Source organism: Lolium perenne, chromosome 6 (genome assembly GCF_019359855.2).
Source record: "Lolium perenne isolate Kyuss_39 chromosome 6, Kyuss_2.0, whole genome shotgun sequence".
NCBI lineage: Eukaryota > Viridiplantae > Streptophyta > Magnoliopsida > Poales > Poaceae > Lolium > Lolium perenne.
In genome coordinates, this window is record NC_067249.2 from 145,922,880 (window position 1) to 145,994,443 (window position 71,564).

The 71,564-nt window shown below is 44.3% G+C and overlaps 4 protein-coding genes across 5 annotated transcripts; all 4 read right to left on the reverse strand.

Moving 5' to 3' along the window:
* Nucleotides 1-22,873: 22,873 nt before the first annotated feature.
* LOC127307321 (probable high-affinity nitrate transporter-activating protein 2.2) lies at nt 22,874-23,901 on the reverse strand. Its single transcript, XM_051338059.2, has 2 exons — nt 23,655-23,901; nt 22,874-23,527 (listed from the first exon to the last, which is right to left on the reverse strand). The coding sequence occupies exons 1-2, from the start codon at nt 23,791-23,793 to the stop codon at nt 23,076-23,078; spliced, it is 591 nt and encodes a 196-aa protein (XP_051194019.1). The 5' UTR covers nt 23,794-23,901; the 3' UTR covers nt 22,874-23,075.
* Nucleotides 23,902-25,739: 1,838 nt separating this feature from the next.
* LOC127307319 (serine/threonine-protein kinase AFC2) lies at nt 25,740-28,961 on the reverse strand. 2 transcript variants are annotated; one of them, XM_051338053.2, is made up of 12 exons: nt 28,758-28,961; nt 28,100-28,283; nt 27,947-27,973; nt 27,659-27,812; nt 27,494-27,542; nt 27,281-27,395; nt 27,017-27,108; nt 26,761-26,917; nt 26,607-26,671; nt 26,432-26,529; nt 26,235-26,337; nt 25,740-26,148 (listed from the first exon to the last, which is right to left on the reverse strand). In XM_051338053.2, exons 1-12 carry the CDS (start codon nt 28,851-28,853, stop codon nt 25,999-26,001), a joined length of 1,290 nt encoding a protein of 429 aa, XP_051194013.1. In that variant the 5' UTR covers nt 28,854-28,961; the 3' UTR covers nt 25,740-25,998. The 2 variants fall into 2 exon arrangements, with proteins under 2 accessions (XP_051194013.1, XP_071678835.1); XM_071822734.1 differs by lacking the exons at nt 27,281-27,395; nt 27,494-27,542; nt 27,947-27,973; nt 28,100-28,283; nt 28,758-28,961.
* Nucleotides 28,962-30,698: 1,737 nt separating this feature from the next.
* LOC127307318 (rhodanese-like domain-containing protein 11, chloroplastic) lies at nt 30,699-34,050 on the reverse strand. The gene is made up of 10 exons (XM_051338051.2): nt 33,867-34,050; nt 33,651-33,770; nt 32,723-32,830; nt 32,535-32,631; nt 32,270-32,309; nt 32,124-32,198; nt 31,655-31,742; nt 31,519-31,586; nt 31,159-31,231; nt 30,699-31,041 (listed from the first exon to the last, which is right to left on the reverse strand). The coding sequence occupies exons 1-10, from the start codon at nt 33,981-33,983 to the stop codon at nt 30,958-30,960; spliced, it is 870 nt and encodes a 289-aa protein (XP_051194011.1). The 5' UTR covers nt 33,984-34,050; the 3' UTR covers nt 30,699-30,957.
* A 217-nt stretch (nt 34,051-34,267) lies between these two features.
* On the reverse strand, nt 34,268-44,306 carry LOC127307317 (mRNA export factor GLE1). The gene is made up of 15 exons (XM_051338050.1): nt 43,438-44,306; nt 43,193-43,339; nt 42,966-43,109; nt 42,750-42,870; nt 42,516-42,664; nt 41,182-41,353; nt 40,741-40,909; nt 39,106-39,200; nt 38,832-38,902; nt 38,441-38,522; nt 36,811-36,906; nt 36,110-36,193; nt 35,509-35,637; nt 35,007-35,129; nt 34,268-34,919 (listed from the first exon to the last, which is right to left on the reverse strand). Exons 1-15 carry the CDS (start codon nt 43,446-43,448, stop codon nt 34,701-34,703), a joined length of 1,812 nt encoding a protein of 603 aa, XP_051194010.1. The 5' UTR covers nt 43,449-44,306; the 3' UTR covers nt 34,268-34,700.
* Between the last annotated feature and the right edge of the window lie 27,258 nt (nt 44,307-71,564).

Here is a 71,564-nt window from a genome sequence, read left to right on the forward strand (position 1 = left end):
TTTCTTTATAGAATTATCAGCAAGATTAACATCCAAATAACAGTATTCTAAAGGTGTCAAGTCAAGCATATCATACAGTTTCTTAGGCATAACGGAAATACTTGCACCAAGATCACATAAAGCATTACAATCAAAATCATTGACCTTCATTTTAATGATGGGCTCCCAACCATCTTCCAACTTCCTAGGGATAGAAGCTTCAAGTTTTAATTTCTCTTCTCTACCTTTAATGAGAGCATTTATAATATGTTTTGTAAAGGCCAAGTTTATAGCACTATCATTAGGACTTCTAGCAAGTTTTTGCAAGAACTTAATAAGTTCAGAAATATGACAATTATCATAATCAAAACCATCATGATCTAAAGCAATGGGACCATTGTCGCCAACACTTTGAAATATTTCAGCACTTTTATCACAAACAGTCTCAGCAGTTTCAGGAAATTTTGCATGCTTTGTAGTAGAAGTAGAAGCATTGCCAACACCAATTATTTTACCACTGATAGTAGGAGGTTTAGCAACATGTGAAGCATCAACATTACTAGTGGTGGTAATAGTCCAAACTCTAGCTATATTATTCTCTTTAGCAAGTTTTTCTTCTCTTTCCCACCTAGCATGCAATTTAGCCAACATTCTAATATTTTCATTAATTCAAACTTGGATAGCATTTGCTGTAGCAAGAATTTTGTTATCATTATCTTCATTAGGCATAACTTTCAGTTTCAAAAGATCAACATCAAGAGCAAGACTATCAACCTTAGAAGCAAGAACATCAATTTTACCAAACTTTTCCTCGACAGATTTGTTAAAAGCAGTTTGTGTTCTAATAAATTCTTTAAGCATGACTTCAAGATCAAAGGGTACACTCCAACTATTGTTGTAAGAATTACCATAAGAATTACCATAACCATTACCACTATTAGAAGGATATGGCCTATAGTTGTTGTTACCAAAATTATTCCTATAAGCATTGTTCAAATTATTATTTTTAATGAAGTTCACATCAACATGCTCTTCTTGAGCAACCAATGAAGCTAAAGGAACATTATTAGGATCAACATGAGATTTACCATTAACAAGCATAGACATAATAACATCAATCTTATCACTCAAGGAAGAGGTTTCTTCAACAGAATTTACCTTCTTACCTTGAGGAGTTCTTTCAGTGTGCCATTCAGAGTAGTTGATCATCATATCATCAAGAAGCTTTGTTGCAGCACCCAAAGTGATGGACATAAAAGTACCTCCAGCAGCTGAATCCAATAGGTTCCTTGAAGAAAAATTTAATCCTGCATAAAAGGTTTGGATGATCATCCAAGTAGTTAGTCCATGGGTAGGGCAATTCTTTACCAAATATTTCATTCTCTCCCATTCTTGGGCAACATGTTCATTATCCAATTGCTTAAAATTCATAATGCTACTTCTCAAAGAGATAATTTTAGCAGGAGGATAATATTTTCCAATGAAAGCATCTTTACATTTAGTCCATGAACTAATACTATTTTTAGGCAAAGATAGCAACCAATCTTTAGCTCTTCCTCTTAAGGAGAAAGGGAACAATTTCAGTTTTATAATATCCCCATCTATATCCTTATACTTTTGCATTTCACAAAGTTCAACAAAATTATTAAGATGGGCAGCAGCATCATCAGTACTAACACCAGAAAATTGCTCTCTCATGACAAGATTTAGTAAAGCAGGTTTAATTTCATAAAATTCTGCTGTAGTAGCAGGTGGAGCAATAGGAGTGCATATGAAATCATTATTATTTGTGCTAGTGAAGTCACACAACTTAGTGTTCTCAGGAGTATTCATTTTAGCAATAATAAAGCAAACCGAATTAAATAAAGTAAAACAAGTAACTAATTTTTTTTGTGTTTTTGTTATAAAGAAAGCAAACAAGACAGAAAATAAAATAAAGCAAGACAATAAAAAAAGTAAAGAGATTGGGTGTGAGAGACTCCCCTTGCAGCGTGTCTTGATCTCCCCGGCAACGGCGCCAGAAAAGTAGCTGCTTGTGACGGTAAAGCACACGTCCGTTGGGAACCCCAAGAGGAAGGTATGATGCGTACAGCAGCGAGTTTTCCCTCAGAAAGAAACCAAGGTTATCGAACCAGTAGGAGATGAAGGCCACATGAAGGTTGTTGGTGAAGGAGTGTAGTGCGGCGCAACACCAGGGATTTCGGCGCCAACGTGGAACATGCACAACACAATCAAACTACTTTGCCCCAACTTAACAGTGAGGTTGTCAATCTCACCGGCTTGCTGAAAACAAATGATTAAACGTATGGTGTGGAGAATGATATTTGCTTGCAGAAAACAAAAGAGAACAATGATTGCAGTAGGTTGTATTTCAGATGTAAAAGAATGGACCGGGGTCCAGAGTTCACTAGTGGTGTCTCTCCAATAAGATAAATAGCATGATGGGTGAACAAATTACAGTTGGGCAATTGACAAATAGAGAGGGCATAACAATGCACATACATATCATGATGACTACTATGAGATTTACTTAGGGCATTACGACAAAGAACATAGACCGCCATCCAGCATGCATCTATGCCTAAAAAGTCCACCTTCGGGTTAGCATCGGCACCCCTTCCAATATTAAGTTGCAAACAACAGACAATTTCATTAAGTACTGTGCGTAATGTAAACAATACAAATAGGGATTTCTATTTTCGTGCCCTCGGTTCCTTAGTTGTGCTCAGTTTTCCCCAGCCCCTTAGTTTTTCCTCAGTTTTCCCCAATTCCTTGTTTGAAACCCGCAGAAGCAGCTCAGACGGCAGGATTCCCGTTAAGTTGACCGTTCCGTGATGTGCTGACGTGTGGGGCCGCGTCGTGTGGGCCGTCGTCGCGTGGAGCTGGTAGAAAGGGACCGCGTGGGACAGGACGAGATAGCGTTTGGTTGCACGTGAGCAGGAGCTCAGTTTTGTCTCTCTCGGCCCAAATTGGCATTTTCCCTTTTAAGAGCACATTTTCCCCTCTTTCTCTCTCTGTCTTTTTCACCAAATTAGTATCAAATCTAGAGAAGCTTCTCTATTTCTGCCTTTTGACCCTCGTTTTTTGCCCAATATGGCAGCAAATCTAGAAGCTAGTATATGATAAATTCACAGCAGCATAATCAGAAAACGTATAATACATAAACTGCATACAGCAGCCAATAACATTGTTAATGTTCACGACAAACTAAGATGAAAAAAAATACAAGACGCACGCAATGTATGGCCAGCTAGAAGATTCCTCATTGCTCATATATTTCTTCATCGTCCCATCCGTGCATTATCCCAAGGAAATATTCATTGAACTCCTTCCGTCTGCAGTATGCGGCCAATACATCCTCCAGACGGTATGGCATGTGTTCATTTCTCAGACCGTAGTTTCCCATTCTATTCACATATCGTGGCCACTCATCCCAGGCCTTTGTATCATGAATGTACTCTCTGATATAACCCAAATCGGCGTAGTAGATGTAGCCAGGTAGAAGTGTCGGGTGCACTGTGGTGTCGATGGAGATACACCGGATATAATGCACGAAGAAGGCATGACTGCCAATGTTACTGACCGGATGGAGAGAGCGGCTCTGAGTGTCCACACGGTACACCAATGGTTGGTCCTCCAAAAGCATGTTGTCCAACAACACAAGCAGCAGATCACCATCCGACTTCACAAGATAGAACTTGTCATTTCCAAGTTGTGGAAATGAAATTAGTGTCTCCATCTTGACAGTGCTCGCGCGCTGCTGCAACTGTGCATTGGTGCACACTATTCTTCCGGACTCAAAATTATCCACAGCTATTGCATACAGTTCACCATTGAACGGGGTAATGCAACGCAAACTATGGTTCTCCATCGAAAAACTACCATCTCCCCAATCTTCATATATATCCTTAGTTGGAGTGCTCTCATCGACCCAACTAATTTCGTTCGGGTAATGTGAGCAAACTAAGACCATAGTCGGGGATTTGATCACAGCGACTGAATTCACAAAAACAGATGGCATCTGCACTTCAAACATAGTGTTCGATGCCTTTGTGAGTGGGTTCAGAAGCCGTATCTTGTGCGGCGGGTTCTTCTGGGCAAGCACGATGACACCACGGCAAAAGCCGACGAAGTAGTATCTAAAATATATTGATGAAGATAACATTCAACACTAAGATTGAAAATAAGAATATATTAACCCTATAGATATGGAGGAATTTGGAGGAATTTGAACCTTGCACGAACTTCCGATAGATCTATGGTGACGTAGCGGGATGTGCCGAGTTGGAGGAAGGTGAACTCAGCGGCGCGTGGAAGGGCGTGGTCTACCATGATCCATTCGTGCAGGTGCACGACGGGCTCGTGTAAACCTGAGCGCCAATTTCTACAGACTTGCCTCATAGCAGAGTAGGCGTCCACGTACTCCTCATTCGCCGCAAGCATTCGCCGATCTTGTGAAGTGGTCCGTCACCCACGAGAGAGGCCCAGCTCACGGAGGCGCCGCGCTTGGATGCGCCGCCCTCGGAGGCGACAGGCTCGGCGGCGACGGGCTCGAGGCGCCGGGCTCGGCGGCGACGGGCTCGGCGGCGACGGGCTTGGAGGCGACAGGCTCGGCGGCGACGGGCTCGGCGGCGACGGGCTCGGCGGCGACGGGCTCGGATGCGACGGGCTCAGATGCGATGGGCTCAGCGGCGACGGGCTCGAATGCGACGGGCTCGGAGGCGACGGGCTCGGGGGCGATGGCCGCCGGCGCATTCTTCTTCTCCATCGCCGGCAGGGCTCGTACGGCGGTTGGGGTTTTTCCTTCGATTTGGAGAAGTTGATGGGACGTGAGAGGCGTGGTTTCGTGCGTGAGCGAGAATGAGACGTGCGTGTGCGAGAGGAGGGAGAGAGGGGCTTACGCGTCCTAAATGCGACCCGCGTCCACTAGTGCACGTTTGCACCGCGACACGCGTCAACAATGGCACGTCTTCCACTTCTGCACCGCAACACGTCCTCGAGTCTAACCTTGGAAATTTAGATATACTCAGGTATACCCTCGAGTCATATACTAGCATTTTTTGTGTGCTCAGTTTTCCCTTTGGGTGCTAATACTGGCTAGTGCAATATACTCAGTTTTACCCTCAAGTGGCTGGTCAACAGAGAGTCAACAAATGGGATTAACCAGTTAAATGAGTTATTTAATGTGCAAAAAATTATGAAAAAGAGTGGCACTTACTCATGGAGTCTTTACCACAAGTTGCCACTTCTCAAATCATAGATAAATCGTAGATAAATCATGTTTTACCACAAATTACCACTTCTCAAATCACCTAGTAGCTATGAAGGTGCATGGTTTTCCACAAAAAGCCCTACCCAAAACAGCTTTCCCCAAAACATACTTTGTCTGAATGAGGCCATAATTTTCACACTCATGTACATTTGTATTGCAAATAGTTTGAGGTAGGCCAAGATGGGTTTCATTGTACAAAACACGCATTTTTCATTTTTTAAATCTCATATTTAAATTCCTTAGTCTATTTACTACTCACTTGCCCTTGGTTTCTTGATACTACTCAGTTTTGCCCTCTCCCTTCACAAATTCTCACAGACGCCCAACATTGCCCTAATTGGTCTAGCCCATGTCACGCGGATCGTGCCCGCCGACCGTTGATCGTATGATTTAACGGGCAGGATAACCCCTATCTCTCTCTAGTTGGGGCCACCATCCTCTCTCTCTCTCTCTCTGTCGGCGGTTAGCTTCCACCCTCTATGTATGCTAAAGGGCGGTTACCCAGTATGCTAAAGTTTGGTTTTCTGCATTATTTTTCACAAGATAAATTATAAACTCTTTTAGGTATTATTTTTCACGCAAAAAATGATAAACCATCACCGATTTGTACTTTTCACGCAAAAAATGATACACCATCACCCATTTGTTGTAGCCATTACTTTTCACGCAAAAAATGATACACCATCACCAATTTATTGTAGCCATTACTTTCCACGGTAAAATGATGAACAATCGCCCATTTCTTGTAGCCATTACGGTAAAATGATAAACTATCATGAATTACCATTTCTTTTAGGCATTACTTTTCACGGTAAAATGATGAACAATCACCCATTTCTTGTAGCCATTACGGCAAAATGATAAACTATCATGAATTACCATTTGAAGGGATCTCGGGATACTAAATTAGTGTCATAAATGCTACTACTTTTTCCTATATATGTGGTCAAAGTTTAAAGGGAAGTTTGACGAAACACAAAACCTAGATGACTACCCCCACAACGATCATGTCCTCCTTAGGCTGGCCATAGTGCTAGTATCTAAATAGATCTTGTACACACATTTTGTATTGAGATTCTACAAAACAATAAATTTAGAAGATTATGATATTACCCTATAATACCACCCACTATAGTGATAGTATCATGGGAGGCAAATACCATATGCATGATACAACAATATGATACTATGCACTATGACTAGCCTTAATTTATTGTGTAAACCCCCACAAGGCCACAACGGTCACCTCCTCCTTAATTTATTGTGTAAACCCCTACAACGGTCATCTCTCCCTTATAAACACCCACAACGGACATCCCTTGTGTCAGTAGGTTCTGCCTCTCTCTTCTTCGTTCACATACACTTGATCCATTGCCATGGCTTCCACGTGGATTATCATCATTGCCACCACCACCGTCAATGCTGCCATTGATCATAGAGGAGTTCTTCATCGTCGTCTATGAAGATCCTTTGGTCAAGAAGGTACGTCCGCGTTCCGACATATATGATGCATGTGATTAATTATGGGGGCTACATGTATTTCGCCCTCCGATTCGTTTCCAGACTATGTTACTATTGCATAATATCAGTGGCGGAGCTAATAACTAATAACCATGGTGCCAACACATATGGTGAAAATTTGCTATTTTGCAAATAAAACAAAAATTACCACCCTGCAGGTTGCACTTGCATCTGATCTGCCAGTGCATAATACCAGACACTATGATAGCCTTAGACATCTTGCATGAAAATTCCACCTAAATTTTTCCATGAAAGAATTAGGCAATAAATGGACTCTATTAATATTACATGTACTACTACTCGGACGACGAAGATACTGACGATGAAAGCGACGACGACGTGAAGCCATGCATCCATCACCTTTACATAAGGGAATTATGACCAAGAATATATATGTAGCTTCATATGCATCGATTTAGAGATCTAGCTATATATTATGCATTTAAAAAATTATATCGCAATTTCCACCACGATTCGAGCACCACAGCCTCCAAACGATGCCGATATCGGCATGGTCAGAACGGCTATGCTAGCCGCCACTACTAGGTCACCGTCGGGAAGCACCATGTTTAGCCTAAGATTCACTTTAGATTAAGCTGTGAAAATAGTCACCTGCCATTGGCTGAGGCGGCCCCACAGAGCGGCTCTATATGATATTCTCTAAATAAATAGACGACCCTAGCGGTTATTGGCTGCGGAGGCCCCACAGATCGGGAATATATAATTTTCTCTAAATAAATAGAAGACCCCACTGGTCATTGGCTGCGGCAGCCCCACAGAGCGGTAATATATGTCTTTTCCTGAAAAATAGACGACCCCACTGGTCATTGGCTGCGGCAGCCACACAGAGTGGTTATATATGTATTTTCTTGAAAAATAGACGACCCCACTGGTCATTGGCTGCGGCAGCCCTATAGAGCGGCCCCATTTGTTATTGGCAGCACCGCGTATACAATCAGGAAATAAAACGGTCCACGTGTCAGCGACAAATGGATGGCTACCCGTCAGCACGAGACGGTCAGAGAGGAACTGCCCTCTGTGCAGCCCCACCTCGATCTGTGCAGCCCCACCCGTCAGAACGGTAACGGTAAGGCCTCTGACCTGACGGCAACCCTCCCGTCCGAGGGGTTTCAAACTAGAGGAAGGAGAAAACTGAGGAAAAGTTAAGAGGCTGGGGAAAACTGAGCACAACTAAGGAACGAGGGGCACGAAAATAGAAATCCCATACAAATATCCGTAGACAAAGCATTGATGTTTTATCCCTAGTGGCAACAGCACATCCACAACCTTAGGGGTTGCTGTCACTCCCCCAGATTCAATGGAGACAAGAACCCACTATCTAGCATAAATACTCCCTCTTGGAGTTACAAGTATCAACTTGGCCAGAGCCTCTACTAGCAACGGAGAGCATGCAAGATCATAAACAACACATAAATGATAGATCAATAATCAACTTGATATAGTATTCCATATTCATCGGATCTCAACAAACACAACATGTAGCATTATAAATAGATGATCTTGATCATGATAGGCAGCTCACAAGATCTAAACATGATGGCACAAGAGGAGAAGACAACCATCTAGCTACTGGTATGGACCCATAGTCCAAGGATGAACTACTCACGCATCAGTCCGGAGGCGAGCATGGTGATGTAGAGCCCTCCGGTGATGATTCCCCTCTCCGGCAGGGTGCCGGAGGTGATCTCATGAACCCCCCGAGATAGGGTTGACGGCGGCGGCGTCTCTGGAACTGTTCTGGTATTCTAGCTCTCGGTACTAGGGTTTTCGCGTCGGGAGGATTATATAGGCGAAGGGGCAGAGTCGGGGGACTCCCGAGGGGCCCACCCCATATGGCGGCGCGGCAGAGGTGGGGCTGCGTCCCCCTATGGTGTGGCCGCCTCGTCGCTCCTCTTGGTCTCTCCTTCGGACTTCTGGAACACTCCGTGGAAAATAGGGCCGTGGGCTTTTGTTTCGTCCAATTCCGAGAATATCCGTAAACTAACTTTTCTGAAATCAAAAATAGCAGAAAACAGGAACTGGCACATCGGCATCTTGTTAATAGGTTAGTCCCGGAAAATGCATAAAAACATTATAAAGTTTGAATAAAACATGTAGGTATTGTCATAAAACAAGCATGGAACATAAGAAATTATAGATACGTTGGAGACGTATCGACCGGGCAGTCCGGCGCAGGGTCCGGTCAGACCGGGCCTGGGACCGGACCGGCCGGTCCAAACCGGAGCTGGGGCTTGGTCTTGACCGGGGCTAGGAGTTGTCCCGCAGAACATCGTCGGGGCAGTGACCGGTTGAGTGTCGGGGTGCCCGGTCCTCCACCCGGTCCGATCGGGCTTGGGACCGGATCGGTCGGTCCAAACCGGGTCGGCGACCGGACCCTGACCGGACGAGCTCTCTGAGCTTACTGGACATCACCCGGTTGGCACCAGTCCTGGGGCCGGTCGGCGCCGGGCTGGCCGGTTTGACTGGGCCACTGACCGGCCAAGTGTTGAAACTCCCTTGTTGATTTTTCATCGAAGTGGGGGGTCTCCCATTGCCTTCTTGTTCCATTGATACACCATTATACCTCTTTGGCTAATACCTGGGAATCTTCTTGTAGACATGTATTAGACCAAATACTCTAGCACGGTGTCATAGTGACCAAAATAATGGATAAGGGTAAAATACTCTTACAATCTCCCCCTTTTTGGTATACGATGACAAACCGAGCTAGAGTCACATATAGATATTATGATAGGCTTTAAACCTTGATTCCATATAAGATATTAAGACAGCTCCCCCATAATGTGTGCACTTGGAGAATTTGCGTTTGAATGCAAAGTGCACCATTTGTGGAACATGAGAAGCGCCCCCAATATCTTTAGGAAACAAGCATGGTATGGACATGTGCATATCAAGATATATAAGCATAAGACATAATCATCCTAACATAGAGATTAAGCATACAAGTACTTGTCCATTCACGAATTAGTTAAAGTAGCAAATGGTTCTTGGAATGGAAAAGCAAACAAATAAGCACAAGCCAAATAAGAAGCAAATAAAATATCAAGCATGGCTTGTGCAACCAAGGAACCCCGTGATCCTAGACTCTACTCTCTTCTCCCCCTTTGGCATCGGAACACCAAAAAGGCGAAGAAAAGAGTAGGGACGCTAGCGCTCCCATCAATAGAACTCGGTCCCTCGGGGTAGAGAGCCACCATCACCATCATCATTATCACCCTCGTCATCATCCTCATCATCATCATACTGTTCATTGCCTTCATCATCATCCTCGCCATATCCATCAGTATCAGGGTCATGAGCATATCGAGGAGGAAGACCACCGTGAGCGTACATGGAGAGATCAAAGTTCTGAAGCATCTCATCATCAATAGGAGGCATCTCCCAAGTAGGTGCATGCACAAGCTCCATCTCAGGTCCAGGAGGAGGAACAGGGGTGTTTCTGGCAGCCATGAAGTCATTTTGGCGCCTCCGAGTTTCTTGGTTCAAGGCAAGGCTTTGATGTGCAACATCATTGGTATTTTTGCACATATGCCACAAGCTGGTGAAGAACCATGAGGCACCACGCTTGGGGCGCCTAGAGTAGCTGGAGCTAGCAGGGTCATTCTTTTCCTTGGACCGGCGCTCAGAAGGCATCATGGCTGGGATTTCCGGTCTATCTCCTTGTGAAGGCATCTTGAAGGGTTCCATCTTGACCCTTTGATCTTTCTTACTGTAAGGTGCTAGCACAACCTTATTGATGAGCAGCTGAATGTACTGAGCATAATTTGGAGTCATCCTTTAGTGATCAGAGCGCCTGAGTTCACAGTAGAGGAGATCACAGCCATCAATGGTCTTCTGGTTTTCAGGACGGCAGTAGTACATCAAGTTCAGATGGTATGCACGGCATTCACTTGAATCTCCGGACTTGCTGATGAGATTCTCACGGAATAGCTTGGCAAGTACAAGGTAGGAGTAATACATGCCAGAGATAGTGGGAGGACCAGCTGTGGGTTCCGGAGGATAGCAGAAGGAAATGTCCCCATGAGTGAGCTTTTTCTGAGAGTATATCTTGAAACCATGAGCACGGCCATCAGCAAACCCCATGGCTTCACAGAAATCAAGATAGTTGCAAGTATATTTTTCTTGTCCTGTCATCCAAGTCATAGTGCGAGCGGGGTCATCATGAAAGAACACAGTGCAGTGAAATTGCCTCACAAGGATTGGACAATAGCACCCATCATCAGGCGTCAAGCACATGAGATCAAACAGCCCCATCCTTTGCAAGGTATCAACCACAAAGCGATACTTGGTGGCTTGATGCATTGTAAGAACATCCTTGTTGATGGCCTTGGGCATCACAATAGTACCATTATTCATGCACTCTGTAGAGTTATAGTAATCATCCCACAACAGTTGTTGGGTGTTGGTCCAGAAGAATTTATCTCCATGAGTGTAAATGGGTTCCTCGAATCAATAGGGGTTCTCTTCTCGAAGTCTTCTCTAGGCACCAACATGTACTGTGCCAACATTGTATGTTGGCACTCTCTCAATAAGGTCATCCTCCTGTGCTACATGCTTGTCTTTCTTCCTCTTGGCAAATGTCTTGTTCCTTCCTCCAGCTGAACTGCCTGGACCAGTAGTCTGAGGTGCTCTAGAAGGCACACACAAGCTCGTACGGCATCCTGGAGGCCTCGTAGGCCTTCCTCTCTTGGCAACAGTGCCACGGTCATCACTACTCGAATCACCTGTGAATCAGCAAATAGAGCGAGGATAGCAGTGGGGTAAGTGTACATGTCATCAAGAAATAGGGAGGCCAAAGAGCATAGCATATATTCAAGTGTTTTTATGGAGTTGTGCGAAGAACCGGGCAACCCGGCGTACGGTCCGGTCCAACCGGACGAGAGACCGGATGGGCCGGTCTGCCATCCGGTCGACCGGGCCACGCGTCGGACCGGCCGGTTGACCGGGCCAGGGGCCGGGTGTTGTTGATTTGTTAGATTTGCCCAGAAATTCAACCACAAAATCATGCAAAAACTCATAAACTTGAACATATATTATAGCAGTAGAGTGGAATATGTGCATAGTGGTGTGAGACACTCTAATGGCATGAGGACTTACAAACCCTAACCCTAACCCTAACCCTAAATTTTTCTCAACTTTTCCTCAAGAATATGCAATGGGTGAGGAGGACTTAGAGATAGAGGGAAAGGGAGAGGAATTTACCAGAAGACATGGTCCTCCTTGCTCAAGGGAACAAAGAGAACACCTAGGGAGGGCTTGAGAGCCAAATCCTCAAGATCTCCAAATGTAGCAAGAGAGGGACCAAATCCCTTGGTGGAGATGATGCAAGTGTCTTGATCTATGATTTGGTGAAGTTTGAGAGGATTCTAGTGGTGGGAAGGCCCTAGGAAGAGGTGGGGATGATGGAGGCGGCGCCCATGGTGTTTATGGTGGAGGGGGGAAGTGAGGAAGAAGACCCCCAAGGGGTAACCTCCTCCCCACTGAACCAGTCGCACCACCGGCGCACTGCCCGGTCGACCGGATCTGAGACCGGGTGGCCCGGCGCAGAGGCCGGTCTAACCGGGCCATAGACCGGCCAAGCTGTTTTGCCACATTTTGTCTCGTTTTGCCTCGTTTTGCCCCTATTCTTTGTGTACTTGTGTGTGTATGTTCAGAAGATGACATGTACACAAAGATAGATAGATGTATGACGAGATGAGCATAGACATAGTGTAGGAAACACAAGGTTTTCTAGGCATACCCATTGGAGTGAAATCCAAACAAGATATAAATAGCAACAATGGGCATGATTCGAAGTATATCAAGAGTCATAAATCATTTTGAAATAGTTTTTGCAATAAGATCATTTAGCCTTGTATAGTCGAATCAATTTTCAATTGAGGCTTAATGAGGGGCGGGGGATTACTCCCCTTATGTGAAAGCGCAAATGTCATGAGACCTCGAAGAGACATGCTTGGGTCCATATAATGACATTGGGTCTATTTATGTTGCACACATAGGTATGCATCATACCAAGATATGGTAAGATGACTATCCCCATATGTGATGTGCCTCTAAGCTAGATAGCTAGATAAATGCAAGAATATAGTGCAAGAAGTTATTCAATCTAAGTTTTTAGGATCAAGAATACCAAGTTCTCCTCTCAAGTTTACAAACCGGGCTTCGTCCAAAGGCTTAGTGAAAATATCCACCAATTGGTATGTTGTCCCCACATGAGTGAGATCAATGTCCCCATTGGCAACATGGTCACGTATGGCGAATGTCAATGTGTTTGGTGCGACAATGTTGAATCGGGTTATTGGCAATCTTTATTGCACTTTCGTTGTCACATAGAAGAGGCAACGTACCAAGAGACATACCATAGTCTTTCAAGGTTTGCTTCATCCATAACAACTGAGTGCAACAAGATGTCGTGGATATATATTCGGCTTCGGCGGTGGTTAAAGCGGTGGATTTTTGTTTCTTGGATGACCAACTCACTAATGACCGGACAATAAATTGGCAAGCCCTGGAGGTAGACTTCCGGTCAACCTTATCACCGGCCCAATCGGAATCCGAATAGCCAATGAGTTCAAAGGTTGACCCCTTTGGATACCACAGCCCGAGAGTAGGAGTAAGAACAAGGTATCTTAGAATCCGTTTGACCGCCATCAAATGGCTCTCCTTAGGAGCAGATTGAAAACGAGCACACATCCCTACACTTAGCATGATATCCGGCCTAGAGGCACAAAGGTAGAGCAAGGATCCTATCATGGAACGGTATACATTTATATCCACATCCTTCTCACCATCACATGAGCCAAGTTGCCCCTTTACGGGCATGGGTGTCTTCATTGGGCTTGCATTGGTCATGTTGAACTTCTTGAACATGTCCTTCACATACTTTTCTTGAGAGATGAAGGTGCCTTTTGCAAGTTGCCTCACTTGGAAGCCTAGGAAGAACTTCAACTCTCCCATCATGGACATCTCAAATTTCCTAGTCATCAATGGCTCAAAAGCTTTGTTATGATTGGGGTTAGTTCCACCAAATATAATATCATCAACATATATTTGACATATAAATAAGCCACCCCCTTTAACCCGTTTGGTGAAAAGGGTGGAATCGACCGTACCCATGCAAAACCCATCATGTAGTAAGAAATCCCTAAGGAACTCATACCAAGCACGTGGAGCTTGCTTGAGACCGTATAGTGCCTTATGGAGTAAATACACGTGGTTGGGTCGGCGTGGGTCTTCGAAACCCGGGGGTTGAGCTACATATGCAGTTTATTTTAGGGGACCATTCAAAAATGTACTTTTCACATCCATTAGATATAGTTTGAAATTGTGGAAAGATGCAAATGCAAGCAAAAGACGAATAGCTTCAAGACGGGCTACCGGCGCAAAGGTATCCTCAAAATCCATACCTTGTATTTGGGCAAACTCTTGTGCCACTAACCTTGCTTTATTTCTAATGACAATGCCATTCTCATCTTGCTTGTTCTTGAATACCCATTTGGTCACAATAACATTGATGTGATGATCCTTGGGTCTCTCAACTAGAGACCATACTTCATTACGAGTGAAACACTCCAATTCTTCTTGCATGGCAATTACCCAATCCGGATCAACCAAGGCTTCATGTACCTTGAGTTGCTCAAAACTAGACACAAAAGCATGGTGTTGACAATAAGTAATAAGTAATGCATGGTGTCTACGAGTTACCACTCCTTTTGAGATGCTACCAAGGACTTGATCTACTTTCATGTCACTTTCCTTTGTAGCAGCCTTGATCTTCCGAATGGTTCCTTCATGATCAATAAATTCATCTCTCGCTAATACTTGATCATGAGGGACAACTTGAGCTTGAACATGAGTTGAGGATGTTTCTTGGTTATCATCATGATCTTGCTCAGTGGAATGAGGACTTCCTTCTTGTTCTTCAGAATGTGACTCATCTTGAGTGGAGGATGGTTCTTGAGTTGCACTTGATGGTTCAGCTTGAGTTGAGCTAGGCTCCACTTGGGTTGTGCTTGATACTTCTACTTCATCACCTTGATCATCAGTATGAACTTCGGTGGGCCGGATGTGTCCAATGCCCATAAGCTTGATGGCATTAGAAGGATCATCATCACCTGCAATACGTGGAACAACTTGCTCCACTTGGGAGCCATTATCCTCCAAGAACACCACATCACAAGATACTTCAATAGCCCCAGTGGACTTGTTGTAGTATCTATAGGCATGGGAGTTCTCCGCATATCCAACAAATGTGCCCTCTATGGTTCTAGTTTCAAATTTACCAAGCTTCCCTCTATTGTTCTTACCAAGACATTTGCATCCAAAGACACGAATGTACATGACATTAGGCGTGTTACCTGTGAGAAGCTTATATGGAGTTTTGTTGTGGAGGGGCGGAGGAAGAGCCGGTTGGAGTAGTGGACAGCTGTAGAGATGGCTTCTCCCCAAAAATTGTGGGGTGAGTTGAATTCACTCAACATGGTTCTTGCCATCTCAATGATAGTCCGGTTCTTCCTTTCAACAACACCATTTTGTTGAGGGGTGTACGGAGCTGAAAACTCATGCTTGATGCCCTCATCATCAACAAACTCTTGCATAGTGCAGTTCTTGAACTCGGTGCCATTGTCGGTCCTTATTGCCTTGATCTCAGATTCATACATCCGTTGAGCCTTCTTAGCAAAGGTGATGAACTCCCTATGGATCTCATCCTTAGTCTTGAGGAGAAAGACCCAAGAGTATCTTGAGTAATCATCGACAATGACAAGTCCGTACTTGCTTCCACCAAGAGTATCATAATGTGATGGCCCAAAGAGATCCAAATGAAGGAGCTCCAAAGTCCTAGATGTGGTGATGATGCTCTTGATAGGATGTTTCTTCTTGAGTTGCTTTCCGGCTACACATGCACTACATACACGATCTTTCTCAAAAGAAATGCCGGTTAGTCCAACAATGTGCTCACCCTTTAGGAGTTGTTTAAGATTTCTCATGTTGACATGACCAAGGCGGCGATGCCACAACCAACCTTCATCATATTTGGCCGCCATTAGACATGTGGAGGGAGAGGGGCTCTCTTCGAGAGGTCAACCACGTAAAGGTTGTTCTCCACATGTCCGACAAGGACCAACTTGAGATTGTCACTCCTAAATACTTTCACACAATACTTAGTAAAATATGATTTGTAACCGGCATCCGCGAGATGATATATAGAAAGCAAGTTATAGCCAAGGGATTCAACAAGCATGACCGTGTCAAGGCACAAGTCCTTAGAGATTGCCACCTTGCCGTACCCAAGTACCTTTCCCATTGAGTTATCACCAAAGGTGATGCTTGACTTCTTGTTGATATCCTCAATGAATTGATCAAGCACACCTCTTCCTCTGGTCATATGATTGGTGCATCCACTATCAAACACCCATTTTGGACCACCGGAGGAATACCCCTACAAAATCAAGTAGAGGATTTAGGAACACATCGATTAATGTGTTCCTTTGTAATGTCAACAATATCTTTTGGTACCCAAATTGAGTACCCTCTATAAGCATAGCCATTATGAGGTCCAACATAGTTAGCATAAACATCACCATAGTAATCAACAAATAGTTCATAGTGATTGTTAGGTCCCGTGCGGTCACCACTAGTGGCTTTGCCAACATTAGTGACCTTCTTGTTCTTCTCTTGAGCGGGCTTCTCTTTCTTGTAGAAGTTCTTCTTGTAGGACTTGGGAGTATACCCAAGTCCATGATTTTGATTGTTTGACCTGTGCTTACTCAAGAGGCCATCCAATCCCATCTTATTCTTGGCGGTGGTGAACTTGGCAAGTTCCTTTGTCAACCTAGCATTTTCCTCAAGAATAGTTGCTTGCTCACAAGCCGATTCATTAGGATGATAGTTGAGACCATATTTGGTCACCAAAGATTCAAGATATGTATTGGTCTCAACATGCAATGATAGTTCCTCTTGTAAACGAACATGTTCCGCAACAAGCTTAGCATGCTCACTAGTAAAGGAGGTGGAGGAACTAGCAACATTTTTATCAACAATGGGATCATTCATTGATCCAAGAGCCTTCTTGTAAGTTTCTTGGAGTAGATCATGGTTCTCTCCAAGTTTCTTGAGCTCATCCTTAACAAGCTTGTTAGCTCTTTTAAGGTGGTCAAGATCCCTAGTGAGAGAAGCATGAGCAACTTCAAGCTCCTCCTTTGGGGCATTGAGCTCTTGGGTCAATAATTGAGCCCTTTCAATAGTTTCAAGGTCCTTAACTTTATCTAGTTCACAAGTTTCAATTTGTTGCTTAAGGCCTTGAGATATGCACCTTTCGGTTTTTAGCTTTTGTCTTAGGAGATTGAATCTCTGTTCCTTATCATTCGAATGATATTCTAATTCCTCAATGGATTCGTCCTTTTCTTTGAGGGGGTCCATCAAGAAATCAAACTTAACAAGAGCTTCACCGCGAAGGGTGCATCTAACTTTGTAAAGTTTCTTAAGCACAGCTAATTCTTCTTGATTTTCAGGTTCATCATCAAGAACACTAGATAGAGAAGGTGGAGATTCCATTACCTTGGTTTCTCTTGCCATTAGACAAGAGCCAACGATCGTAGAGGAGGGAGAATCATTGGAGTCATCATCTTGAGTCGTTCTTGCCATGAAGGAGGAACCGACATCATTCTCCGTGGAGTAGTCCTTGGAGTAGCCATATGTGAAGAGTGACCCGGGCTTGGAGAAAGCCAAACCGGCCACTCCGGCCTCCTTTTCCTCATCTTCCTCTTCTTCATCGGAAGTGTACTCGGCCCCAACAAAGGCTCTTCCCTTGTTCTTTTTGTATCGATCGTTTATTGGGTTTGGCTTCAACCTTGGCTTGACCCTTTTGACAAACTTTGGCTTGTCTACCCTTTTCTCATAAGGGCACTCATTTGCAAAGTGACCATCTTCATCACAGTTGTAGCAGGTTCTCTTCTTCTTCTTCTCATTGAGGAGCATTGAAAACTTTGCCTTGTACTTCTTGGCAAAGAAGGCAAAGTCTGTAGCGATGTCACTAGTTGAAGTCATCTCTTCATCTTCTTCAATTTCATAGTCTTCTTCTCTTTCATGCTCAGCTCTAGCCTTGAGGGCAAGGTTGTGTGAGAGGCTTCATCAACATGGTTCATTGCCTTGAGCCTTTCTCCTGTCTTGGCCATGTTCTCATTGGCTGCCACATAGGAGACTAGATCATCGGCGTTCAGATCAGCACTCTTGGTAATGATTTGCAAGTTGAGTGCAAGGTTGGTGTCTTTTTGCTTGACTGCAATCATGGCAATGACCTTGGACTTTATGAATGCTTCATTCATCTCAAAGCCATCGTTGTATTTCTCACATCCAAGTCCCTTGACCTTCACTCTAAGAGGCCCAAGCCTTCCATAGGCATCGGCCACGGATTCTCCTTCTCTAATCATGAACATAGTAGCCTCTTGCTTTGTGGACTCATAAAGAGCTGATTGGATTAGATCGGTTCCCTCTTGGAGTACTACAATCCGATCCCACAACTCTTTAGCGGAGTCAATGTCATTGACTTGATCAAGGAGCTTGCGGTTGATGCCACTCCTAATCTTGTCACGTGCGGAGGCATTGAGTTGACGGTTGTAGAATTCGGTGGAGGTCAACCGAGCGGGGTCTTGTGGCTTCCGGTATCCATCAACAATGATCTCCCATAACTCCACACTGCAGCTGCGAATATGAGATTCCATAGAAGATTTCCAAAAAGGAAAGTGAGTTCCATCAAAATGGGGAACATTCCCACTATGGTTTATATGAGGCATGGGTGAAGTGTTTTTGGGATAGTCATGGTTGACTTCATGGAAACTTTCCCGAGAGGCCGAAACCCCACTAGGAGTTCCACTAGTCAGTTTCTTAAGCATGGCAGTCATTTGTGCCATTTGGCTTTGTACTTCATCCTCCCTTTTCTTTTTCTCGGCATCATATGCCAAGAATCTGGATTTCATTTCTCTAACCGAAAGGTTAGAGTCTTCATACAGACCCTCGAATAGTTTATCCATCTCACTCTTAAGGCTGTGAAGCCCTTAATAAGAGTCCAGGCTCTGATACCAATTGAAAGTTCAGAGATGGTAAACCTAGAGGGGGGGTGAATAGGTTTCTACAGATTTTAATTCTTTCTTTGCAACATTAGGCTTTGCGGAATATAAAGGTGAGCCTAATGCAAACTAGGTGAGATAACCTATATGAGGATACAAGTAACTCGAGCACGAAGGCTCACACGGGCAGTTATATCACAAGTAAGGAGTTCGGTAAGAGATAACCGATAGCACGCGGAGACGAGGGTTTATTCCCGTGTTCCCTTCCTTTGCAAGAAGGTACATCACGTTTGGAGGGGTGGAGGTCCCACGAAGGATTCCCCACTCCACGAAGGCTCACCCTATTCTCCGGAGCCTATCCCACGAAGGAATAGCTCACTCACTTGTGGTAGACTTTGAGGTAGCCTCCAAACCTTCACAATCTTGTCAGGAGCAAATCCACAGCCCAGATGCTTCCGGACCACTCTTGCCCACCTAGGGTTTCCAAGGAACCCTAGAGAGCAAGCTTCTTGATGAATACAAGGGGAATGAGATTTGGCTTGGTAGAACAGTAGATCGGGTCCTCCTCTATCGTTTCCCCGGAGGAATTTGAGTTTGGGTGGAGGAGGAGGGAGATCTGAGGCTTTTGGTGTTTCTAACAATGGAGTATGAGAGAGAGAGCTCAAGAACAGCTTGTAGTGTAGTACCTACCCCTTCAGAGGTAGGAGAAGTGGTATATATAGTGTCACTTGAAATATGGCCGTTGATGACTTGCGACATCAGCAGTTTTCTCGAGCAGCCCGGTCAACCAGGCCAGGGACCGGGCAGTCCGGTGCAGGGTCCGGTGAGACCAGGCCTGGGACCGGACCGGCCGGTCCAACCCGGAGCTGGGGCTTGGTGTTGACCGGAGCTAGGAGTTGTCCCGCAGAACATCATCAGGGCAGTGGCCGGTTGAGCGTCGGGGCGCCCGGCTCCACCCGGTCCGACCGGGCCTGGGACCGGATCGGCCGGTCCAAACCAGGTCGGCGACCGGACCCTGACCGGACGAGCTCTCCGAGCTTACTAGACATCACCCGGTTGGCACCAGTCCTGGGGCCGGTCGGCGCCGGGCTGGCTGGTGCCTGGGCCGGTTTGACCGGGCCACTGACCGACCAAGTGCTGAAACTCCCTTGTTGATTTTTCATCGAAGTGGGGGGTCTCCTATTGCCTTCTTGTTCCATTGATACACCATTAGACCTCTTTGGCTAATACCTGGGAATCATCTTGTAGACATGTATTAGACCAAATACTCTAGCACAGTGTCATAGTTACCAAAATAATGGATAACGGTAAAATACCCTTACACATACAATAGAGTTTCGTACGGTAATGTCACTTATCGCCATACACTCTACCATACTTCCAAGGGTAGTTCCCTCTTTTGTCCCGGAGGCAAATGCTACGTGGTGCACTTCACATAACATATAAGAGATAGAACTAACACATAGTTAATAAATCAAAGTTATAATTCATATGTATTTCACATCATAATGTTAGTAGGGTTTCTCCATATCTCCCCAAAACAAAGGAACTACTCATACATGAAGGGAATCAACATCATAGCAATAATATGGATGGAATATGTAGTACAATCGAATATGTAGTACAATCGAATACAAGTGAAGAACCACACTAAGGTTTGGATTACAACCAAGTAGACGAAGGGAGTCGGTGGTGGTGGTGATGATGATGATGATGATGATGATGATGATGATGATGATGATGATGATGATGATGATGTGTTGCCCTTCAAGATCCTAGTCTCCTCCTCCTCTTATGTGTTGGTGGATATGGTGATGGCGTGGCGGCTGTGGAGAGGCGGCGGCGGCGGATCGGCAGGGCTCCGCCCCTATGGCGTGGATGAATGATGATCTCCCTTGACTCCTCCCCTCCTTATATAGGCGCTGGAGGTCGGTTTCACGAACCGCCAGAGCTCGGGGACGAATATGCCCATCGGGCCTTCACAAATGTTGTTCCGTTTGAAGAAATCGAGCCGTTGGAGCCTAGTACGGGCGGACGGTACGGGCGGGCTCTGCCCGTACCGATGGTCGCTATTCTCCCTGGACTTCCATATATTAGACATCATTTCTTCATACTAACTCCGATTTGGGCGTTCTTTAGCTTGTTGAACTCGTATAGAAGAGGGCTACAATAAAATGGCCTTAGATCTTACATGTAAGATTTTGGGAAAATATCACTTTTCTCACACCTCATATGGCCAAGTCTGGTGCTTGTAATTCTCCCATATTGTACCCTCTTGGTCCTTTTGCCTCTCTTTCTCCATGATTATCCATAACACCTAAATGCATGTAAAATACAAGGGAAACATAATAAAATCCTACTAAAACTACTAAATTTGCAAAGCTCGTATGAAAGTGAACAAGAACTTGTAAGTACGTAACATAGGCATAGGTGTATCTAGCTGGAGCATGAAATGAGTGACAATATGAGTAAGGGTATACTTAAATACCTCAGTAAAATAGTGCAAAATTTCAAGCTATCAACTTGCACTAGTTTACCTATAGTATTTGCTTCCAAAAACTTTATTGTTTTCTAGTTATTACCAAAAACAACCACACACACTCTCTCTCTCTCTCTCTACAGTTTCTACCTTTGCATAGAAGGCCATATAAGTAGGTTATAGGACTTTAGAGAATAGATAGTTTACCTTCAGATCCTCGTGGGTTTGACAGTCAAATACTTATCGAATTGTAGCTTCATCATGCCTCAACAAGCATTGGTTGCTTACATTACCAGAGAGAACAAAAGAAGAAAAAGAAGAAAAGTATATTGTTGACAAAAAGTATTTTGAGATGGCATGTCTTGCTCTAGCCTATCTAACTAGGCGAACGACACCTAGGGACCTAGGATGCTTCAATGATGATGAGGAAAAGGTTGCATATAGGAAGTACATATTGAAAAAAGCTTATGATGGGTCCAAGACACTTGCTATGATAAGCTATGCTTAAGTAAAAGAAACTTCCATGATATTTGTGTTATGTTAGTGAGAAGTGTGGTCTCAAAGATAGCACGCTTGTGAGAGAGTGTTGCTATGTTCGAACAAGTTCTTGGACATGATATTAAAATGAGAATGTTGGGTGTCACTTACCGGTGGTCTTTAGAGACCATCAGTAGGAACTTCTTTAATGTGTTATCAGCCATCATATCTCTAAGTGGTGAGTTCATCAAGCTTCCTGTTGTCAACCCTCCTGATGATTACACCAGTTCCTGAAGAATTTCCAGAGGTGCCTCAGAAAAGGCAACCTTTTGGGGAAGCTATCTTGTGCATGATGGAAGAAATAGGAACGTCTTTAGATGAAGCTTTGAAAACATTAGAGCCACTTCCTATGCCAAAGCTGACTCCTCCAACTGAATTCTTGATGCACTAAGGAATATAGGTTTGGAGATTTATGGTTTGTTTAGATCTTATAGGAAGGTGATCATTAATGAGTGCTTGTTTGAAGCTTTGATGGATCTCCCCGAGGAATTGAACAAGCCATGCCTCTTGACATTGTCTTGATGGTTGTTATAATGTGTTGTTGTTGTTAAAAAAAGTATTATCTACTTTCTTGTTTATGGAATGTCCACTTTGTGATGTGTCTGCGCTATCTGTTAGAGACACAATTATTATCTATGTTGTAATTACTGCCGGTACTTGAAAACGGCTTTCTGTCATGCATGGTATAGTTTCCTCCTTATTCCCATTATTTAATGTTTTTATGTGTGTAAAAATAATATATATACATTCTAATATATAGTTATATACATGCTTTTTTACATGTACGCAAGTTTATATTGCCGAAACTCAACAGAACATCAAATTTCATGGTTTGTACATCTAAACAGAAATAAGATTGGGGTACGCCCTTTAATGCTAACCGGAAATTTCAAGCACACTCAAATAATATTATTTGAATTGGCAGTTAATTCCTTTCCGTCTTGAATTTGAACTTTCCAGTTCAATTCAATTTCAGACTCAATTCACTGCAACGCATCATAACTGTTTTCCAGGTTTCAGCTGACTACACTGCTGTTTCTATAATTCGATAAATCTGTCGGTGGTACAACACTAACACTTACAGGAATCCTCAAAATAAAAATACCAACACACTCTCTTACATGTACATTACTGTTGCTTGTACGTTGCAAAGGACATGAAGATGTTGCCCACGGATGAACACCTTGGCACGGTTCCAATCTTAGTTGTTCTTCTTGCGTTTCTCGATGAAGAAGAAGAAGGCAAGCGAGGCGATGGAGAAGGTGGAGAAGACGCCGGCGGCGACCTTGATGGAGGTGGTAACGCCGGTGATGCTGATGACGTCGAAGGTGGCGCCAGGCAAGGTCTGGCCGTAGGCGACCTTTGCGCCGGAGGCGTCGAGAGCATAGGCGCGCACGAAGTAGGTGGCGGTGGGGATGTCGAGGGCGACGCGGTACTCGACCGTGCCGGTGGCGGCGTAGGCCTGCTCGGTGACCTTGAACTGGCAGGTCTTGTCCTTCTTGAGGTCGTCATGGGTCTTGCGCCACTCCCGCCCCTTCTGGCTCACCGGCGCGTAGCACAGGCTCACCTTCACCTTCTTGTATTCCGCGTCCGTGCCGGCCGTCGCGTTGAGGGACCATGTCACGGTGATCACGTCCTCGCCGCCGTGAAGAACTGGCCACAGAACAATTAAAGCTTTTCACAATCTCGGAAGATGGCCATATATATGCCAATCCGTGACGTGCAGCAAACGAAGGAACATGCCGCTCAAGTCAGGCAGCATAAACGGCGGCGTGCGTACCTTGGTTGTGAGTGGGGGAGGCGGTGACCGCGAGGGTTGGTTTCAGCTGCGAGAGCATCGCCGCGGCGCTCGCTGACTCCCAACACCCTGCGGCGAGGACCACCACCAGCAACGCCATGGCCATCCCTTGCCGAGCCATCGATCACTTCACTGCTTGCTGATCTTCTTCAAGCTTCTGTTACTGGAAGAAATAATTCTGCTCGCTGCTGCTGAAAGGAAGGAGGCTGCTGTAATATTGATGGGAATGATGGAGGACTAGCATGTATATGTAGGCACGTTAGGGGGCGTTGACCGTGGCGAGTAGCTTGCTTTCGTGTGGTCGAGGAGGCGCCCATCTGAAAGTCAAATCTCGCCTGATTTTTATTTTGGCCCTCTCCGACCGGAGCTGTAGTCTGCTCTAGAGGGGTTCCAAAGGTCCTGGGGAATGAGAAGCGGCGACTGCAGATTAAACAGCTAACTACAGCAGTGCAAACAACGGTGGTTCAACCGAGCCGAACGTTGTCTGGTGAAACATTCTCCAAAGAATGGATGGAGCGATTGACATCGTCGGCCTAGAGCAGCCAGCTGAATGCGAAGTCCCAACGGGGATGCTGGAAATATAAACAAGTTTTCGAATAAATTAACAAAGAAAAACTGTAGATAAAATATGACTAGAGGTAAAGGAAACAAACTAGACATATGCGGTCTAACGTATAGTGTGATATTATGAATTCTAGACAAGATACTAGAACTAGAAATTGCATCATGATCGCAACTAGAAGAAATAGGACCCTTACCCTCGTGTTGAGAAAAGCCACTCTTTAGCCACCAACAGCTTGCTTTATTTATTTCGTGGGCCGGAAGAGGGGCTCTATTTGGTAGGTCACACCCAGGAATGATGTTAGAGAAAGTTCCATTTAAGACGAAAGTGTAGTACCACCTTGGTTCTATGAACCCCGGTAGAAGCAGGCAATACGGTGCCGCGGAAGAAAACTTGTTTGCGCTGCCGGTGTTGTCGCCCATGTCGTCGTAGAGGCTACTGATGTCAGAGAAGAAATCGTCATCAGGGAAGAACTCGTCTCATCCTATGATGAAGACAGTAATCACGCAGAGCGCTCCCCAAAAATCATATCACCGCTCTCAAGATCACAAGAGGCGTGGTTTCGAAGCCTACTGCCCCGAGTCGCGGTGCCAACCGCAAGACGAGATGGGGAAGACCTTGATAACTTGTCCTGGTTCTCGTATGCTCGGCTAGAACTTCCAATGCACTAGTTTTTTGCGGAGTATAGTTTGGCCAGCCCGCAAATGTAGTGGCCCGGAGTTGAATTTTACCGGTCCGTTAAATTTGAGTGACGATTTTCCGCCGAAAACAAAAAAACAAGTGGCTATTTTACAGTTTCAACAAGTTTAGGGGATCTGCTAGAGAGCTCTTATCTAGGCCATGGTCTGCAAACAAAGCCTCGGTAATATTGCATCTGTTTCTCTATGTTGAGTTGTTTGTAAGAAATCTTTCAGGCCATTTCAGATGGCTTGGGGTTTGTTGGTTCATGAGTTGATTCCAAGCCACATCTCTTGTCGGCATTGACATTGTGAAGCCTTTGTCACACAAAAAAAAAAGAGAAAACATGTGTCACGTGACTCTTAGCTATAGCCAAGGGTTACGAGGATACAACCAGAAGTTAATTTGCAAATATTTGTTTGACTTGGCTCCATCAGTGAAGACATAACATAAGCATTTGATTTATCGACAGGCATGTATTACGATGGCATGAGAGTGATAGGATACAGAAGTGTAGATGAATAGACAACTGCACATATCAGAAATTGTCTAGTACTCATTTTACGGAAATAGTGATTGGAATGATCTGACTTTCCATACTTTACATTGCTGTTGAACTTCTCTTGAAATTTGTGTTTTCCAAAACAGCATGGTTTCCCTTTAGAGGATTCAGTACATATACTTTCATATGGAAATGGCTTCCTTCTCCTATCAGTTTATTTCTATCTTTAACAGTATTACAATTAAAATGTCTGATGTGTTTTATCTCATTCTCCAGTCTCCACTTTCCATTCGGATGAAGCTGATAACGGCCACTAGAACCAAAATACGTCACAAGTCACATCTCACTGCAATTTTCCATTAACACTTCAACTGGGTACAAGAACAGACAACATACATGTTTCAGAAGATTGAAAGAACTTCATCTTTTGACTACACTACATACACCTCAACAAATTGTCGATTTATACATACAGATGCTTGCGCAGAGCCACATGTTGAAGTCACATTTGGGACATCGCAAAAGCTTTATACGAACGGACAGTTAGGGACAAAGCAGCTGTCAGCATTTCTACTAGAGTCACCTCATCTTCTTCGCTCACTCTTCTCCATCAAGAATGGATGCTTAAGCGCCTCTTGGGCTGTTAGGCGGCTTGCTGGATCATGCTTAAGCAGCCCTTGCAAAAGATCAATCAAGTCGCCAGCCGAATGGTCTACATTTTGCATCACCAAATTCTGCTTGCAAACAAGATCAATGATCACAACTGTGAGCCACAAATACTTACGGTCTATTCATGACAGCAACGGGGTATGGGAAGTACCTGAAGCCGGGGCAGCTTCATGACAGCTTTCATGCTCTCCCGTGAAGCACATCCTTCAGGCCAGTTTAAACGGCCCTTTCTGACGTATTTCTCAGCATGTCGACTACACATAAGGAACAAATAAGCACATATCACCAGGTAATCTTCACAAGCCTGACTGCTTATTACACTGAAATGGATCAAGGACAGCAACATACTCTGCCCTCTTAAGCATGTGGTATGGCAGTGGACTAAGCACCCTCTCCATCATAGCCAGATGCTCCAAATTCTCATGAGTTTGAAACAATGCCTCTCCCTGCAGTACCTCGGTAACTCAAAAGGCCGTTGTTGTGATTGATTGGTGGAAAATGAAAACAAGCCCCAATAACATACCGTGCACAGTTCTACCAGAATACAGCCAACACTCCAGATATCACATGGGTAACTCCATCCAAGTCCTGAACAGAACATTGCCCAGGGCAAATATAAGAACAAACACCAAATATCTAGCTGAAGGCGTAGGTTTTGCATTGGACAAGAAAAATACCCAAGATAACTTCAGGGGCCCGATAATGCCTAGTAGAAACAACGTAGGTCTGGTCCTGCTGGTCATATGTCGTGCTGCCAAAATCAATCACCTTTATCTCACTGGACTTGGGCACACGTTTGTAATAGGATCCCTCCTTCGGGGAACGGGATGAAACCTATCAGTTCATATCAAAGAATTAGCACATGTGGCCGAATAAAAAAAGATAGTAAAATATAAAACAGCAAGATCAAATTAGTCAATGAACAACATATACTTTGTAATCAGGTACTTTAGTGTACTCCGCGGAAACAAGAAGAATGTTCTCAGGCTTTAAATCAGTGTGAATGAGGCGCAATTCATGCATAACTGCAACACACATTGCAGAGAAGATAAATATGTGAAGAGCAAAAATCGTGTTAGATATTCCTAAAATATCATTAAGTACTCAAATGATAACGGTCATCAAAGGATGACACCCTAGGATTATCAAATGATCTACTAGTGCAGGTATAAGGGTGTAGTTGAAGTGTGCACACACATGCTAGACATTCCAACAGTTGTTTGGCAACCTCCCGAACTACAGCAATTGGGAATGCTCGGTAATTGTTTTTCCGGAGAAAATCATATAAGCTTGGTCCAAGCTTCTCACAGACCTGCTCACCATTCATTCAAATTCACCAACGTTTAAGCTCAACAGGGTTATCTCTTGTGGTTAGATCATAACTGCCATATAATCTAATGATGTACTTACAATACAGATATGGTTACGATAGTCAAACCAGTTCCGAATTTGAACACAACTGCAAAATAGACCAGCTTATATATACAAGCAACCTTGTGAAAACAAAAAGGGCACAGAGAGAACATATAGTATATATACATCATAGGAATTGTAGAAGTGAAACTGAGGACTCACCTGGATCTGCTTTTTTCATATTTGCATATCTGCTCGAGCATGCCAATTTCAATCATTGCAGCATCCCTGTACTTCTTAATGCCTCTGATGATCTTAATTGCCACCATTTCCTTGCGTTCCCTATCCCAACATTCCAACACCTGACCAAAGGTACCTGTTGTATTGGCAGAAACACATCCGATTATGAGCACACTCTGTTGACGTCATCAACCAAAACAGCATGCAGGAAACGCCTTTGAGAGTTCCGCTATATCAGCAGAACCAAAACAGGCTTCTGCCCAGACTGACCTTCACCCATCTTCGCATTAATCCTGTCTGCAGGCATGAAAATAATCCATAAGAAAACGTTTGGAGAAATGTTGAGAGTTATAGAAGTTGATTGATAGAAGACTCAATCACAATAAGAAAAAAAAAACAATTAAATTCTGATAAGGTAATTACAGCGAGGCGTGAGGTTGTCTCCCACAGCAAAAACGTAGTGTCCATCCTTGTCATCTTCTCTGAGAGGAGGAGTCGCAAGACGAAGGAGCTCTTGCGCCTCCTGGGAGGAAACGATGCCGCCCGATGAGAGCCCCAACGTCACAGCTGTGAGCACGTTCGAAACCTCTTGCCCACAAAATTTTATCTGCACCAACAGGAAAGCACAAACATAAGTATCACAGGATGAGTTACGTTCTGCAGAACCTAATAACAGCATCCGAATTGGCGTTGAACAAGTTGAAACAACAAGACCCTCAACTAAGCCTTCACGCATGATGTGACAGGCCCTGCTAGAGCTAGCCAAAAGGGTTCGTGGTTCTCAATTAACTAGGTAACATACACCGAATTAATTAATTAATATGTGCCTTGCAGAAATACTAATATTATACGTGCAAAATCAACGATAAATTCGCCCAATCATTCACGACCTAATTCTGAAAGGCACGGCAGGCGACGCGAATCTATCAGAACAAGCATCTACCGCCTGAGATCTACGATAAGTCGCATATCGAAACGATTGAAATCGACTAACAGATGTACCACCAATCGACGAGAACTGGCCTCTACCGTACAGATCTGCAAATTATAGGTCAAATCGCGTCCGGATCGGCGGTAATACCTGGGCAATCTCGGGGCCGACGTCCCAGCCAAGGCGCTGGCGCTTGCGCGGGCGGCGGTCGAGCGGCGCGTGCGGCATCTCGGCGAGGCACTCCATCGCTAGATCGGCCTCGAAACGAAGGCAGGGGCTGCGGCGGGGGCGATTGGTTTGGTCTCTTCTGGGTGCGCAGAGAGAGGAACGAGCGAGCGATTCCGTGCGGCCGTAACCCTAGCCTCCCGCAGTTTATGGGCGAACGAGATTAGGTGGTTGCGGTGACGGAGGCGGTGCGTTACTGCAACCCGCTCCAGCCCGTGCCACTGACAAGTCCGGGCCCGGCTGGGCTTCGGAGCCGTGCGGGCCCGCGCGTCAGCGACGGGGTAGAGGAGGCGTCGGTAGGAGTTCCGGTGGCTGTCGGAGACGCGTTTGTCCCTCGCTCGGATCGTGGACCGCTCGTCCCTCCGTTTTGCGCTGTGCTTTTGCCGAACGGATTCCTGCACGCAGTTTCCTTACCAGCTTATCCAGCTAGACCCAATGACTTGTGGGACCAGCTTTAGGTGGACCCACATGTCAGTTAGGTGTTTGTCTGGTCCAGGGCCAAAACCACGGGCTTGCACGCTCGCGAGCATTTGAGTGAACCGGTTTTGGAAAACGCTCCACACGTCACAATGACATGTGGGTCATGGTTTGTTATGTCCCACCACCCAGTTACTGGCGAGCAGGACGCCATTGCGTGGAATTGCGAAGCGGGACTGTGGTTTTGGTCTCTTAACCCTAGTTGAGTTATCAGAAACGAATATTCGGCAACTGATGCCCTCCAGGGAGATAGTAGTATCAGATTCTCCAACACTAACCCATATGTCGCCGGAGTTTTTAAGTTTTCGGCCTATTTACGGTAGCTGCTAGAGCTGCTCTTAGTGTGTTACACAATCATTGTCAAATTTGCCTAAGCTTTAGGTTCCTAACTAATTGCTAGCCCCACTTTGGCTGTTTTTTTTTTAAAACGATTTTGGCTTGGTTTAGAGACTTTTGCACACCTTTTTTTTTGCATGGCACCGGTTGTCACAAAAAAAAAGACACATGCATAACTTGAGAACAAACATGCCTAATTTCAGGTGGGACAACATAACAAAATGTGGTTACTAACCAAACAACCCATTTAATCTACAAGTAAAATCTCAAAATATGCGCTATGCAAATTAAGAATACAAACATGTTAAATAAAACTTTAAAAAAATCATATGTATCTTGCCGCATTGATAGAAAAGAAAATTATGTACAAACCGTATAGAGTCCACACATGTAATTACAACACTAGACCACTAAGTGTTAGGCATTACTACAAAAAAAAACACCGCAAAAACCCGTGACTTCATTTTCGCCAACATCGAGGCATCAACCCTAATCATGTAGAGCGGGCTAGAAATGTTGGGCTATGCGTCTTCGAATGTGGATGTGTTATGTTGCTCCACAGCCACTAAATCACCACCATGATCATCGAATCGAAGGGGTGTTGTTCCTCATTGCGACATAGGCGTAGTGGATGACCTCTTGTCATCCACAAAGTTGTCGATCGAATCCACGATAGCACCTCATGTCACAAGATGTGCAAGCAGGGGCTGCAGGTGAGGAGATTGTCCATGGTTGCCTTTGATTGGTCATCGCGGAGCACACATTTTGGGGCATGCTTGAACCCATGCCTCGTGAGCCTCCGCGGCCCTACAATCACCCCGAGATGCATAAGTTTTCTAGTTCAACTTCAAAAAGTGTAGCAAGTCGCCGAATTAGATTACCAGTCAGACGTCCAACGACACAACATGACAATCGGCCAATTCGAGAGCCACACCTTGCAAACCACCTGCCCGACTTGGATGTATTGCCAGTTTGCCACATTGTTGCACCTCACAAACGTTATTGAATTTCATGACCTATTTGATGCTCAAGATTTCATATGAGATTTTGAGCTTCGCAAACTCCACCAAATTTCATACTCCTCGGAGTAACCTGTGTGGCCAGAATTTGTGTAACTCCTAGATACCAAATAAGGCTCTACATTCATGACTAGATACATCTATAAGCATGAAAAAACACTCAGTCTCTGTGATTACAGGCCTGGAACAGCTGCCATTGTGTCCTTTTTCCAGTTGCTTGGTGTCTCTCAAGACAAGCCACCCATGTTAGCTTGAACACCACAACATTTTCCTCTGGCGAAAAAACCGATCCGTTAACGAGACTGCAATTGCTGAAGCAGAGGGCCAATACTTTGTGCACCGACGAATAAAGCATCTGCTAGCACGATTGCTCCAACCTGTAGTTCCAACAAGAAGAATCTATTTAAAACCTATCTTTGGCAGAAAACGATATCAATGTGTGTGTGTGTGTGTGTGTGTGTGTGTGTGTGTGTGTATTTTTCAGATTGAATTACCAATCGGCCCGTGAAGAGCAGCCGATAGCTCCATCCTTCCTTTGCAGCCTGTGCACGTTGCTGATCCGTCCAGCTGAAATGATGTTGTCAAAGTAAGATTTCGGACCAGTTCCCTGGTGGATGCCGTTTAACTATTGGAGGGAAATGCTAAATGTTTATGTGGAATGCTGAAAAATATTTGCATTCATCTCAGAATTATGAAACCCAATACCATGCTTATATCAATGTGTAATGTAATCTGATAGCTGAAGATTTAGGTTAGCGGCAAGCTGATACCTCGGTACCATTTTGGTCAGAGAAATAACAGTCACACTGACACTACACTATCATAGGTGAAATAGTTGAGGTCCTGGAACTTACCCAAAAAATTCAGAAATGCCACCAATACCAGCAAGCTTGAAAGGCTGGGAACCTTCCCGCTCGAAATCCTAAAAAAAAATGAACTTAATATAACTCCGAAACAGCAGATACAGCGATCCGATGAGTTGTATCCTACCTCCTCTTCAGCAGCTTCTAGCCCTCCTTGAACCCAGAATAAATTTTCAAAACCAGCATTGTAAAGTTGCTCGGAAGCAGCAATTGATCTGACAAGTTTTGGAGAAATCATAACAGTCAGTCAAAAACATAGAAGAATCTCTCACTAATTCTACGCCGGATCTTGATCGCACAAATTCCATGATGAACGCTAGAATATGTAGCAGTAGCACCACTAAAATAAATTATTGGAACTGAAAGCACCGGCTTTCCAGTGCAATGACAGGAGATTTAGGATGCTCAAATAGCATCTTGTGAATATAAGCAGCATGATATGAAGACAACAAGCTAAGTTTAAGCTTGGTATAAATGGTAGACAACTGTTCTCCAAAGACAAGCCAGGTGAGAAAACATTTACATGTGTGCTAGAAGTGTGTCATGCATTACAGTCAAGCATCAGTAACTCAGTAATGGAGCTAACAAGTAATTACCTCAGTCCTTTCTGGCACACTAGGATAATATCTGTATCTTTTGGGAACTTCTCCTGGACCTGTTGTACAAAATTCCTGGAAATTTGATCTAAAATTCAGCAAATGCTTCCGAAATACAAATCACAAGTTTAACTTAAGTTGCATACTTATTGAATGACATTGTTGAGCTGCCACTCCACCAGCCACCTGTGCAAGATGGATGAGATCATGAGAGTTAATTCACACTAGAAGTCTCGGTTAAAAACGATGGTAATCTACACATAAAATAAATTCCATGTTGTGATCTCATATGCAAACTTAAATGATGAAGGAACTACACAGCCCAAAAACATCTACAGGGCAGCCCGACCAACAGTCAGTGCCACAACGGAATTTGGCTGCAGATGGTAAACTGAAGTTTGTTTGGCATACCCATAACAAAGCTGAATGCTTTCTTGCTTAGGCCATTCACATCAGACGACGTATCCACATCGAATACAGGAATCCAGGTAGAGCCTTTCACCCAGGCCTGCGATTTGATCAAAGAGCAGAAAAGATATGAGCATGACCATCCACAGTTACCTAACACTAGGGATAGCTTTTATTGAAGAAAGACGAACCTTTTGGCGCTCATTTGAGGGCCTAACATCCAGAAGGACCTTGTCCGTCAGTTTGAACGTGTAGCCAGCTTCCCTGGGTGTAAGGGTCTTGATTTTCTGCTCCCTGATCTTCAGGCAAAGAATTCCAGAGCCATACAAAAATAACAGCAGTCGAGCATTCAGAAATTCATCACACAGATTATGGATGTGGAATTCAAACAACAAAGCTTGAGCTAAAAACATCATCGCAGTTCGGAGATCTTTACTATTAAGGTGAAACATGTCATGTCACACTTCCCCTTGATGTCACACTTATCTTTACTATTAAGGCGAAACATGTAATGTCACACTTACTCCTATTTACGGAACAAATGCCACCACAGTCAAAGATCTTTACTATTAAGAAAGTAATGCAAGTATGTCAAAGATTTGAGTTGAATTAGCTAGGAACTTTTCATTTGTATTTCTAGATTACTAGTATTTTTGAAGGTCTATTTCTGGATTATCTCACAAGTTTGTGTGAGCATACTGGTCAGTGGTCAAGTAAAATCTTACTACTGAATTAAGCAGAAAACATGTGTACTATTAATCAAGTTGCTCCATTTACTTCCGCTATGGCTCGGATCAAGCGCATCCTGTTTACAATGAAGTCAAAGTATGCAATCACTTGTGAATGCTCTGATGACTTGGTTCCTTTTGCTTTGACTGCTGAAGTTCAGTTTACACATACACACGGCAATCAACGTTTAGCTGAACTTCTTTTTCTTCATAATACTACTCACGATTTGAAGAGCGTGACGATTGGAAGGATTCTCCATTCAGGCGTTACAAGGTATTGGTGGTGCTCATCCCCATAGCTGTAGGAGCATGCCTCTAGTAACTGTAAATTTAGAGATTGTTTGGCTAGAAAGCCACGAGAGAGGGAGTAAGAGAGGTGAAGAGAGCTCACCAGCGTCTCCCACCGCCTCCTCGCGGCGGCCATCTCCTTGGCCTGCCTCGTCTCCTCCTCCTCCGCGCCCCCCTGCCCGCCTCCCACTGCCGCCCCCATCCTCACCACCCTGCTCCATCTCTGCAGGCGCACAACACAACCACCAGCAGTTCAGTGCAATGAGCAGCACAGGGAATTGGGGAGAGGAGTGAGCCAAGCGGGAAAAAAATCACACACCTTCGAAGGGAGCAGGCGAGGACGCAAGTGACTGGAACGGGAGGAGGAATGCGCCGCGGCGGCCGGGAAGGATGCGCCGGCGACGCGGCGTGCGAGGCTCAGAGGTGGCGCTGCCATTTTCTTGCTCTCCTCCTTTCAGACAGACTCGCAGGCAGGAGGTTTTAGGCTTTTTTTAGCCGTACCTTTATCCGCATCTCCAACTCGGCTCTGCAATTGGCTAAGGGAGTGGGCAACTGCAGACATTGTGGGGACTAGGGAACTGGACTGATGATGCTCAGGCCTGAAACAGACGCATCCACTCAAGTCTGAAACAAGCTTGAGAGCCGCACTCAACATCCTGGCTGCTTCTGCTACTACTACTAACAACAATTCATAGCAAGATATGACATTTGCCAAGTGTATGACGTAACAAAAAATAATTTGTTCAACGCAGCTGAATTGCATCCAGAACGAGGTTGGCTTCAAGCTGACGGAACATTTTTCCCTCACAGTACACACATGCAATACAACAAATGGCATGACCTCCACTTATCCTAATTCATGTTCACAAGATCACATGTGCCACATAAAAATATAAGAAACCCGTCATATCAAAAATTATCTTTCAAGACCATACATGAAGGCTATCTAAAACAGTCTTCATCTTCAAGACGGTCCTGGGCTTCTCCATAGTTTATAGTTATAACCGTGCAGCACACTCCCTCGACGAAATACTACTGCCTCTCTGAGCACATGGCGAACCAGTTAGCAACTGCTGCTGCTAATCATGAACGACCAAGTGGCCAGCGCCCATACACCATAGCTGATAGCTCCATGCCGATCCAGTGTTGATCTTCACATGTACCCTTTTGATAGCAGCTGCTGGGCAAGGTACTGCCCTTCTGGCTCCTCCAGATATTTTTTGTCATCCAGATAATTTTGTAGATTACTGATAGCCTCTGCCTGAACTTTCGGGCCTTGTTCTTTCAAAGCTGGTATGAACTGCCGTGATATGACATCCAGAATTTTCATGAATTGGGATCCATATTTCTTGTGAAGCGCAAACCCAGCCGTCTAAAAAGAGCAGAATCCTGGTTAGGTAATGTGTGCATCAACAGACAGTCAAACACAAAGCACAAAAGTCCTGGTGCAGATTTCTACCTTGAGGAAAGCATGAAGGGCACAAGCAGTGGCTGTGATGGCTGGGAGAGAATTGAGGAACATTGCAAGCCATTTCCATCCCTCAGCTAAGCCATGTGGATGCCGCACACCCTTGATTTCTGTCTGCAGACAAAGTTATGCGGTCATATTTCTCTTCTATTGCAAAACAAAAGTTTGATAATGTGATTATCATAAAACATGGTATGTAATACTCCTTCCAATCCATAATAAGTGTCAGGGGCCCCGACAATTATTATGGATCTGAGGAGTAACTCGCCACGGTTTACCACATACATTGCACACCACGGCAAACCATAATTTGCATTTTACATAACAAGCATTACTGTGCTGGAATTTAAACTAGTGGGCTGCTTAACAGGAAAACGGTCAATTAGTAGGGAGAAGGCAGAACATTAAATACATATATCTACCACCAAGGACTAATTACACTTAATTGCTGTTTTTAGCAAACTGGTGATGTCTAGACAAGGACTGTACACACCTGAATCATGGCAGCATAAAGCTTGACGTATGCAGCAACATTTACCAAATATGCCTCAGTGCTCTGAAGTTTTCCATCTTCCTCCTGGTAGCCAATAAGCCTAAAGTAATCTGTGTTCCGTGCTTGTGCCTAAGCAAGTACATATCATGAGATAATCCAAATGCATTAGACAAAACTAATATAAGAATACTACATATTTACGACCATAAAACCAGGTGCATTCACAGTTGAATTTTTTTTGTTTGGCTTTAAGGGGAAGAAACCCAAAGCGCTGTGATTTTACTAGAAGTGACTGTGTGTACGACACCAAATTGTGAGTGCGGAGACTCCGAACCTGGGCGGGCGGGGATGCATCAGCCCATCCCAACCACCGGGCTATGTCCGTTCCAAAATGTAAGCCTTTTTAGAAAGCTAAATTAGCTTTTTTAATTAGCCTTTTTAGAAACCTAAAGGCTGATATTTTGGAACGGGGTAATATCTTTTACGCACATAGTGCAAGATATGGCAACATCAAAACATAAACAATTTCAGAATTTTCGCTACCCCAAAAAAAATAAGAAAGCGCAACAATGCTGAAAAGTTCAGTGACATGCAGACTTACATTCAAAGCATGCAGATGTTTCGGAACTGTGTACATGCAAACTTTATGGAACTCGGCTAGGAGATAATCCATTGCATCTGGTACCTGCGCATACACATGCGTCACATGACAAAACAATGGACTGTATTTTCTTTGTACTTGTTATCAAACTGCATTGAAAGAAGAGTTAAGCGCGGAATATGTAAATGATTGATTATCATCATACTAGCGCCACAACGAAGACTGCAAGCGTCCGAAGCCATATGAAATAGGAAAGGCCGCATCTACATAGCAACATGAGGGTGCAAAATTGCTTTTCAGACAGCCAAAATGACAGTATATATCCTCACAGAACATCTAAAGTGGCCATGTGTACAAACTTATTGTTGTCAGACTTCAGTTCAACACAATTCAAGCTGATATGTCGTGTAAGCAAAGTATATTTCCACCAGAGACTATTTTGAGTATCACACACAATAAGTCCTGGTAACCAAGAATGCAGCATACACACTTCTGCCTTCCAGGATGTCAAAGATATGTTATATGCACCACACTTGCAAGAAAGAACTATGTTATCAGAAAGTTAACAGAATTCTCGGCTTTGTTCAACTATATAGCAGTGTTAGCACTGAATTAACACGAACTAAATAGCAAATTCTAGGCATCAATTCACTCAGTAATGACTAATCGGCATTACCCTGCAGAACAAATAAAAAAGATACCTGGTTAGTGACTAGCAGCATGACATATCCACAAGCAAAGGCCAAATTTCCAAAGGTTTTATCCTTTGGATTTCGACTCTTCACTATTGAAATCATCTGCAAGAAAATCAGGTAAATTATTGATGTGTACAATATTATGTAGAAGCTCAGTATGTCAGAAAATGAACGACAACACATAGGAATCTAAACTCTAGTACATAAGAAGACCAAAAAATTCCAAATCAAGAACAGGGAACCCTTAAGATCATATTAGCAATTAGTAGTAAAATACCTTGTAAAGTAACTGTTATTATCCACACTTTCTCTGTTATTTGTATAACTGTGTAGGCTCATACAGTCATACTATTGAAAAAAGGCTATCTTTTTACTATGTGTGCCATAAGCAATACAGTAGAGCTGTTAATATCAAGCGAAACATTAGAATGTACATAATCTGAGTTGGTGGGATTCATCTCGATTCATAACTCCATGTTCCTTAAAATAAACCTTCACGGTTGTGGTCTAGAATATACAACATTGTAAATGGAAGTGAAATGAAAATTGCAGACAATTTCATCAGTATTTAAGGGGCACTGGCTAGCAGTAAGAATTTGGTGATGATGTTATGCGCATTGGATCACCAGCTTAACTAGGGAAAGACTAGTTTACTAAATCAATTGCTTGATCCTAGATAGGTATGCTAAACGCCCCCACTATATAGTGAAGCTTATTTAGTCCTCAAGGAACCTAATCCAATGGATATTAATCTGTAACCCTAATCTGGCCTATATCTTTCCTATAAAAGTAACCTCACCATGCACATAACTTATGCAGTTAACACCATGATGCAAAGAAGAAGAAAATGCATATGCCATTTCAGAACTTGGAAACTTAAGAATTTATCCCTGGCTCTGCCTAGAAATACCCTTCCCCAGCACTGGGTACGCCCTTTTTTATTATTATTAAGAAGTTAGTTACGTCAAAACGGAATAATGTATGTTGAAACCTATAAAGCAGGTGGTTTCTGCCTCGAAGATCTGTTCGTTTTTTTATTCAAATGATTGAAGCAAGGTTATACACACATTTTATTTGGAAATGCAATCAAAGCGAGTTTTTAGATGCTCAATCAGAATAATAGCCTACAAACTCTGTACTGATCAGTCCAGCACCGGTCGGCAACAACGTTTTTCCAACGCTGCATAGCATGGTAGCAGTATGGGAGGGTTCTGAATACAACAGGTGATGTGCCGATGTATCTTCCCTAAGACATATTTATCTGTCTAAAAATTTATATATGTGCATATTATATTTGCTAATGTTCCACCCAGGAGATATAGTTACATCGTTAAGGACTAACATGAATGTCAGTTTCAATTTAATACATGTGTGCCTAAGTGTGTTCAGAACAAAAAATAGCAGCTACGAGAAAACACATCATCTAGATTGTAATACGAAGATTATGTAAATACAACAAATCAAGTAGTTATACCATGTTTCTCCCAAGACAAAAGGTGCCACCATCATGGCACCAGCAAAAGTACATATTGCGCAAACAAGAAAACCAGGATTTAAGCCCTAGACTAGTTTTATTATACCGGGCATAGATCATGAAATTCTTCTAAAAATGAGGTTACAGAAATAAAGTAGCTACCTTGTCTGCGAATAAACGACAAGCAATTGGGCGAGGACATTCTTGTCCATCTAAAGCTTTAATAAGCTCACTAGCCCTGGCTCTGCAAGGAACAATTAAGTAAGGATTCAAGTTAAATAAGAGCTCAGATGAAACATAGAACTGAACAGCAATTGGTATGAACAAAAGGTAACTAACTAGTATTTGCATTTATCGTACACATCCAATTGAGAAAAACGAGTATAAGTTAACAATAAATCGGAACTAATAGCCTTGTAGTCTGCTGGTAAAACTGACAGCAACAGATACTTAAAAGCATGCGTCCACAAGTTGAGTAATCGAATGGTGCAAGCTACTGGAACATGCCAGATAAACATTAACTTGAATAGTTAATGTCATGGTAATTACTCACTTGACACTGTCTGTAGTAGGCATAAGTTTACTAATAGACTTTCCAATTTGCCGGTCATATCGGCTGTAATCCTGCACAATATAACATGGTATCAGTCAATACAGACATAAAGGTAAGCAGTATGCTACATATAGGTTAAGAGCAGCTAACATATATCAGTACAACGGAAACTGGGAAAGTACATATCAGAATTGTTGAATCAACCAGTTGCAGGCTTGCAGCAAGTTGTTCCAAATTGCAACTGAAGACATCTATCCTTCAAAGAAAATAATACCTTGCTGAGGTAAATGTTTGATGGCACTTGGTCATGTAATGCACGCCCCCGCGATTCCGCTTTTAATGCAGAACTATTGGCATAGACTTTGATCCCTGGTATAAATATGACAATTAATTCATTAACAGTAATCCTCATAAATCAACATACAGCAGATAAAGTTATTTTTTCCTTGTACGAGATTTATAGCTGCTAGCCAGCCACGAATATGCTAAGATGCTAGTCTAACTGCCAGTCCTTGATGCCCCTAAAAGCAGTCAAGGGTGCTGCTAACTGCCAGTCCTTGATGCCCCTAAAGGCAGTCAAAGATACTTTCCTATCCTAACAGCAGTCCTTCACAAGGACCATGTATGCTGCAACCAGTCCACAGGACCATGTGCAGCAGCCTCTCCACAGAGACAACAGTACAGGGACTTTATCCAACAGAAAACACTTGGCCCCCCTTTTCTAGTAAGAATGGGGCCATAGCAATGTAGTTGAGAACCAACGACTAGGATAGGTAGCAATACTTGATAAGTTATTGTTGAGTTGTGAATGCATGAAGTTGCAGATACTAGAGTTTTATTTACATTATATTAATGGCTGTATGCTTAAAGCACATAATATGTGTTTCATGAAAGAACTACAAAATCCTTAGCATGGATCCTAGAATCCAGCACACAGAATTTTAAGAGTAAATGAAGACCTCAGTGCAACAAGTTAGCTTGTGGGAGCACTTTAGTCCAACATCTCACAAAACGCTCCTTCAGAACATTGAAGTTGGCTTGCAGGAGAACATAAGGTCCAAACTCCAAACGACACAACAGAGGCGTAGAACGCCGACCTGGCTCGTGGGATTAAAGTTGCACGCGCGCGCATGACCGATCCGCTAGCCTGACTCCTTAAACATCCCAGACTCTCCTCTAAATCCCTAATTTTCTAGCGTTGGCTCCAAAATCCCTAGTCTCGCTCGCACACCTTTCCACTGAGATGGCCACATCGGTAGTAATACAGCGCCATGGCATCGCTTGGACCATAAGTGCTCCCGCAATTCAAGGATATTGAACAAGCACTTTGCATGATGTTGGACGAAAGTGCCACAAGCCAAGTTGCTGTACTGCGGGCGTATTTACTCAAATTTTCATATTACAAGATTCCACAGTGACAATTTTGTAAATTCTGAACAATAATAAGAAATAACTTGTCCAAAAATGTGTATCTCCTTTTAAAAAAAACAAAAAATAAATAAACTGTATCTCCAGCCAGGTTGATTCGCACCCTATATTCCCTCTATTTTCTCCTAATTCACAAGGTCATGGAATATTTGGAAACAAACACATGGACGTTGAACATGCTAGTACATGTACACTTGAAAAATCTGGTTCAAAGTATGACTCCATGCACCATACACACAAAAAATTGTGTTGATAGCATACTATTAACTACTCAGCCTTGTACTAGTTTGCTATTTTTGTACCAGATTTTGCAAGTGTACATGTACTAGCATACATAAAAAATTGTCTTGAACTCTTGATGAACATCCATGAATTATTTTGAACTTATTCCACAGCTTCTTGAAATGAAGGAAGAGGATAGAAATTGTTGTGTGCGAATTGACTCGGTTTTAGAAATCAGTTCTACAGAAGTGAGATGCACCTGGTAATTCTGATTTGATATCAATATTGTTCTGAGAAGTTTGGCCAGATGTGGAAACTACTTCTGCCCTCGATTTAGCAGCTTCCTTTTCTGCAGCTTCCTTTTTAGCAGCCTCATATGCTGCTTTTTGTGCTTCAGCTGCTAATTTTGCAGCTGCCTTCTGCCTGGCCTGCATCATCGTTCATGAAGTTTCAGGTTAACCACGCAGGCATTTAACTGACTAGCATTAAAGCGAAGAAATATTTTCCTGAAATAACACTTGGTAGTGAACACCTGAGGACAAAGCAGAATGCTTTGACTGGAGGAAAAGTTAACAGCAAATTAGATGGAACAAACAAACCCACTCCACACCAAATTTTACAGAAATGGACTAAGGACCCAAATTAACAAACCATGTGTATAAGAAGAGACCTACTTAATAACAAATCTGAGCAAACAAACCTCTGCTTCTTGCCGGGTCCTTTCCTGCTTTATTTTTTCATCCTTCATTGATTGCTCCCGTCTTTTAGCTTCTTCGACAGCTGCATCATCTTTTATTCTCCGTTCCAATATCTGGGATTTCTGTTCATGATCACTTTGGACCATAGACAAGTGTTTATCCAGTACTTCTGCACTGCAAGAAGCAAGGGCGTAATATGATACTGAGTCAAACAAACGATTATTATAGATTAGAAGTGTTACAAAGTTGTCCGACATCTATCAGGCGAGTCTGTGACTCACTAAGAAAGACAATCTATCTGCAAACCCTACCAAGCAACGTTTCTGGGAAAAAGAACAGAACTCTGAAGAATGAACTGGAATGTTGGGCTTTTTAAATTATAATTGTCAGATGTTGTAATAACAATGAAGAAATCTACAAAATTGATAGTTTAACAGAACATAATCCTAAAACAAGCAGGCAGATGCCATTCTGAAGAAGAAAAGAAGATACTTGTTACAAAAGATATAAAGGCCCAAACAGAAGAACCATTAGGATGCAAGATGGATATGCTACCAAAGAGAACAGATTAGATAACCAAACAAAGAGACCTTAGGTCTTGTACTCTCATCATTTGAACAAACTCCACACTACAAGCATACTAGCATAGAGTATATTTAATTACTTAAATATTATGCATGGCACAGGTCAGCCAGTTGTAAGCAAGAAAGGCAAACTTGAACGGGGAAACCTAAAACTTAGAAAAAAACTTGCTCCTTGCTCACATAAGTAGCATGTTTAAACAAATTATAATCAGGGATGTTGTATATAGTGGAAGAAAAACCAAACATAGTATCAAGGTAATAGACTAGCGGCATACTGGCATTAGCCATCAGTCATCTGATCGATCTAACGGACATATGTCCAGTAATTGTACATATAACTATTTTGGAAAAAAAAATGCCTTTAAAGCAAGTTTTACAACCTTCTGCCTTTTGTAAATAAACACCTTTTCACTCATGAGACACCAATTTCCATTCCATAAACTCCCTATACCATCAAACAAACTGATGGGATAACTTCACAAAGAAACCAAAAATTAGCTAACAATGCAGTCTTGCCAAACTACGACAAAACTAGCCAATTAGCTTGTTATCTGCCAAAAAAATACCAGTAACTAAAGATAATTTGATATCATGAAGCTTAATGCTGGAATAGTATGAGAGCTTCCTTTGTATCTAAAATGTTATTCACCAAAGATCCAGTCAAATATAGAACTGGTCTGAAAATTCTAGAGAAGTAGAGTAGTTTATTTAAGAAGCATTAGAAATGATTAAAAAAAAAGGTAAGTACGTACATTCTTCTCTGGAACAGGACATCTAGCCTTCTATCTAACTCTTTTCGTGATTCAGCGTCTCTCTGAAGGCGAGCAAATGCAGAAACTGTTCTCTGGATCTCATTTTGGTGGCACACCTCCAACGAAGATAGCTTACTTCTAACTTCCTCCTGATGAAGGTCAAACATCACAAGTGTGAAGAAAACTAACAAACTGCTAGCGAAGAAGAAGAAGATTAGAATGCGCGGTACACACTTGAATTTTGAGTTGGTGCTCGCGTTCCAGCTCAAGGAGAACGCTCTTCTCTATGCTCCTTTTCTCCATCAGGTTGTATGATGCACTGCTGCAGTCCAATTCATCCTCTGATTCTTCGAAGCTGGTAGGAATAAGCAAACAAGGACGAATGATTTTCTTTCATGAAGAAAATGGAACTGCAGGGAACAAAAATGCAGTATCAATTCAAACTCTCACCTCAATTCGAGATCATTGCATGAGAACCTCGCTCCGGTGGTCACGATAGCCCGGGCATCCTCGTCGCTGCTATCCTCTTCCTCTTCGGAACCATCGTCCTCCTCCACCCGCATCACGAAGGGCTTCTCCCTCGCGCTGCTAGCCCTAAATAGACCCCCCGAAGAAAAGTACAGTCAGATGCAGCCGCAAATCGAACAGGCGTAAAGTGCGGGAGAGACGCGAGATACCACTCCGGTGGCTCCTTGAGGGGAGTGGGCTGTGCGGCCTGGCGGGTGGCTTGGAGAGCGTCGAGCTCGGTGAGGACGTCGCCGAGGGTCCAGCTCGGGCGGGGGTCGAGCTCCCTGGGGCAGCGCAGCTCCATGCGCGCGAACGCACTGCAAGAGAGGGGGCAGGTCAGTGTCGAGGAACACCAGCTCCATGCGCGCGAACGCACTGCAAGAGAACCCGCAATTGCAAAGTTTGGAGGTTGAACCTGACTGCCATAGTGCCGTTGGAGGCTTCGAGCGCCTGCTGGGTGGGGTGCTGCACGAATGCCGTTGGTGCAGGGACGCCCGCGGCGCCCTGCTACCGGCTAGGGTTAGGGGCGGAGAACTGAGGAACCGCTGAGGATCGGCGCGGCGGTGGAGTGGATTCTCGTCGGGAGTGGCGAGGCAGCGAGTCTCCGGCGACGGGAGGACTGGACGGGGAATCCCGGGCGTCTCGTCGGAGGTTGGTGGTGTATATCGACGAGGGAGGCGGCGCTTGGTGGACGGCGGCGGCTGGGCGCTCCGCTTCTAAAGCATGCTTCTACCTGCCATCGGCCATGTTAGGGTGACTTCTTTTGGGCTCGCTGCTGGGGGAGGACGAGGTCGACGGTCGGCCGGAGAGCTCGCTGCTGCGGAGAGCTCGTCGGCGGCGGATGTAGAGGCGGGCGCGGTCCTTGATGCGGATGCAGAGGCGGCGACGCAAGGCGAGCAAAGGAGGGACGTGTGCGGGATGGGGGGTGGCCGCTGTTTCCCTGCCGGAGCTGCCGGCGGTGGGGTCACCGGCCCTGGAGCGGTGGCGGCGGGGGAACCCTAGCGAGGGGGCTCGCTGCTGGGGGACGACGCGGCCGACGGAGGTGAGGCAGCAACGGGCGGGTGCGACGACTTAGGGTTCCGGCGGGTGGTGCGGGAACCTCGCCGGAGAAGAAGGTGGGTGGGGGCGGTTAGAGGGAAGCCGGGGTGGCGGTGGACCGGCGGCGGGGGCAGGGGCTTCGACGGCGAGCACACGAAGACGCGCAGCAAGGGGCAGAGACGGCGTGGTCCAAGGAGATAAGGTGGGCCGGCCCAGATACAGTTTCCTTCACGCGTCAGCTCGATACGGGGCGCTGAACGCGTTGAATAGGAGGACTCGAAAATGTTCGGGACTCGGCGGGAGAGCTTCTCCAAATTTGCGTGGCCCAGCTATGGGCTGTCAGCTTATGGTTTGCAATGGGTCCGGACTACGCAAATTTGTGTGGGTTTGGTAGGACAAGTGTAGCCCTCGCGTTAGGGCATCTCCAACGGCAAACGCAAACCGGTCGCTCAGCGATCGTTTTCGTCCGCCGTGACCGGAAATGCGTCTGGCACCACCTCCAGCGGGGCGACGCAAAGTGACCGGGTCTTTTGCGGAGACACAAACCTGGCCCAAATATGCGCATGTGATGCGTCTCTGGCGGACGCTCGGTGGACGCGGAAAATGTCCGCTCGCGTCTGGCGGACATTTCGTCGGGTCTGCCTGGCAGCGACCCTGCATCGATGCGTCTTCTCCGCCAGTACTAGCACCGAGGCGTCGCTTCGGCAGTCTGCGCCGCGTAAATGGCGATGCCTCGCGTGGTGCACGGCCGTCGCCTACCTATGCGCACGTAGTAAATGGCGATGTCACGCGTGGCGCGGTTGTCGCGCTGCCTCCGACCTATATATACAGGGGCGCGAGCATCTCATCTCCTTCCCACTAAACCCTAGCCGTCGTTATCGTAGCGCCGCTTCCTCTCAGCCTCCAGCAGATCCACCATGAGCAGCGCCGGACGCGGCCAGGCTGCCGCGCCTCCATCTCCACCTTCACCTCCCACTCCACCTCCTCCGGCCTCGAGCTCCTCCGAGGAGTTCGACTCCGAAGACAGCACCGATCTCCTCCACCCAGTCAGGGACGCCGCGGCCCTGGCTGAAGCGGAGAAGGTGCGGTGACCCAGCATACCACTGCATGTTGTAGTATACAAGTCGTTAATATGATCTTTGTGAAGGGACTTCTTCACAATTGCCATATCCCTCAGAGTGGTACAACAGAAACATTGCAGGTCATAACATTCCATATATTATTACAAACATTGTCTTAACAAGTTGGCATTCTCACAGGTCCTATGAGAACACCCTAAGATACTACTTAAGTACGATTACAACTCATAACCATATATGAAAGAGAGCTCAGCAACTTATTTAGGTAAGTTCTACGCTGCTCGGCTCTATGATGCTAGGGTATATCACTACTCCTCCACCTATGTGTCATTGGGTCCGTAGACTATCCCATAGTATACTCCTTCAACTCCTCCGGTAAGATCAGGTTCCTCGTAGACCAGCTCGTAGCTTCCTTCCGGTGCTCCATCGGTGATGGCCTCCACTTCCGTATCACAGTCTAGCAAGGGTGTCGAAAGAAAGTGAGTACAGGGGTACTCAGCAAGTTCAAATGAGTAAAAGGTGTTTGATGCACTAGCTACGACCATTGATCAGGAAATCGCAGGTCAATGCATGTTTTGAAATCATTTCTTCAAAAGGTTGCTTTTATTATGAAAACTATGCCCGTCAGTCTTCACGGGTTGACCAGAACTTCGTGGAGTTCCTTTCCTGCCGCGTTCGCGGTTCCCTTCCCGGAACAAGGAGTGACAACCACAATTTGATACACTCTGCAGAGATGCGTTACTTTTCCCATAAGAGATCCCATCCTTTTTGCCATCCGCAGGGACTTGCCCCCGTTTACACTTCCTTTGGTGTGAGGCCAGGTATGAAAATCCAAGCTCACACCGCCTTCTCCGCGACCCTGCAAACCCACCCTTTTGTCCAACCGTACACCCCCAGTAGACATCTCCCGATCATACGGCTTTACTCACGGTGTACTTTGGACAATCCATCATAGACCGTAGAGCTCGTCATCCACACGGATGGAGATTTAAAAGGCTATCTCAACCTACGGCAGTGCCTCCAACACCCTGCAGCTCTACCAGTCTGTTGGCGTGCAGGAGGGAAAAGATACGGCTGGCTTCCCTAGAGCCATTATAGATCTTATGGTTAACGCGGTATGTACGGCGCTAGAATCACTGGACGGCATTGGTAATTACTCCTAGGTTAATATAACCCATGCAATGGAACCTCCCTTTACCCCAATGATTTATTACAATTTAGGGTTGAATTAAGATTTATGCCTTTGGCAGTAATTTGCAATTGTTTTTATGTGTAGAAACACTTTTAATTCTCATAAAGAAGAATGGTTCATAGTAATACTACTTAACCCTTGTGATTCATTATTCATTCCAAAATAATTTGAAATAATAGAGTTGCCTCTATATTTTTGGAATAAGAAGAATAGAGTATTTTCCTTTGGAAAATATCTTTCTTTTAATAGAAATGACTTGGAATAATAGAATTTCATTTTGAAATGTTTGAAAATAAGTATTTGAACTTATTTGAAATTTTCCTTGATTTTAAAATACAAGGAAATAATAGTTTGAAATTCCCAAGTTTTATTTTAAATTCATCAAATTCACATATTTGAATTTGTTCTCTAAATTCTATTTCTTATTTTATTCTTGTTAAGAATAATTTCTCATTCACAAATCCAATTTTTAATGGATTTTTAGAGGTGTATTTTATTTACTAAAATTTGGTGAAATTCTGGCTATTTTCCAAAAAGTGAAAAGTCTAAAATACCCCTGGCCCCTATTGGGCCAGCCCACTTACTTAGGCCCATTGGGACAGCCCACCGGCTTGTCCCAAAACGGGTCGGTGGCGCCACTACGGCCCACCTCACTCACTCACTCGCTCTTCTCTCTCACTCGACCTAACCCTAACCCTCTGGCGACGCGCGTGGCGATGGCGTCGCTGCCATGGCCGCCGCCGTGCTCCGGCCACCCTAGTGCTCCCCTGACCTCGCCACCTACATGATCTGAACCACCGCGCGACGATCTATCGATTTGTCCGCGTGGTTTCTTCGATTTCTTCCTTCTCTGGCGGATCGCCTCCTCTCCGGATCTCGTGGAGAATCGCCTTTGGCGGCTGGTGATCTCCGACGAGCTCGCGTCCACGCCGTCGACGTGTGCGTGCCTTCGAGACTAACCTGGCGCGGGTGCTGTTCGCAGCGCCTGTGTCATCGTCTCTGGTGCTGTGCTACTGGTGGTGCTCGTCGGCGTAACGCCGGCGTCTTCCCTGGCTTTGCAGCTGCTATGGCCGTGCGGGCACTGCCTCGCCATGCCAGAGCCTCTGCCACCAGGCGCGGGTAAGGTCTCCTGCTCCTCCTCCTTCTCATCTCCATGCTTGTGCGCCTCCCATGCTTCTGTGCTTCTTCTACCTCTTGCTCTACATCCTCCTGATGATCTTATGATCATGCAGAGCCTTGCTGCTGCCTATGCTTCCTATGCTTCTCTTCTCTGCAAGCCCTGGCCAATTCACCAATCTTTGGTTACTAGCCAGTGTGTGTTGCTTGCTGTGCATGCTCTGTGTTGCCTGCTTACTGCTCCTATCAAGCTATGAACTTGCTATGTCATGTTGTACATGCTTATGAGCTTTCTTGTGCTTACTGGCATCTTATGCTTGCTTGTCTAGGTGTACTGCTATGCATCTGTGACACTTGTGAATGCCTGTGATGCCTGTGATGCTTGTGAGGTGCTTCTGTGCCTTCTGTGTAATCCAATGATCCATTGGATCAATAATTTCTGTTGGCTAGACTCTCAGTGTTGCTTGACTTGATTCAATTGATCCATTTGATCAATCAAATGTCAGTGGCTTGATTTGCTGATGGATTCTGTGGTTAAGTGAATGATTTGCTTACTAATACTACTACTCAAGCATGATTATGCTACTGTATGTGTGTGCTGCTGCTCTCCCTAACCTACTGGACTTGATCAAGTAGCTATGATGCAGTGACATGTGCTTGTGTTGCCTCACAGTGTGCTACTGTCAAAATATTGCATGGATTTGTTATGTATTCATGCTTGAATAAATTAATTAATGATGAATTGCTTATGCAGTAATGATTAAATGACTTGTTGTGTATGAATTTGCTTTTCATGATTAATTGACAAGCAAATGGAGTCCGAATCCTTTTCTGGATAATGATGCTTTGTTATTTGGCTTTGCTTTGGATGGTTCTATGTGTGATGTGACCTTAGTGGCCTTGTTGCTGACTGGTTGCTCACATAGTTGGCTGGATCTTGTTGGCTACCCATCTTTGCTTGCATATTTGGGGATCATAATCAATATGAATGCCAATATGCTTGCGTGTGAAGAATTCTAGGGTTTCCTGATGGTTGCATGCTTAGGATCTTCTGTGTAGTCTTTGGTAGCTGCTAATTCTTGCAATACATCTACTGGTGTTGTTTGTGCATGTGTTCTTGCTAGTGTGTGCATCTGTGCATGATCTCTAGCTTATGTGCACAAGATGTGTATCTAGATGATTTCTGTTTTAGTGGCTTTCTAGACTGACAGTGATCCCTGGTGAAAACCAAGTGATGAGCTACCCATTGAGCATTTGCTCAATCCCATGACATATGCCATGCATGATTTATGGATTAGATCCATTGGATCTTCTCCAGGAACTAGGTATACCTTGTTCTAGCTCCTAGAGTGAAATACTTTGTTGATGCAGACTTCTGGTTTGTGTGTCACAGCCCTCCACCTCCAGTCCTTGGTTGATCTTCTCAGGTCACCATGATTTCTGGTGGTTGGTTGTTGTGTGTTGGTTTGGGTTGTTCTTGAGCAAGAACTGGATGAACTATGCCTGGTCTATCTTCACCTTACCTTGTGAATCCTTATCTGGTCGACTGTGCATTGTTTCTAGGGTTTGTGCCCTTTTATATCATCTCTACTTCTGTTCCTGCAATGCCACACAGGCCTGGCTTGCTTTGGTGACTAGGCCAGTGCATGGCCTTGCTGTGGCTTGCTCAGCACACATGAGCTGTGTGCTCTCATATGCTGAAACTTGAGCCCTGGTGGTGCTCAGGTTTGGTCTGCTGTTGCCCTTATCTTGTGATGTCCAAGGTTTTGGACATGCACAAGTGTGCAAGACACTTGTTTCTGTCCAAACTGAACTTTGGTTAACACTAACCCCCTGGCTAGTACTTGTTATGTTATTTTGCAGGTTTTGAAGATGAAGATGACCATGGAGATATACTTCAAGTCATTTAGTCTAGGTTTTCAGTTTAGGATCAATATTGTAATCTTTATTTTCATTTCTGTTTGTTTCCCTTTAATTCTTGTATCGAGAATTTTGTAAAGACAATGTAAATGTGTTGTGATATCAATAAAGCTCAAGTTTTACTTATGAGCTTTTGATTTGTGTAATGTGTATATTTCTGAATAAATGTTGTATTTATTATTCACTTTGAAATTCAAAGTCATTTGAATTCATGAGTTGTATTTAAATTGTGAATTCAATTTCTATATTCATTATTGCTTATTGGTTAATGTGATCAATGTATTATAACTTGTCAAATGAATTCAATTCCCAAATCAACAAGATACAAAAGAGATCATGTCGAAATTTCACTAACTCACATTGCCTAACCCTAATTGCAAAGTGAGAGAGAACCTCGATCCCTCTTAGGTTTAGTTGCAATAAGGCGCGAAAATTTCCCCCGTTTTGCGATGAAATGCACATCCCATTTCTAAATCTACCCTTCGTTGTTCCTATGTTCTGGGTTATTACAGCCTCTCCCCTTTAACAGAAACTTCGTCCCGAAGTTAAGATTGGTACATGAACAGCTCGGGGTAAGACTTCCTGAGTTCTTCTTCCGTCTCCCAAGTTGCTTCTCGTTCAGGGTGATGTTGCCATTGAACTTTGCAGTATTTTATTGCCCTATTCCTTAACTTCTTCCACTGTACTTCCAAGATCTTTTCAGGCTTCTCCACGTATGTTAGGTTTGATTGCAATTCTATTTCTTCATGCGTGATGGGATCATCCGGTGCCTTCAAACACTTTCTTAGTTGTGATACATGAAATACATTGTGAACCAGACTTAGTTGCTCCGGTAATTCCAACTCAAAAGTTGTTCCTCGATTCTGACTGGGTATCTTGAATGGTCCTATATATCGAGGACTTAACTTTCCTTTTACTCCAAACCTCTTGAGTCCTTTCATTGGGCTAACCTTCAAATATACCATGTCTCCTACCTTTGGTTCCCAAACTCTTCTTCTTTGGTTGGCATAACTCTTTTGACGACTTTGAGCTATTTTGAGTCTATCCCGGATCACCTCGATGACTCCTTGTCTCTCCTTGATGTAATCCGGTGTAAACTCCTTGTTCTCTCCAGTTTCAAACCAACAAATTGGAGATCTACACTTCCTTCCGTACAATGCTTTGTACGGTGCCATCTGGATGCTACTCTGATAACTATTGTTATAGGAGAATTCCGCCAATGGTAGATGATCCTCCCATGAGCCTCCAAAGTTTAGAGCACAAGCTCTAAGCATGTCTTCAAGTATCTGATTGGTTCTTTCGGTTTGTCCTCCGGTTTGTGGATGATAAGCTGTACTGAAATCCAACTTGGATCCCAAAGCTTCTTGGAGTTGTTTCCAAAATGCTGATGTGAAGATCGAACCTCTATCTGAGACTATCTTCTTTGGTACTCCATGCTTGCTAACTATTTCCTTAACATATATATCCACAAGCTTCTCCGTAGTATCCTTTTTATTTACGGCTATGAAATGAGCACTCTTGGTAAGTCTATCCACTATTACCCATAGCATATCCTTCCTTTTACTAGTCATTGGTAGACCAGTAACAAAATCCATTCCGATTTCATCCCATTTCCACTCCGATATCTCTAGTGGTTTAAGTAATCCAGCAGGACTTTGATGTTCTGCCTTCACTCGCTGACATGTATGGCATTCAGAGACATATTGAACTATCTCTCTTTTCATGTTGTTCCACCAGAACATCTCCTTCAAATCCATATACATTTTAGTACTTCCCGGATGTATTGAATAAGGGGTTTCATGTGCTTCCTTTAATATGATTGACTTCACTTCTGGATCATCCGGTACACATATTCTTTTCTGAAAGTATAGTGAATCAAACTCCCCTAGGTTGAACTCCGATGGTCTACCTTCTCCAATCCTTTTGATTTCTTCTTGGATGAACAAATCATTCGCTTATTTTTGGATAATCTCATACTTCAAGTCTGAATACATCTCATCCATAATCCTCATGGTTGCTACACTTCCCCTGCTATCACCTTGAATAAATAGAATTTGGGCTTCCTCTAGCTCTTTCCAAAGTTCTTTTGAAATCTCCCATTCTGTAGGTTGATTTTCCGTACTCTTTCTGCTTAAGGCATCTGCTACTACATTAGCCTTGCCCGGTGTATAATTGATTGTAAGGTCATAATCCTTAATCAACTCTAACCATCTCTTCTGTCTCATGTTTAACTCCTTCTGAGTGAAGGAATATTTCAAACTCTTATGATCTGTGTATAACTCACATTTGGATCCATATAGAAATTGTCTCCAACTCTTGAGTGCATAAACAACTGCTGCTAATTCTAGATCATGTACTGGGTAGTTGTGTTCATGTGGTTTCAACTGGCTTGATCCATAAGCTATTACTTTCCGATCTTGCATAAGAACACATCCAAGTCCATTCTTGGAAGCATCACAATACACCGTGTAATCCTTTCCAGGTTCCGAAACTGCTAACACCGGTGCTGTGGTTAATTTATCTTTGAGTGTTTGTAAACTGGCTTCACACTCATCAGTCCACACAAATGGGGTATTTTTCTTGAGTAACTTGGTCATTGGTCCTGCAATCTTCGAAAATCCTTCAATGAGCCTCCGATAATAGCCGGCCATACCAAGGAATCCTCGTATCTCCTTAGCATTTTTGGGTGACTTCCATTCCAATACGGACTGAACCTTACTTGGATTCACCGCTATTCCTTCTTTGGTTATGACATGTCCAAGAAATTCAACACTATCCAACCAAAATTTGCACTTGCTGAACTTTGCATATAGCTGATGTTCTCTCAAAATTTCCAGAACTATCTTCAAATGCTTGGCATGTTCTTCTTTGTCTTTGGAATAGATTAGAATATCATCTATGAACACTATCACGAACTTGTCCAAGTACTTCATGAATATCTTGTTCATCAAATTCATGAAAATAGCTGGTGCATTTGTTAGTCCAAATGGTACAACCAAGTATTCATGGTGTCCATACCTTGATACAAACGCTGTTTTTGGCACATCCTCCTTCTTGATCTTGATTTGGTGGTATCCTGACCTTAAATTCATCTTCGAGAAGACTCCAGCTCCTTGAACTTGATCAAAAAGGTCTTGTATCCTAGGTAAAGGGTACTTGTTCTTGATAGTTACATTGTTAAGATTCCTGTAATCTCCACACATTCTCTTTCCACCATCTCCTTTATCCACAAAAATGACTGGTGTACCCCATGGTGACACACTTTCTTGGATAAATCCCTTTTGTTCCAATTCATCTATCTGAGCTTTCAATTCCAGTAACTCCTTTGGTCCCATCTTATATGGTGGTTGAGCTATTGGTGCTGTGCCTAGAATCAGATCGATTGTGGATTCTATCTCTCTATCGGGTGGCATGCCCGGTAGTTCCTTGGGAAATACATCTGAAAATTCATTTAGTACAGGGATATCTTCAATCCTCACCTCCTTCAGACTATTGAGCTCCAATCCTATCTCCAACTCAGTGTATTTGTCTCCTTGGAAAACTATTCGACCTCCAATAGAGTTGCGAAGTGATACTGTTTTGTCTCCACAGTTGATCACCGCTCCATTCTCCGTCAACCAGTCCATCCCTAGGATGACTGATATGTCCTTCATGGGAATGATGAATAGGTCCGCGAAATACACACAGTCACATATGGTTATGACCTGTGCTTCTTTCACGTGGGTTACTAATATCGTTCCCCCCGCGGATAAGACAGTTATAGGGGTTTCTAACTTAGAACATCTAAGCCCAAATTTTTCCACAAATTCCCGTGCAAGAAATGATGTGGTTGCTCCAGTATCAAATAAGACTTTGCCAGGATGAGTAAGAATGCTGAGCGTACCTAAGACTGTTTGATCCGACTCTTCCGCTTGCTCCAATGATGTGCAATTCAGCTTTCCATATGGCTTGTCCCTCTTGTTGTTGTTGTAGCTGCGGTTGTTGTTGTTGTTGTTGTTGAGGTTGTTGTTGTTGTTGCCACTTCCACCTCGTCCTCCCGAGCTTTGTCCGCCCCACGACGCTTTGTTTGGACAATCTGGCTTGATGTGTCCATCCTTCCCACGACCATAACATATGATTCTGGGTTTCTAACAATCCTTCTGCACATGACCTCTCTGTCCACAACTGTGACAGGTGATTTGATTGATTGGGTTCTGACTCTGACCTCCCCGGTTGTATGGATTACCAGTAGTAGGTCGAAATCGGGGTTTGAAACTCCGATCAGGTGTTGGTTTGCTGATTGGGTACTTCCTTGGCTCGATGCGAGCCCTCTGACATAGGCATCCCCAATGGGCCTGCCGAAGATGGTACCCGGGGTTTATTGAAGGCCCACGACCCGAAGAATAAGAAGAATCGGAGGCCCAAGTTGATAGTTAAGGAAAGATAGAGTTGTATTAGGAGAGAACACTTGTAATATTGCAGGATGAGTTAGAAACCTTCCCGGACTCTGTAACTTGTGTATTACGAATCCCTCGGCTCCACCTCCTATACAAGGGGAGCCGAGGGACAAAGAAAGCATCGATTCATTGTTTCACAAACCCTAGTTTTCCTATCGTCGAGTACTTTTCGGCTGAAACCTTCGAGATCTACTTGCCCTCTACTTCTAGCTAAAACCCTAGTCTACAACCCGTAGGTATTGACAAGTTAATCCCTTGTCAATTGGCGCCGTCTGTGGGAATTAGAGGCGTCAAGGATCTGATCTCGATGGCACGTTCAAGATCGTCGACTTCGTCAACAGCAAGCAACGCGATGGATCGAGGTAAACAGATCGAAACTGAACATGTCAATTTTGTTCCTCACCCGCCCTCCCGTTTGGATGCATATGCGTATCTGGAGGAGCCCATGGAGATGACGTTCGGAAGGTTCCACTTTCGCGTCGGGAAAGAGGGAGCGTATAGTCTCGAAATTCCGATCTCGTCGGGATTGTCGGCGGTCGATTCCGATTTTTCGAACTCAACATCGTCAATCGAGTCAAGCGAAAAGGAGACTTCATCGCCACGCTTCGTCAGCACCAGGGCAAGCGAAAAGCTCGCCAAGATCTTCAGCGACATGTCCTTCGAGTCATCTGGGGACTCCTATATAAGCGATGACTCGAGCAGCGTCGACAGCTTCAACTTCATCGACAAATCCACTACTGTGGGCAAGGTCTTCACCAATCTCTATGATGGTGACACCAAACCCAGCAAAGATCTGAATTCAAAATATCATCAGATTTATGCCATCGGAGAGCCAAGCCGCGATCAGGAGGAAACGTCAGAGGCTTTCGACGATTTGGGAAATCCATACGTCGATCCCTCCAACCTAAGGCGAGGTTTAGGCAATAAATATGTCGGGCCTACACCACGTGTTAGGGTTCAACTTCCACAAGCAGCGTGGGATAGAGCTGCAAGAGCTATGGATGGTTCAGAACCAATGTCCACAACCGCTACGCCAGAAGAGTTGCAAGCATATCAATATAGGCTCGCTCGAGCTGCAAGGGAATTGGAAAAACAGACAGCTGCTCTGAACAGGAGAAGGGAGGCAGCTTCCGCATCAAGCAGGCGAAGGGCAGAATTAAGTCGACATTCAAGAACTTCGGGAGATAGCCACAGAGAAGCTCGGAACAGAGCAAGATCTAGGCTGCAAAACATACCTGAGGCTGATAGGGAAAACTTGGTTCAAAACCTCGACATGTCCTTTATGTCGATAGACACGAGAGGGAACATTATCCCTAAAACACCAGAAGCTGGGTATATGGCGACACAAGCCTTTATCCTCGCATCCAAACCACCTCCCGGAGATCCAAGAGAAGCATTGTACAATATGGCTATGGCAGGAGTTGGGGCCATGGGAACCGCGTTTGTAACAACGCCTCCCGAAGGATCAGCAAGGCAAAATAGTCCGCGACCTGCGGCAGCAGCACCAGCTCCCGAGAGAACAGGTGGAGCAAGAGACACAGTAGCGCAAGCAAGAGTGGACAGAGCTCGACAACATAGAAGGGAACATCGGCACTCCCCAGAGATAGATGACGAGGATATGTGCGGGCTGCCGTGCTTTACAAGGAGGGTCCGGGAAACTCGAGTTCCCTCGGGGTTCAAACTACCCGATAACTTCAAAAAATTCGATGGCCTGCAAGATCCAGAGTATTGGCTGGTCGATTATCTCGAGACGGTAAAGCTGATAGGAGGAACCAGAGCAACAGCCATGCAGAGCATCCAAGTGCATTTGAGTGGAGCTGCCCGGTCTTGGATAAAGAAGCTCCCTCCGGGTTCTATCGACAGTTGGGATAGCTTTGAGGATGTGTTCGTCAAGAATTTCTGGTCCACCTGCAAAAAACCCGCATCGCTAGAAGAGTTGAGAGCATGTCGACAGAAGCCAGACGAATCGATGAGGAAGTACATTCAAAGGTGGAACATCATTAAAAACTCGGCAGAGAATATATCTGACGAGAGAGCGATAGATGCGTTTGTCGCAGGAATCCGACGAGGAGATTTTGTCGAGGACTTGGGAAGAACCAAGCCAAAGACAGTGTCAGCGTTGATGGAGATAGCAAACAGATGGGCAGATGGAGAAGATGCCGTCCACAATAAACGGCACAGGTCGCCAGAAGAGGACCGTGGTCGAAATTATCAAAATCGGCGACGATTCCCCCGACAATACTCAAGTTATGATGGACCAGGCCAAATCTCGGCCGGTTTCCGAGGAAGCGCTGGAGGAAGCAATAGAGATGATTATCAGAGGAGGAACGAGCAGCGAGGCGACAATAGAGATGACTCTCGCAATAATAGGCAAAATAGCGGGCCAAGGTTTCAGAGACCTTTCGTGTCCCCTGAGGAGATGATGAACGGGCCATGTCAGATGCACTTTTATCTCGATAGCAATGGGAAGAGACGGTCAGGACACCTGCAGAAGGATTGTCAAAATTTTCAGGCAATGTTAAGGTGGGCAGGGCACGCCAATGCCCAGGCGACCAATAGAAACCCGTAAGGGCCCAGGAGTGAGATCCACTTGCCACCTCCTCCCGCAATTATGGACGAAAATCGACATCGGCTCAGAATAGCGGCAGCACCAGCACCACCACCTTACGTTGATCCCAATTCCAACGGAGCGGTCTCGATGATTCAGAAAGGCAGGCCATCCAATAGAGCTCAGAAAGTAATCTCGCGACAGGTGTTCATGGCAGAGAAGATGCCTCCACCAACCGTCGAGTATCTCAATTGGTCAGGGCAAGACATTGGCTTCACAATAGCGGATCACCCGCAGCAAGTTCCTCGACCAGGACAGTCAGCACTTATCTTACCAGCAGTAATGGCGGGATTCGACGTATCTCGAGTATTCATAGATGGAGGCAGCAGTTTAAACCTTATGTATGCAGATACACTAAGGAAGATGAACATATCTCTAGCAAATCTGAAGCCAACCGATACACGCTTCCATGGAATCACGCCATAGAAGCCGAGTTATCCATTGGGGAAGATCAATCTCGACGTTCAGTTTGGGACCCGAGAGAATTACAGAATAGAAAGGCTGGAGTTTGAAGTCGTGGATTTCCCGTCACAGTCTCACGCCTTGTTGGGACGGCCAGCATATGCCAGGTTTATGGCGGTACCACATTACACATACTTGTTATGGAGGATGCCTGGACCTAAGGGACCAATCACAGTTAAAGGAAGCTTCGTGTTAGCCGACAAATGTGACAAGGATATTCATCAAATATCAGAAAATTTCGGGATGCAAGCAGAGTACATGGAGTCAAGGCTCACAACTGACTATGATGTGCTACCAGACGTAGGAAGGCCTAACAAAGAATCAACCTTTAATACTGCAAAGAATTCCAAGGAGGTGCAGATTCACCCGACAGATCCAAAGAAGACGATGTCCATCACGACAGACATGGACCTCGCATAGGAAAGCGCACTCATCGAGTTCCTCCGTGAGCACTGGAAAATCTTCGCATGGTGTCCAGCTGACATGCCAGGAGTACCCAGGGAACTTGCCGAGCACCACCTAAACTTGGATCCATTAGCAAGACCAATAAAACAACCTTTGCGGCGTTTTACAGAGTCAAACCGCAAAGCTATGCTGTCAGAGATTGATCGACTAAGAGAAGCTGGTTTCATCAAGGAGCTGCATACAGAGGCCACGTGGGTCGCAAACCCAGTGTTAGTTCCGAAGAAAAACACTAAAGTCCTTCGCATGTGCGTCGACTTTACGTGTCTCAACAAACATTGTCCAAAGGATCACTTTCCCCTCCCGAGGATCGATCAAATCATCGACTCCACGGCAGGATGTGAACGTCTTTCCTTCTTGGATGCATACTCTGGTTATAACCAGATTAGATTGAAAGAAGAGGATGAGGTCAAAACAGCGTTCATTACACCTTAAGGCGTGTTTTGCTACAGAACAATGCTTTTTGGTCTGAAAAACGCGGGAGCAACATATCAGAGGATGATGCAGAAATGCCTAGCAACACAGATTGAGAAAAACGTACAAGTGTACATTGATGATGTCGTCATAACGTCAAAAAAGGGGGCAACGCTAATCGAGGACCTGAAGGAAACTTTCGATAACCTCGACAAGTTTTGCCTCAAGCTGAACCCAACGAAGTGCTCTTTCGGCGTCCCTGCAGGAGAACTTCTTGGGTTCCTAGTCTCAGCAAGAGGGATTGAAGCTAATCCCGAAAAAATACAAGCTATCGTAACAATGAGGAAGCCAACAAAGTTGAAAGAAATACAACAGTTAACTGGGCGAGTCGCAGCTTTAAGCAGATTCGTCGCCAGGCTGGGAAAAAGGCGTTACCGTTCTACGCTTTAATCAAGCAAGGAGAGAAGTTCCAGTGGAACGAGGAAGCAGATAGAGCTTTCGAGGATCTTAAACGTACAATTTCGACACCACCAATCTTGGTGGTGCCGAAAGAGAAGGAACCCCTCCTGTTATACATTGCAGCCACACCTCAGGTGGTTAGCACGGCGCTGGTTGTCGAAAGAGAGGAAGAAGGAAAACTCCATGGAGTGCAAAGGCCGGTATATTTCATCAGTGAAGTTCTATCGCCTTCAAAACAGCGGTACCCGCAGTATCAGAAGCTAGCATATGGAGTGATCACAACCGCAAGGAAATTGCGCCACTATTTTTCGGCACACCCGATAATAGTGGTCAATGAAGCACCTCTATTAAATATACTGAACAATCCAGAAGCTACAGGTCGTGTCTCCCTTTGGGGAATAGAACTTTCCCCTCGGGACATCACGTATGAGAAAAGAAAAATAATAAAGTCGCAAATTCTGCCAGATTTCATCGCAGAGTGGATGGAGCTGGAAAACACAGGACCCCCAGATTTATCGAGAACTTGGACGATGAACTTTGACGGGTCCAAGAGGGTAGAAGGAGCTGGAGCAGGCGTGATACTTATATCACCTGAAGGCGACAAACTGAAGTATGTCTTGCGAATGACGTTCCCAAACGCATCTAATAATGAGGCAGAATACGAAGCTCTCATACACGGAATGAAGATGGCGAAAGCTTGTGGTGCAACTCGATTGAAGATCTTTGGCGACTCACAATTGGTGGCTCAGCAAGTCATGAACCAATGTGATGCACTTAATGATAGCATGATGGCATACAAGGAAGTGTACAATGAGCTCGAGAAGTTATTTGATGGATGCGAAGTAAATCACATCAGCAGATTGAGTAATGATTAAGCCGATGTTCTTGCAAACATTGGATTGCAGTGCCTTGCAATTCCACCAGGTGTGTTTTGGGAAGAGATAACTGAGAGATCCACAAAGCCAGAGAAGGCGCAGAAAAAGCAAAAGGAGGAGAAAACCTCGACGACCCCCAAGGAAGCACCAGAAGAAGAAGAGGATCAGGAGCGAGTGATGATGGTACAGGTACCATGGATGCAAGCTTACATATCATACATCTTAAGGAAAGAGATACCCGACGACCAGTTGAAGCAAGACGAGTTATTCGAAGATCCAAAGCCTTTACAGTGGTCAAAGGAGAGGTGTACAAACGCAGTATTTCGGGTGTATTGCAAAGGTGCGTCACACCCGAAGAACGAAGGATAATCTTAAAGGATGTACACGAGCGAATATGTGGTCATCACGTGAGCAGTCGAGCTATTGCGGCCAAGGTTTTTCGGGCTGGATTTTACTGGTTGACAGCAATCGAGGACGCGAAGGAGATAGTACGAACCTGCGACGTGTGCCAGAGATTTGCCGCAAAACCACACTCTCCAGCAGCAGAGCTGATGCCAATACCATTGTCTTGGCCCTTTGCTCAATGGGGCCTCGATATGGTGGGAAAGTTACACAAGGCCTCGCCAGGAGGATACGAGTATATGCTCGTTGCTGTCGACAAATTCACCAAGTGGATAGAAGCAAAGCCAATAAATTCACCAGATGCAGCGTCAGCAATAAAGTTCGTGAAAAGCATTGTTTTTTGGTTTGGAGTACCTCATAGCATCGTCACAGACAATGGAAGTAACTTCACATCCAAGGAATTCAAGGCATACTGCGCAGAAGTGGGCATCAAATTGCACTTCGCGTCAGTTGGGCACCCGCAAACCAACGGTCAAGTCGAGAAAGCCAATGTTATCATCTGCAATGGCATCAAGAAGCGTTTGTTGGGACCACTGGAAAAAGCTCGACATACTTGGCCAGAAGAGTTGCCAAGTGTATTGTGGACTATTCGAACAACGCCAAATACAGCGACACATGAAACTCCGTTTTTTCTGGTCCATGGAGCTGAGGCAGTATTACCGATAGAAATAGAGCATGATTCCCCAAGAGTCACAGAGTATGATGAAGAAACTTCTAGAAGAGCATTAGAGGACGATGTCGATGCACTTGACGAAGCTCGAGATGAAGTACTATCACGTGTCACCAAGTACCTGAAGGAGATATGCCCTAGAGGCAATAATAAAGTGGTTATTATTTATATCTTTATGTTTATGATAAATGTTTATATATCATGCTAGAATTGTATTAACCGAAACATTAGTACATGTGTGATATGTAGACAAACAAGAAGTCCCTAGTATGCCTCTTAAACTAGCTTGTTGATTAATGGATGATTAGTTTCATAATCATGAACATTGGATGTTATTAATAACAAGGTTATATCATTATATGAATGATGTAATGGACACACCCAATTAAGCGTAGCATAAGATCTCATCATTAAGTTATTTGCTATAAGCTTTCGATACATAGTTACCTAGTCCTTATGACCATGAGATCATGTAAATCACTTATACCGGAAAGGTACTTTGATTACACCAAACACCACTGCGTAAATGGGTGGCTATAAAGGTGGGATTAAGTATCCGGAAAGTATGAGTTGAGGCATATGGATCAACAGTGGGATTTGTCCATCCCAATGACGGATAGATATACTCTGGGCCCTCTCGGTGGAATGTCGTCTAATGTCTTGCAAGCATATGAATGAGTTCATAAGAGACCACATACCACGGTACGAGTAAAGAGTACTTGTCAGGAGACGAGGTTGAACAAGGTATAGAGTGATACCGAAGATCAAACCTCGGACAAGTAAAATATCGCGAGACAAAGGGAATTGGTATTATATGTAAATGGTTCATTCGATCACTAAAGTCATCGTTGAATATGTGGGAGCCATTATGGATCTCCAGATCCCGCTATTGGTTATTGGTCGGAGTGAGTACTCAACCATGTCCGCATAGTTCACGAACCGTAGGGTGACACACTTAAAGTTGGATGTTGAAATGGTAGTACTTGAATATGGAATGGAGTTCGAATATTTGTTCAGAGTCCCGGATGAGATCTCGGACATCACGAGGAGTTCCGGAATGGTCCGGAGAATAAGATTCATATATAGGATGTCATTTTATGTGAATTAAAATGTCGCGGAAGGTTCTATGGAAGGTTCTAGAAGGTTCTAGAAAAGTCCGGAAGAAACCACCAAGGAAGGTGGAGTCCACATGGGACTCCACCTCCATGGCCGGCCAAGCCTAGTGGGGGAGGAGTCCCATCTGGACTCCCCTTAGGGGGCCGGCCACCCCCACATGGGAGGTGGAACTCCCACCTTTGGTGGGAGTCCTAGTTGGACTAGGTTTCCCCCTCTTATGGAAGGTTTTTGGTTCGGGTCTTATTCGAAGACTTGGACACCAACACTTGGGGATCCACCTATATAATGAGGGGCCAAGGGAGGGGGCGGCCACCCCAAGACCACAAGCTGGCCGCCCCCCTTGAAGTGGTCGGCCACCCCCTCCCAAACCCTAGCCGCCCCCTCTCCTCCATATAGCCCGCGTAGCTTAGCGAAGCTCCGCCGGACTTCTCCACCGCCACCGACACCACGCCGTCGTGTCGTCGGACTCAAGAGGAGCTACTACTTCCGCTGCCCGCTGGAACGGGAGGTGGACGTCGTCTTCATCAACAACCGAACGTGTGACCGAGTACGGAGGTGCTGCCCGTTCGTGGCGCCGGAACCGATCGTGATCAAGATCTTCTACGCGCTTTTGCAAGCGGCAAGTGATCGTCTACCGCAGCAACAAGAGCCTCATCTTGTAGGCTTTGGAATCTCTTCAAGGGTGAGACTCGATACCCCCTCGTTGCTACCGTCTTCTAGATTGCATCTTGGCTTGGATTGCGTGTTCGCCGTAGGAAATTTTTTGTTTTCTATGCAACGTTATCATACAGTGGTATCAGAGCCGTGTCTATGCATAGATGGTTGCACGAGTAGAACACAATGGTTTGTGGGCGTTGATGCTCTTGTTATCTTTAGTTTGAGTGCTTTGCATCTTTGTGGCATAGTGGGATGAAGCGGCTCGGACTAACTTTACATGACCGCGTTCATGAGACTTGTTCCTCGTTCAACATGCAACTTGTATTGCATAAGAGGCTTTGCGGGTGTCTGTCTCTCCTACTATAGTGAAGATTCAATTTACTCTTCTATTGAAAACATTAGTATCAACGTTGTGGTTCATGTTCGTAGGTAGATTAGATCTCTCTCGAAAACCCTAAACCACGTAAAATATGCAAACCAAATTAGAGACGTCTAACTTGTTTTTGCAGGGTTTGGTGATGTGATATGGCCATAATGTGATGATGAATATGTATGAGATGATCATTATTGTATTGTGGCAACCGGCAGGAGCCTTATGGTTGTCTTTAAATTTCATGTTGAGTAGTATTTCAAAGTAGTTGTAATAGTTGCTACATGGAGGACGATCATGAAGACGGCACCATTGACCTTGACGCTACGCCGACGATGATGGAGATCATGCCCGAAGATGATGGAGATCATGTCCGTGCTTTGGAGATGAAGATCAAAGGCGCAAAGACAAAAGGGCCATATCATATTACATATGAACTGCATGTGATGTTAATCCTTTTATGCATCTTATTTTGCTTAGATCGCGACGGTAGCATTATAAGATGATCCCTCACTAAAATCTCAAGATAATAAAGTGTTCATCCTTAGTAGCACCGTTGCCAAGACTTGTCGTTTGAAGCATCTCGTGATGATCGGGTGTGATAGAATCAACAAGTACATACAACGGGTGCAAGACAGATTTGCACATGCGGATACTAAGGTGGCCTTGACGAGCCTAGCATGTACAGACATGGTCTCGGAACACGTGATACCGAAAGGTAGAGCATGAATCATATGGTTGATATGATGAACACTTTGAGTGTTCGCCATTGAAGTCACACCTTTTCTCGTGATGATCGGGTTTAGGTGCGGTGGATTTGGTTCGTGTGATCACTAAGACAATGCGAGGGATATTGTTTTGAGTGGGAGTTCACCTAGATTTTTAATTATGTTGAATTAAAATTTGAACTCAATTTGTCATAAACTTAGTCTAAACTATTGCAAATATATGTTGTAGAGATGGCGTCCCCAATCAATTTTAATCAGTTCCTAGAGAAAGAGAAACTTAAGAGCAACGGTAGCAACTTCACCGACCGGGTTCCGTCATGTGAGGATCTTCCTCTCGGCGGAAATCTGCAATTTGTGCTTGATGCACCGCTAGGTGACCCTCCCTGCAGAAGATGAAACCGATGAAGTAAAAGCTGTTTACGCGACTCAGAAAACTCGGTACTCTCAAGTTCAGTGTGCCATCCTGTGCAGCTTGGAATCCGATCTTCAAAAACGTTTTGAGCACCATGATCCTCATGAGTTGATGAATGAGCTGAAAGCTATATTCGAGACTCATGCGGCGATGGAATGCTATGAAGCATCGAAACATTTCTTCGGTCGTATGATGGAAGAAGGCAGCTCCGTTAGTGAGCACATGCTCGCCATGACCGGGCATGCGAAGAAACTCGATGACTTGGGAATAGTGATTCCTAATAGACCGGGATTAATCGTGTCCTTCAATCACCGCCACCAAGTTACAAGAACTTTGTGATGAACTACAATATGCAGTAACATGAACAAGGAGTTACACGAACTCTTTGGCATGCTAAAAGCTGCTGAGATTGAGATCAAGAAAGAGCACCAAGTGTTGATGGTCAACAAGACCACCAGTTTCAAGAAACAGGGCAAGTCTAAGGGAAAATTCAAGAAGGGTGGCAAGAAAGCTGCCACGCCTCCTATGAAACCTAAGAACGGCCCTAAGCCTGATGCTGAGTGCTATTACTGCAAGGAGAAGGGACACTGGAAGCGTAATTGCTCCAAGTATCTGGCTGATCTGAAGAGCGGCCTTGTCAAGAAGAAGAAAGAAGGTATATTTGATATACATGTTATAGATGTTTATCTCACCGGTTCTCGTTCTAGTACCTGGGTATTTGATACCGGTTCGGTTGCTCATATCTCGTAACTCGAAACAGAACTAAAGAATAAACGAAGACTACTGAAAGATGAAGTGACGATGCGCGTTGGAAATGGATCCAAAGTCGATGTGATCACTGTCGGCACACTTCCTCTACATCTACCTTCGGGATTAGTTTTAAGCCTAAATAATTGTTATTTTGTACCCGCGTTGAGCATGAACATTATATCTGGATCTTGTTTAATGCAAGACGGTTATTCATTCAAGTCTGAGAATAATGGTTGTTCTATTTTTGTGAATAATATCTTTTATGGTCGAGCACCACAAAAGAATGGCTTATTTCTATTAGATCTCGATAGTAGTGATACGCATATACATAACATTGATGCTAAGCGAATTAAATTGAATGATAATTCTACTTATATGTGGCACTGTTGTCTTGGTCATATTGGAGTGAAACGCATGAAGAAACTCCATCTTGATGGATTACTTGAATCACTTGACTTTGAGTCACTTGATAGATGCGAAGCATGTCTAATGGGAAAAATGACAAAGACTCCATTTTCTGGTATGATGGAGCGAGCTCGACTTATTGGAAATCATACATACCGATGTATGTGGACCAATGAGCGTAGCATCGCGCGGTGGTTATCGTTATGTTCTAACCTTCACGAGATGATCTGAGTAGATATGGGTATATCTATTTCATGAAACATAAATCCGAAACTTTTGAGAAGTTTAAGGAATTTCAAAGTGAAGTAGAAAATCAACGTAACAAGAAGATCAAATTTCTACGATCTGATCGTGGAGGTGAATATCTGAGTTATGAGTTTGGCATGCATTTAAAGAAATGCGGAATACTTTCACAATTGACACCGCCGGAACACCTCAACGAAACGGTGTGTCCGAACGTCGTAATCGAACTCTCTTAGATATGGTTCGTAGTATGATGTCTCTTACTGATTTGCCGTTATCATTTTGGAGTTATGCATTAGAGACAGCCGCATTCACTTTAAATAGAGCACCATCAAAATCCGTAGAAACGACACCGTATGAATTATGGTTTAATAAGAAACCTAAGTCATCGTTCTGAAAGTTTGGGGTTGCGAAGCCTATGTAAAGAAGTTACAACCGGACAAGCTAGAACCCAAAGCGGAGAAATGCGTCTTCATAGGATACCCTAAGGAAACTATAGGGTACACTTTCTATCACAGATCCGAAGGCAAAATCTTTGTTGCTAAGAACGGAACCTTTCTTGAGAAAGAATTTCTCGCTAAAGAAGTGACTGGAAGAAAAGTAGAACTCGATGAGATTGATGAATCTATACTCGTTGATCATAGTAGCGCGATGCGGAAGTTGTACTGTACCGCCTACACCGGCAACAGAGGAAGCTAATGATAATGATCATGAAACTTCGAACGAGGAAACTACTGAACCTCACAGATCGACAAGGGAACGTGCCACTCCTGATTGGTATGATCCTTGTCTAAATGTCATGATTGTGGATAACAATGATGAGGACCCTGCGACGTATGAAGAAGCAATGATGAGCCCAGATTCCAACAAATGGCAAGAAGCCATGAAATCCGAAATGGGATCCATGTATGATAACAAAGTATGGACTTTGGTAGACTTACCTGATAGCCGAAAGGCTGTTGAAAATAAATGGATCTTCAAGAGAAAAACAGATGCTGATGGTAATATTACTGTCTATAAAGCTCGACTTGTCGCAAAGGGTTTCCGACAAATTCAAGGAGTTGACTACGATGAGACTTTCTCACCCGTAGCGAAGCTAAAATCTGTGAGGATTTTGTTAGCAATAGCTGCATTTTTCGATTATGAGATTTGGCGGATGGATGTCAAAACGGCGTTCCTTAATGGAGACATTGAGGAAGAGTTGTATATGGTACAACCCAAAGGTTTTGTCGATCCTAAAAATGCTGACAAAGTATGCAAACTTCAGCGTTCAATCTATGGACTGAAGCAAGCATCAAGAAGTTGGAACCGACGCTTTGATAAGGTGATCAAAGACTTCGGGTTTATACAGTGTCATGGAGAGGCCTGTATTTACAAGAAAGTGAGTGGGAGCTCTGTAGCATTCCTGATATTATATGTAGATGACATATTATTGATCGGGAATGATATAGAACTATTAAGCAGTGTTAAAGGTTATTTGAATAATAGTTTTTCAATGAAAGACCTTGGTGAAGCATCGTATATATTAGGCATCAAGATTTATAGAGATAGATCAAGACGCCTAATAGGGCTATCACAGAGTACATATCTGGACAAGATTCTAAAGAAGTTTAGAATGGACGAAAGTAAGAAAGGGTTCTTACCTATGTTACCAGGCAAGGTATTGAGTAAGACTCAAGGACCGGCTACGGCAGAAGAAAGAGAAAGGATGAGTAATATCCCCTATGCCTCGGCGATGGGATCTATCATGTATGCCATGCTATGTACTAGACCGGATATAGCACATGCTGTTAGTTTGACTAGCAGATATCAAAGTGATCCAGGAATGGAACAACTGGACAGCGGTCAAGAATATCCTGAAGTACTTGAAAAGAACTAAGGATATGTTTCTTTGTTATGGAGGTGACCAAGAGCTCGTTGTAAACGGTTACACCGATGCAAGTTGGAACACCGATCCCGATGACTCTAAGTCACAATGCAGGTACGTGTTTATATTGAATGGTGCCGCGATGGCTGGGCAAGCTCAAAGCGGTGCACGGTGGCGAAGTCTTCAACGAGAATCGTAGTACATAGCGGCTTCAGTAGGCTTCATCGTAAGCGGTATGGATGAAGAGGTTCATTGTAGAACTCGGTGTGGTTCCTAGTGCATTGGACCCATTAATCATTTACTGTGATAACATGGGTGCCATCGCCAATGCACAAGAGCCAAGGTCACACAAGAGGCTGAAGCATATCAAGCTGCGTTACCACTCGATTCGCGAGTACATCGAAGATAGAGAAGTAAAGATTTGCAAAGTACACACTGATCTGAATGTAGCAGATCCGTTGACTAAAGCTCTCCCTAGGGCAAAGCATGACCAACACCAGAATGCCATGGGTGTTAGGTATATTACGATGTAATCTAGATTATTGACTCTAGTGCAAGTGGGAGAGATCGAAGGAGATATGCCCTAGAGGCAATAATAAAGTGGTTATTATTTATATCTTTATGTTTATGATAAATGTTTATATATCATGCTAGAATTGTATTAACCGAAACATTAGTACATGTGTGATATGTAGACAAACAAGAAGTCCCTAGTATGCCTCTTAAACTAGCTTGTTGATTAATGGATGATTAGTTTCATAATCATGAACATTAGATGTTATTAATAACAAGGTTATATCATTATATGAATGATGTAATGGACACACCCAATTAAGCGTAGCATAAGATCTCGTCATTAAGTTATTTGCTATAAGCTTTCGATACATAGTTACCTAGTCCTTATGACCATGAGATCATGTAAATCACTTATACCGGAAAGGTACTTTGATTACACCAAACACCACTGCGTAAATGGGTGGCTATAAAGGTGGGATTAAGTATCCGGAAAGTATGAGTTGAGGCATATGGATCAACAGTGGGATTTGTCCATCCCAATGACGGATAGATATACTGGGCCCTCTCGGTGGAATGTCGTCTAATGTCTTGCAAGCATATGAATGAGTTCATAAGAGACCACATACCACGGTACGAGTAAAGAGTACTTGTCAGGAGACGAGGTTGAACAAGGTATAGAGTGATACCGAAGATCAAACCTCGGACAAGTAAAATATCGCGAGACAAAGGGAATTGGTATTATATGTAAATGGTTCATTCGATCACTAAAGTCATCGTTGAATATGTGGGAGCCATTATGGATCTCCAGATCCCGCTATTGGTTATTGGTCGGAGTGAGTACTCAACCATGTCCGCATAGTTCACGAACCGTAGGGTGACACACTTAAAGTTGGATGTTGAAATGGTAGTACTTGAATATGGAATGGAGTTCGAATATTTGTTCAGAGTCCCGGATGAGATCTCGGACATCACGAGGAGTTCCGGAATGGTCCGGAGAATAAGATTCATATATAGGATGTCATTTTATGTGAATTAAAATGTCGCGGAAGGTTCTATGGAAGGTTCTAGAAGGTTCTAGAAAAGTCCGGAAGAAACCACCAAGGAAGGTGGAGTCCACATGGGACTCCACCTCCATGGCCGGCCAAGCCTAGTGGGGGAGGAGTCCCAAGTGGACTCCCCCTTAGGGGGCCGGCCACCCCCCCACATGGGAGGTGGAACTCCCACCTTTGGTGGGAGTCCTAGTTGGACTAGGTTTCCCCCTCTTATGGAAGGTTTTTGGTTCGGGTCTTATTCGAAGACTTGGACACCAACACTTGGGGATCCACCTATATAATGAGGGGCCAAGGGAGGGGGCCGGCCACCCCAAGACCACAAGCTGGCCGCCCCCCTTGAAGTGGCCGGCCACCCCCTCCCAAACCCTAGCCGCCCCCCTCTCCTCCATATAGCCCGCGTAGCTTAGCGAAGCTCCGCCGGACTTCTCCACCGCCACCGACACCACGCCGTCGTGCTGTCGGACTCAAGAGGAGCTACTACTTCCGCTGCCCGCTGGAACGGGAGGTGGACGTCGTCTTCATCAACAACCGAACGTGTGACCGAGTACGGAGGTGCTGCCCGTTCGTGGCGCCGGAACCGATCGTGATCAAGATCTTCTACGCGCTTTTGCAAGCGGCAAGTGATCGTCTACCGCAGCAACAAGAGCCTCATCTTGTAGGCTTTGGAATCTCTTCAAGGGTGAGACTCGATACCCCCTCGTTGCTACCGTCTTCTAGATTGCATCTTGGCTTGGATTGCGTGTTCGCCGTAGGAAATTTTTTGTTTTCTATGCAACGTTATCATACAGTGGTATCAGAGCCGTGTCTATGCATAGATGGTTGCACGAGTAGAACACAATGGTTTGTGGGCGTTGATGCTCTTGTTATCTTTAGTTTGAGTGCTTTGCATCTTTGTGGCATAGTGGGATGAAGCGGCTCGGACTAACTTTACATGACCGCGTTCATGAGACTTGTTCCTCGTTCAACATGCAACTTGTATTGCATAAGAGGCTTTGCGGGTGTCTGTCTCTCCTACTATAGTGAAGATTCAATTTACTCTTCTATTGAAAACATTAGTATCAACGTTGTGGTTCATGTTCGTAGGTAGATTAGATCTCTCTCGAAAACCCTAAACCACGTAAAATATGCAAACCAAATTAGAGACGTCTAACTTGTTTTTGCAGGGTTTGGTGATGTGATATGGCCATAATGTGATGATGAATATGTATGAGATGATCATTATTGTATTGTGGCAACCGGCAGGAGCCTTATGGTTGTCTTTAAATTTCATGTTGAGTAGTATTTCAAAGTAGTTGTAATAGTTGCTACATGGAGGACGATCATGAAGACGGCACCATTGACCTTGACGCTACGCCGACGATGATGGAGATCATGCCCGAAGATGATGGAGATCATGTCCGTGCTTTGGAGATGAAGATCAAAGGCGCAAAGACAAAAGGGCCATATCATATTACATATGAACTGCATGTGATGTTAATCCTTTTATGCATCTTATTTTGCTTAGATCGCGACGGTAGCATTATAAGATGATCCCTCACTAAAATCTCAAGATAATAAAGTGTTCATCCTTAGTAGCATCGTTGCCAAGACTTGTCGTTTCGAAGCATCTCGTGATGATCGGGTGTGATAGAATCAACAAGTGCATACAACGGGTGCAAGACAGTTTTGCACATGCGGATACTAAGGTGGCCTTGACGAGCCTAGCATGTACAGACATGGTCTCGGAACACGTGATACCGAAAGGTAGAGCATGAATCATATGGTTGATATGATGAACACTTTGAGTGTTCGCCATTGAAGTCACACCTTTTCTCGTGATGATCGGGTTTAGGTGCGGTGGATTTGGTTCGTGTGATCACTAAGACAATGCGAGGGATATTGTTTTGAGTGGGAGTTCACCTAGATTTTTAATTATGTTGAATTAAAATTTGAACTCAATTTGTCATAAACTTAGTCTAAACTATTGCAAATATATGTTGTAGAGATGGCGTCCCCAATCAATTTTAATCAGTTCCTAGAGAAAGAGAAACTTAAGAGCAACGGTAGCAACTTCACCGACTGGTTCCGTCATGTGAGGATCTTCCTCTCTGGCGGAAATCTGCAATTTGTGCTTGATGCACCGCTAGGTGACCCTCCTGCAGAAGATGAAACCGATGAAGTAAAAGCTGTTTACGCGACTCAGAAAACTCGGTACTCTCAAGTTCAGTGTGCCATCCTGTGCAGCTTGGAATCCGATCTTCAAAAACGTTTTGAGCACCATGATCCTCATGAGTTGATGAATGAGCTGAAAGCTATATTCGAGACTCATGCGGCAGTGGAATGCTATGAAGCATCGAAACATTTCTTCAGCTGTATGATGGAAGAAGGCAGCTCCGTTAGTGAGCACATGCTCGCCATGACCGGGCATGCGAAGAAACTCAGTGACTTGGGAATAGTGATTCCTAATAGATCGGGATTAATCGTGTCCTTCAATCACTGCCACCAAGTTACAAGAACTTTGTGATGAACTACAATATGCAGAACATGAACAAGGAGTTACCTGAACTCTTTGGCATGCTAAAAGCTGCTGAGATTGAGATCAAGAAAGAGCACCAAGTGTTGATGGTCAACAAGACCACCAGTTTCAAGAAACAGGGCAAGTCTAAGGGAAAATTCAAGAAGGGTGGCAAGAAAGCTGCCACGCCTCCTATGAAACCTAAGAACGGCCCTAAGCCTGATGCTGAGTGCTATTACTGCAAGGAGAAGGGACACTGGAAGCGTAATTGCTCCAAGTATCTGGCTGATCTGAAGAGCGGCCTTGTCAAGAAGAAGAAAGAAGGTATATTTGATATACATGTTATAGATGTTTATCTCACTGGTTCTCGTTCTAGTACCTGGGTATTTGATACTGGTTCGGTTGCTCATATCTGTAACTCGAAACAGGAACTAAAGAATAAACGAAGACTACTGAAAGATGAAGTGACGATGCGCGTTGGAAATGGATCCAAAGTCGATGTGATCACTGTCGGCACACTTCCTCTACATCTACCTTCGGGATTAGTTTTAAGCCTAAATAATTGTTATTTTGTACCCGCGTTGAGCATGAACATTATATCTGGATCTTGTTTAATGCAAGACGGTTATTCATTCAAGTCTGAGAATAATGGTTGTTCTATTTTTATGAATAATATCTTTTATGGTCGAGCACCACAAAAGAATGGCTTATTTCTATTAGATCTCGATAGTAGTGATACGCATATACATAACATTGATGCTAAGCGAATTAAATTGAATGATAATTCTACTTATATGTG

Excerpts from the sequence above, each read along its gene's own strand:
- LOC127307318 (XM_051338051.2), bottom strand. The coding sequence starts at position 33,983 with ATGGCAGCGCCACCTCTGAGCCTCGCACGCCGCGTCGCCGGCGCATCC. Across the intron at positions 32,831-33,650 it reads GGAGGCGGTGGGAGACGCTG|ATCAGGGAGCAGAAAATCAA; the intron begins GTGAGCTCTCTT and ends CTTTGCCTGAAG. Across the intron at positions 32,199-32,269 it reads TCAACAATGTCATTCAATAA|GAATTTTGTACAACAGGTCC; the intron begins GTATGCAACTTA and ends TCAAATTTCCAG.
- LOC127307321 (XM_051338059.2), bottom strand. The coding sequence starts at position 23,793 with ATGGCTCGGCAAGGGATGGCCATGGCGTTGCTGGTGGTGGTCCTCGCC. Across the intron at positions 23,528-23,654 it reads CTCCCCCACTCACAACCAAG|TTCTTCACGGCGGCGAGGAC; the intron begins GTACGCACGCCG and ends TTCTGTGGCCAG.
- LOC127307319 (XM_051338053.2), bottom strand. The coding sequence starts at position 28,853 with ATGGAGTGCCTCGCCGAGATGCCGCACGCGCCGCTCGACCGCCGCCCG. Across the intron at positions 27,109-27,280 it reads ACTGTTGGAATGTCTAGCAT|TTATGCATGAATTGCGCCTC; the intron begins GTGTGTGCACAC and ends TGTGTGTTGCAG. Across the intron at positions 26,338-26,431 it reads CACATGCTTAAGAGGGCAGA|TCGACATGCTGAGAAATACG; the intron begins GTATGTTGCTGT and ends CCTTATGTGTAG.
- LOC127307317 (XM_051338050.1), bottom strand. Across the intron at positions 36,194-36,810 it reads TGCTGCTAGTCACTAACCAG|GTACCAGATGCAATGGATTA; the intron begins GTATCTTTTTTA and ends GTGTATGCGCAG. Across the intron at positions 35,638-36,109 it reads AACATCTGCATGCTTTGAAT|GCACAAGCACGGAACACAGA; the intron begins GTAAGTCTGCAT and ends GTACTTGCTTAG.